This window comes from Pristis pectinata, chromosome 8, assembly GCF_009764475.1.
Source record: "Pristis pectinata isolate sPriPec2 chromosome 8, sPriPec2.1.pri, whole genome shotgun sequence".
NCBI classification, from domain to species: Eukaryota; Metazoa; Chordata; class Chondrichthyes; order Rhinopristiformes; family Pristidae; genus Pristis; species Pristis pectinata.
In genome coordinates, this window is record NC_067412.1 from 77,738,142 (window position 1) to 77,810,230 (window position 72,089).

General features: G+C 39.3%; 1 protein-coding gene and 1 long non-coding RNA gene across 12 annotated transcripts; one reads left to right on the top strand and one right to left on the bottom strand.

Moving 5' to 3' along the window:
- The first annotated feature begins 605 nt into the window (after nucleotides 1-605).
- LOC127573434 (uncharacterized) lies at nucleotides 606-49,160 on the top strand. 11 transcript variants are annotated; one of them, XM_052021647.1, is made up of 14 exons: nucleotides 606-685; nucleotides 10,576-10,926; nucleotides 15,604-15,660; nucleotides 18,483-18,833; nucleotides 20,433-20,483; nucleotides 23,326-23,376; nucleotides 27,291-27,341; nucleotides 28,257-28,307; nucleotides 30,900-31,250; nucleotides 32,629-32,679; nucleotides 34,759-34,809; nucleotides 38,799-38,912; nucleotides 40,219-40,240; nucleotides 48,159-49,160. In XM_052021647.1, the coding sequence occupies exons 1-14, from the start codon at nucleotides 634-636 to the stop codon at nucleotides 48,286-48,288; spliced, it is 1,734 nt and encodes a 577-aa protein (XP_051877607.1). In that variant the 5' UTR covers nucleotides 606-633; the 3' UTR covers nucleotides 48,289-49,160. The 11 variants fall into 11 exon arrangements, with proteins under 11 accessions (XP_051877607.1, XP_051877609.1, XP_051877610.1 ...); XM_052021649.1 differs by having other exon boundaries at nucleotides 34,762-34,809; XM_052021650.1 differs by having other exon boundaries at nucleotides 27,294-27,341.
- A 9,198-nt stretch (nucleotides 49,161-58,358) lies between these two features.
- LOC127573641 (uncharacterized) lies at nucleotides 58,359-60,385 on the bottom strand. The gene is made up of 2 exons (XR_007956792.1): nucleotides 60,266-60,385; nucleotides 58,359-59,242 (listed from the first exon to the last, which is right to left on the bottom strand). It is a non-coding gene; the product is annotated as an uncharacterized LOC127573641 (long non-coding RNA).
- Between the last annotated feature and the right edge of the window lie 11,704 nt (nucleotides 60,386-72,089).

Here is a 72,089-nt window from a genome sequence, read left to right on the forward strand (position 1 = left end):
ACCATGCCACTAGGCCCTCCATTTCCCTTCATCTCATCATTGTTTCAGACCTGGCCCACTACAGTGGTGTCAGCTGCAAACTTGTAAATGGAGTTAGAGAAGAATCTGTCCACACAGTTATGACTATATAGAGAGTAAAGTAAGGGGATGAGGACGCAGCCTTGCAGGGCACCGGTGTTGAGGATAAATGTGGCGGAGGTGTTGCTGCCTATCCTTAATGATTGTGGTCTGTTGGTCAGGATGTCAAGGATCCAGTTGCAGAGGTGGGTGCTGAGTCCTGGGTCTAGGAGCTTGGAAGTGAGTTTGTTTGGAATTATGGTATTGAAGGCAGAGCTATGGTCAATAAATAGGAGGCTGACGTAGCTGTCTTTGTTATCTAGATGTTCCAGGGATGAGTAGGGCCAGGGAAATGTTGTCCGCCGTGGACCTTTTTTGGCGGTACGTGGACTGCAGTGGGTTAAGGTTGTCTGGGATGCTGGAGTTGATGTAAAAGTGAGAGGATATTTTATGGAAAAGGAAAGTCATCATGTTGATTGATGATGTAATGGAATTAACTAGAAGGAAAAAAGGAAGTACTCTTCAATTGCAAGCCTTCAAGGCAACAAGAACAGACATAATAAAGTTGGTTGCAGCATGGAGAAGCAAATATGTTCAGTGTTGGCTTTGATTTTGTTCTTGGATCTCAGTAAGTGTGTTAACTTTATCTTGTCTATTTGCTAAAAGGAAGTGATGTGTACGTTTGATCATGCAATATTTATTCTTCTGAAATATTATCTTTGTTCCAGTATTTTCAACAATACCATCCACAATGAGCTCTGTTATGCACCTGCAGCTGCTATTCTTAATTGCCTAAGATAGACATGGAAATGAAAATAGTAGTAACGTAACGGAAAATATCAGTCCCTGCTCACGTGAATGGCTCATCAAGTAAAAGCACTGTCTGCTGTGGTACTGAGCCACGGAGTCTATATCTGCCCAGATTTCTGCCAGCGACTGTGGTTGAACTAACCGTAACTAAATCAGGAGTAGGAACACAATAATTAAACCTCAGTGTTCCTCAGCTAGGGAGGAGAAAATTGGTCAAGGTTCCGACTCCTGATTGCTTTCCATTTGTCTCATGCTGTAAGTTTCAGACAGCTGTGACCAGAATCAGGTTTGGCTGTGATGACCCTAAAGTTAAATAACATGTTGACACTCTATCTGAGTGAATGATCACTTGAACAAATCCCTGGTAAAGGAAGGTATTGTGATGGCATACCACAGAACTTCAGGATAGTGGATTGTTTGTTTACTTCAGCATGATCATTGAAAGTATTGCATGATTTCAGAAACCTCCGACTCATAGTTTCGATGAGTTTTCTCATCTTACTTCAACTTTCTCAACACATCTGATTTCACTTTGCTTGTGGCTTCACATTGGCCCCCATTCTCTTTTTGTCTCATTACTTCATGTCAGCTCACACGAATTTGTTTTATTTCTCCTCACTTTACCCGAATTCACCTCTCTACTCATTGAGACTCCACTGTATTTGTTCACAAGATTGATCATCCATATTCTTCACAACACGATTACAGATCTCTGAAATATTTTTAGAAAGCCCTTTTGATGGACAGACAGCTTTCTTTGTTAAGCAAATTCAATGCAAACCAATGCTGTGTAAATTAGAACTGTTTATGCTCAAAATGAAGAGACCATAAGCAGTTTTACATATAGACATTAAATGGAAGGTGACTGCAACACTAATAGGGAACTGGATCTTCTTTGGAACTAAAACTATCTAAGTCTACTTTGGCAGGATTTTATTTGTACAAGAGCAAAAGTGATATTAGAGTTTTGAGCTGACTTTCAGGAGAGGACAATTTATAAATGGAGATAGGCCTGAGAAAAAACCCAGAAGATTGCATTAATGGGAGATTCCAGCTATTCTAATGTAAACTGAGGACATGTGAATAACTTAGAATCTCAGTTAGTGAGTTAAATGAAAGACTTTCATTTCAAGAGATATTGTAAGTTTAGTCAATAAAGTAATCATAAGTAAGGCTTAGGAAGCTGAAATTGGACAAGGCCCTTGAGGAATATAAAGGAAGCAGGAAAGAACTTAAACAAGGAATTAGGAGAGCAAAAAGGGGCCATGAAATATTCTTGGCAAGTAGAATTAAGGAGAATCCTAAGGCATTTCATATGTCTATTAGGAACAAGAGGGTAGCTGGAGAAAAGGTAGGTCCACTTGAGGACAAAGAAGGGAATTTATGTGTGGAGCTAGAGGAAATGGGTGAGATCCTAAATATTCACCAAGGAGAAGGATGTAGATGAGATCAGGGAGAGGTATGTTAATGTTTTAGGACATGTTGATATTAAGAAGGAGGAGGTGTTATGTGTCTTGAAAAACATTAAGGTGGATGTTTCCAGGGCCTGATGGGATCTTACTTGCCTCCCTTAGAGTAGATTGCTGAGGCCTTGACAGAGATCTTTGTATCCTCTTTGGGCACAGGTGAGGTCCCAGAAGAATGGAGAATAGCCAGTGTTGTTCCTTTGTTTAAGAAGAGCAACAGGGGTAATCCAGAAAATTATAGACCCATGAGTCTTACACAAGTTTTTCTGACTGGAGGTTGTCAAATGATACAGCAGGAAATTATTGGAGAAGATTCTTAGGAACAGGATTTACTTGCATTTGGAAAAGCATGGAGTTATTAAGGACAGTCAGCACTATTAAGGAAGTCCATTCTTACAAATTTGATTGAGTTTTTTGAGGAGGTGATGAAGATGATTGGTGGGGATAGGGCAGCGGATGTTGTCTACATAAACCTTAGTAAATCACTTGACAAGAGCCCTCATGGTAAGCTGGTCCAGAAGATTAAGCCACATGGGATCCACAGTGAGTAGGTAAGTTGGATCTACAATTGGCTTGGTTACAGAAGACAGAGGGTAGTGATGGAGGGGTGTTTTTCTGACTGGAGGTTGTCAAATAATACAGCAGGATATAGATCAGTTGGACATTTGGACAGAGGAATGGCAGTTCAAGTTTAATCCAGACAAGTGTAAAGTGATATATTTTGGGAGGTCAAATGTAAGATGAAAGCCTACAGTAAATGACAAGACCGTAGGACCATTTATGCACAGAGGGATCTTGGGGTGCATGTCCATACCTCCCTGAAAGTGACAACGCAAGTGGATAGGGTGGTAAGAAGGTGTACAGCATGCTCGGGCATTGACTATCAAAGTTGGGAAGTCATGTTTCAGCTGTATAAAACTTTAGTTAGGCAACATTTGGAGTGCTGTGTGTAGTTCTTTTCGCCACATTACAGGAAGGATGTGGAGGCTTTGGAGAGGGTGTAGAAGAGGTTTACCGGGATTTTCCCTGGATTAGAGAGTATTAGCTACAAAGAGAGGTTGGACAAACTTGGATTGTTTTCTCTGGAAGATCGGAGGCTGAGGGGCGGCCTGATAGAAGTATATATAATGAGAGGCATAGGTAGCATAGAGTCTTTTTCCCAGAGCAGAAATGTCAAATATTAGATTTAAAGTGAGAGGGGAAACGTTTAAAGGAGTTGTGTGAGCCAAGTTATTTACACAGAGAGTGGTAGGTACCTGAAACATGCTGCCAGAGAAGGTGGTAGAAGCAGATATTATAGGAATGTTTAAGAGACATTTAGACAGATACATAAACAGGGAGGGAATAAAGGGATAAGGACCATTTGCAGGCAGGTGGGATTAGTTAGATTGGCATCACGGTCGATGCACACATGGTAAGCTGAAAGGCCTGTTTCTGTGCTGTACTGTTTTATGTTCTATGATCCATTGCATTTGGGAAGCCACAACATCTCGTGTATTTACTAGAGATGGCATTAAAATCTTACCTTCCATTATCAGAGTAAAAGTAGATTTATTGATTTTGACAAAAGGGATATGGAAATTATAGAAATGCTGAAAAAGCTCGAGGCAAAGAACTGTACAGGGATTGTGATGTTTATTCCAGTGCCTAAAATAGACAGACAAGTGATTGTGAACCTCAGAGCCATTTAAGGTAAGAGGAATGCCACAATGGGAAAAGCAGAAGGTTGTAGAGTTCCTGAAACAATGACTACAAATTTATTCTCTTTCAATTTTATTTTGTTACTTTCTGAATTGGGTTTAGCTCATGTGACAACAGATTATAAGTATTTCTATAACCCAGCACCAGTCAGTCGTCTAAAGAATTTTGATTGCAGAAATTGTGACAAATCACATTTTCTTTCACCCATATCAATGTGTATGAGGTATTCAAAATAAGAGAATTTCAGGTTCATTTGAGGCTTGTGTGGTGAACATGGAAAATGTGGTAACATGTTAATAAAGTCAGTAGAAAGAAATTCCTGCCTTTGCATTAGTTTATGTTTGCTATTCTGTACACTTGCAAAAGATGATGGGTGGATAGAATTGTCCTGTTCATGACGCCCCATGGTCGTTTTATCTAATTTGTTGAGGATTAATTGTAACAATGGGCAGATTAGGGGTGTGCCTATCATTGACCAGCTGTTTCCAGTTGTGGGATGGTGGAAAATTAGCAAGATTTCCAGCTGAGGTGGTCCAAGAATCAGAGCTGATGGTGGGAAGGAAGAAATTCTGGATGGGGACTTTCAGTTGGGTTAACAGCAGGAATTTTTTTCTCTGTGCTCAGGATGGACCACCATTGCTCCTGGATTATCAGTAACAAACAATGCATTTACAGCCATGTGATGCCTTCATGTACAGCTAATTTGCCAATATTGCTTAAAGGCAAGCTGAAGTAACCAGAGCATTAATATCTCAGGGCATTAAAGATGATTTATTGCTTTTTATTTCTAATGTTGAGACCTCATTACCTCCTATGCTTTCTCTACTCTCCTGCTTTAGCCAGTTCTCAGGATATAAACTGGATTTACATAAGAGTGAACTTTTCCCTTTGAATAATCTGATGTCATTCGATACTAACCTTCCTTTTAAAATTGTAAGAAATCATTGGTATTGGTATTGGTTTATTATTGTCACTTGTACCGAGGTACAGTGAAAAGCGTGTCTTACAAACCGATCGTACAGGTCAATTCATTACACAGTGCAGTTACATTGAGTTAGTACAGAGTGCATTGATGTAGTACAGGTAAAAACAGTAACAATACAGAGTAAAGTGTCACAGCTACAGAGAAAGTGCAGTGCAATAAGGTGCAAGGTCACAACAAGGTAGATCATGAGGTCTTAGTCCATCTCATTGTATAAGGGAACCGTTCAATAGTCTTATCACAATGGGGTAGAAGCTGTCCTTAAGTCTGGTGGTATGTGCCCTCAGACTCCTGTATCTTCTACCTGATGGAAGAGGAGAGAAGAGAGAATGTCCTGGGTGGGTGGGGTCTTTGATTATGCTGGCTGCTTCACCAAGACAATGAGAGGTAAAGACAGAGTCCAAGGAGGGGAGGCAGGTGTCCGTGATGCGCTGGGCTGTGTCCACAACTCTCTGCAGTTTCTTGCGGTCCTGGGCAGAGCAGTTGGCATACCAAGCCGTGATACATCCAGATAGGATGCTTTCTATGGTGCGTTGGTAAAAGTTGGTGAGAGTCAAAGGGGACAAACCAAATTCCTTCAGCCTTCTGATGAAGTAGAGGCACTGGTGAGCTTTTTTGGCTGTGGCATCTACATGATTTGACCAGGACAGGCTGTTGGTGATGTTCACTCCCAGGAACTTGAAGCTCTCAACCCTCTCGACCTCAGCACCATTGATGTAGACAGGTGCATGTACACCACCCCCTTTCCTGAAGCCAATGACCAGCTCTTTTGTTTTGTTGACATTGAGTGAAAGGTTGTTGTCATGACACCATTCCACTAAGTTCTCTATCTCCTTCCTGTACTCCGACTCATCGCTGTTTGAGATATGGCCTACAACTGTGGTATCATTTGCAAACTTTTAGGTGGAGTTAGAGCAGAATCTGGCCACACAGTCATGAGTGTATAGGGAGTAGAGTAGAGGGCTGAGGAAGCAGCCTTGTGGGGCACCGCTGTTGAGAATAATCGTGTTGGAGGTATTGCTGCCTATCCTCACTGATTGCTGTCTGTTTGTTAGAAAGTCAAGGATCCAGTTACAAAGGGAGATGTTGAGTCCTAGGTCTCGGAGTTTGGTGACAAGCTTGCTTGGGATTATTGTATTGAAGGCAGAGCTGTAGTCAATAAACAATAGTCTAACGTAGGTGTCTTTATTGTCCAGATGCTCCAGAGCTTAGGGCCAGGGAGATGGCATCCGCTGTAGACCTGTTTCGTCGATAGGCGAATTGCAATGGGTCCAGGTTGTCTGGTAGGCTGGAGCTGATGCGTGCCATGACCAACCTCTCAAAGCACTTCATGATGGTGGATGTCAGAGCCACTGATCGGTAGTCATTAAGGCATGTTACCTTGCTGTTCTTACCTATTTGGGTGTAACAATTAGTAAAAATCATAAACACCTATTTAAAGAAAATTTTCTTACTTTACTGAACTATATGAAAAGGGTTTTATCAAACTGTTCACCCGTCTCCATATCATTGATTGGTTGAATTAATTCTATTAAAATGAATATTCTACCTAAATTTATATACCTATTTCAGGCCCTACCTGTTTTTATTCCTAAGTCCTTTTTTGATTCTCTTGATTCAATTATATCTTATATATGGAAAAATAAACATCCGAGATTAAATAAAATTCACTTTCAAAAAGTTAAAAAGAATGGAGGTTTAGCCTTACCCAATTTTGGGTTTTATTACTGGGCAGTCAATATACGAAATCTTATGTTCTGGTTATATTACATTAATCATGAGGCTTGTCCAGTATGGGCTTCTTTTGAAGCTAACTCTGTTAAAAAAATTTCTATTATTTCTCTGCTTGGTTCCTCACTTCCTTTATTATTAAATAAACTAACTGATAATCTGGTAGTTAAACATACTTTGAGGATTTGGCTACAATTTAGAAAATATTTTGGCTTATCGAGATTTTCTCTGTCTAGTCCCATTTTTTCTAATTGTTTTTTTAAACTTTCTATGACTGATGTAGTTTTTAAAGAGTGGGATAGATTGGGTATTACTTGCTTTCATGATCTGTTTGTTGGAAGAAATCTCTCTTCATTTGAACAATTGTCAACTAAATATAGTTACCAAAAACCCATTTTTTTCGATATTTACAAATTAGAGACTTTCTCCGATCTCAATTACATACATTCCCTATGAGTCCTGATAAGAACTTAGTAGATGTAATTTTTAATTTGAAGCCTTTTCATAATGGCTCAATATCTAATATTTATGGCATGTTGTTAGGAATGAGTGAGGTTCCTTTAGACAAAATTAAAAATGCCTGGGAACAAAATTTGCAGACTTCAATCTCTGAGGAAACTTGGAATGAAATTTTTAAATTGGTCAATACTTCCTCATTATGCACTCGTCACTCCCTCCTTCAATTTAAAGTGATCCATAGAGCTCACTTGTCCAAAGACAAGTTATCTTGTTTTTATCCGGATTTATCTCCCTATTGTGATAAATGCAACAATGGAGAGGCTTCTCTAATCCATATGTTTTGGACATGTCCGAGTCTTAAAAAATACTGGATAGAAGTATTTAAAACTTTTTCTGTGCTTTTTAAAATAAATATTAAGCCTAATCCTTTGACTGCATTATTTGGGATTGTTGGAGAATAAGGCATAACTTTGGAGACTTCTGATCTACATGTATTGGCCTTTATTTCTCTTATAGCCAGGAGGGCTGTGTTGCTTAAATGGAAGGAAGTTACTTTGCCTATTCATGTTCAATGGTTATGTGATGTTATGTCAAACCTAAATTTAGAGAAGATCCGTTGTTCAATTTCTGATTCTAACCTAGACTTTCAAACATTGTGGGGACCTTTTTTGAACTATTTTCAAAACCTTTGATTTGGTGGTTAAAGTACAGATATTGGCTAGTATTATGTGATAAGAGTTTCTCTTTGTCTTTCTTTCTTTACCAAACAGCTTTGGTCTTGGTAATGGGTTTAGATTCTTTTTTTATAATAAAATTATTGCAATTCAATTACTATTAATTAATTATCATTTTTGATTACCATTATGGGGTATTGTGATTTTAAGTGTGATTCAAGACAATGTATTCAGTACTATTCTATTTTTTTCTGATTCATGTACTCTGTGTTCTCTATGTGGAATTAATAAAAATATTGTAAAAAGAAAAAACTCAGGGCAGTGGTAACCTTTACAGTCTATGGGAATGAGTTGCCAGTAGTGAAGGTGACCTGCAGATCGGGTTCAACATGTGGCAAAACCCATTGCCCTTGTGAAATGCACCCTTAACGAACATCACTATGCTCCAATATCAACTAACCAGCCTAATCTCCCTGTTTTACTGCAAATTCATTATTCCAAATACAAGTAACAGACAAAGACAGATTTTTCCAAATCAACTGCATGCACTATGGTTAATTATATTCACAACTCTTCAGATTTTATTAAGCATGCATCCAGTAAGATATATACAACATTCAAGCGCAGGGTGTTAACTGGCAAGTGACATTTGTGCCAAACAAGTGACAATGTCTATACCCAATAAAAGAGGGCTCAACTATCACAATTGAATGACACCAACGTAAGTACCCCACCAACAGAATCCTGGAGGACCAGCTGCATAAATACAGTGACTACACAAGTGTGGCAAGGACTATCCTTCTAATTTCCCAAATCTATTTCACATTCTGCAAGGTACAAGTCAGAATTATTATGGAAAACTCTCCACTTGCCTGAATAAATGCAGCTTCATTCACCACCTTAAATGTATGTACCCTCCATTACCAACACCTTATGTCTCAGTGTTGTTACGGACTCAGTGAAAGTCCCTTTAAGATAGAGAGTGTGTGTGTATGTGTGTGTGGGGCGTGCTTACGTCAATAGAAGATAAAGGACGTAATGACGTTGTTGGAGAAGTCAGAAGAAGAAGGAGAGGAAGGAGAGAGAGAGAGAAGGAAGAGAGACACCAGCCTGCTTGTTTTCTCTATCGATGGATGAGAAACAATAACTGTGTTTGCCACTGAAATCCATGTATGGAAATTGGAAGTAATCCGGTGGAGTTCACTTTGTTGCTGACCTGTAGAAGGAAACAGGTATTTGTGTGTGGACGACCACGGTTCGGATGCTTTTCGGGGTGAGGAAGTCACTACCGAGTAAACACTGAAGTGTCGTTTGGGTTCCATCGTGGAACATTTGGATTTCGTATGTACTCTCTCTCTATGTTTTTCTACATCTACATCTTATCTTCAGACAACGGTGGTTGTTGAAGAAGCCCTTGCTCATGTTTCACCTTATGGCTTGCGGAACTGAACTTTAAGAACCATTCAGGAACTGGAAGTTTTGGACTTTGTCACACACACACACGAAGAGTTTAGTTTTGGGGTTAACGTTCGAGGTTTAACATTCTTGAATTCTAACATACTAACATTTTTTTTTTAACTTTTATTTTATGTATTATCATAAGTAGTGATTAATAAAATAGTTTTTAACACTGAATCATGCTCAGTGTGTTTCTTTTGTTGCTGGTTTGTGACAGTGTGTGATAACTACCTAATGAATTGCAGCAACTCTCCACAGCTTCTTAAACAGCACCTCCCAAACCCAGAACCTCTACTAACTGGAAGCATAAGGTGAAAGTGCATCAGATCATTCTCTCCATATTACCTACTATCCTGATTTAGAAATATATGATTGTTACTTCATCACTGGTGGATCTAGGTCCTAAATCTCTCTACCCAACAGCTTCGTGGGAGATCCTTCACTAAATGGGCCAAGTTAGAAAATGTCACCCACTCCAACTTTTTCAAGGGCCGTTAAAGGATATTAAGCCTTCCTAGTAATATTCAGGAATAAAAAGAGTTCTGATAATTGTGGGTGATGAAGGATGAGAAAACCAAAATGGAGGCCCCACAGGAAAGTTTAACATTGTAGCAACAGCAGGGTTAGAAAGACACAACTATTGAACATGGAACACAAATCAAATGAAGCATTTCCCAATACCAGTAAAACACTTGTAAATTATTTTTGCATTTATGACTCTGTCACATGTTGTGGATGTCCATTCTACACAGAAATTCTTAACGTCGAGAAGAAGCAAGTGAACATCATTGTGAATATTATAATTTTCAGGCTACCACTCCAGCAGACCTAAAACCGGTGAAAACTGAATGAAGAATTCATGCATATTATCTTCTAATGTGGAAGAGGTTATAGTAAAGAAGATAGTGCTGTAGTTTTAGTGTGAGTGATATTTAAAAGGGATAGAAAATTTTGCTCAAAGCACTATACCACATTAAACAGAAATAATAAGCTTGTCAAGATTTAATTAATTGTTTTTGTGTCTTTGCCCTTAAAATGGGCTGGTCTTTGCTGATTGTGTTTCTCCTTGTCCATTCTATTGGCTTCATTGACTGCTATGTGATTGTGATTTTGTATCAGCAGGGCACTCAATCTGGTACAATTGTGCTGCTGGCAGGTTATTCCCCTGGATATTCCTTCACTTTTAAGTGGAACACAAACTCAGTCATTTACTGTTCTCTGTTAATCTATTTTACAGCTGATTCCCTTACACTGACTGTTCCTGAGGAGGTGAAAGGGCTTTTGAGAAAATCAGTCACCATTCCCTGTACCTACAGGCCATCTGCTCAGTACACCAATGTAGTGGTCACCTGGTATATTAATAGAAACGACATTCTTATAAGTAGAGATGAAACAGGTGATTATATTCCACGTTCCAGCAATCGGGACAGAATCAGTATCAATCAACGTCCTGGAGATGTCTCACTTGTTGTGAAAAACCTGGCCTACAGTGATCAAGGAACTTACACTTGTGAAGTAAAGTGGCTGTTCGTTAATGGATCAAATAAAATGCAGAAAAGTTCAGGTGTCAATTTAATAGTGGTAAGAGGTAAGTAATATTTTTGACTGTCATTTTACATGTTTTGCCAATAATTAAATATAACAGCCAACAGAATTGCTGAAAGACATTATTCCAGCATGTTACACTTTAAAATTATAGATTCACAGTGATTGCCAAAAGGTTTTTAAACTTGGTGATCTGATCTTCATACACTGAATTATATGTGAACTATAATTTGCCCACGTGTGAATTAGTCATTATTTATGTTTACTGTTAGTAAAGAAATTAAGCATACATTCAAGAAAGCAGTAATAAGTACAGTGGCATGCAAAAGTTTGGGCACCGCTGGTCAAAATTTCTGTTACTGTGAATAGCTAAGTGAGTAAAAGATGACCTGATTTCCAAAAGACATAAAAGTTAAAGATCACACATCTCTTTGATATTTTAAGCAAGATTACTTTTTTATTTCCATCAGTTTCAAAATAACAAAAAAGGAAAAGGGCCCAAAACAAAAGTTTGAGCACCATGCATGGTCAGTACTTAGTAACACCCTCTTTGGCAAGTATCACAGCTTGTAAATGCTTTCTGTAGCCAGCTAAGAGTCTTTCAATTCTTGTTTGGGGGATTTTCGCCCATTCTTCCTTGCAAAAGGCTTCTAGTTCTGTGAGATTCTTCGGCCGTCTTGCATGCACTGCTCTTTTGAGGTCTATCCACAGATTTTCAATGATGTTTAAGTCAGGGGACTGTGAGGGCCATGACAAAACCTTCAGCTTGTGCCTCTTGAGGTAGTCCATTGTGGATTTTGAGGTGTGTTTAGGATCGTTATCCTGTTGTAGAAGCCATCCTGTTTTCATCTTCAGCTTTTTGTTTTACAGAAGGTGTGATGTTTGCTTCCAGAATTTGCTGGTATTTAATTGAATTCGTTCTTCTCTCTAACCAGTGAAATGTTCCCCGTGCCACTGGCTGCAACACAAGCCCAAAGCGTGATCGATCCATCCCCGTGCTTAACAGTTGGAGAGGTGTTCTTTTCATGAAATTCTGCACCCTTTTTTCTCCAAACATACCTTTGCTCATTGCAGCCAAAAAGTTCTATTTTAACTTCATCAGTCCACAGGACTTGTTTCCAAAATGCATCAGGCTTGTCTAGATATTCCTTTGCAAACTCCTGGCACTGAATTTTGTGGTGAGGATGCAGGAAATGTTTTCTTCTGATGACTCTTCCATGAAGGTCATATTTGTGCAGGTGTTGCTGCACAGTAGAACAGTGCACCACCACTCCAGAGTCTGCTAAATCTTCCTGAAGGTCTTTTGCAGTCAAACGGGGGTTTTGATTTGCCTTTCTAGCAATCCTAGGAGCAGTTCTCTCGGAAAGTTTTCTTGGTCTTCCAGACCTCAACTTGACCTCCACCGTTCCTGTTAACTGCCATTTAATTACATTATGAACTGAGGAAACGGCTACCTGAAAACGCTTTGCTATCTTCTTATAGCCTTCTCCTGCTTGGTGGGCATCATTTATTTTAATTTTCAGAGTGCTAGGCAGCAGCTTAGAGGAGCCCATGGCTGCTGATTGTTGGGACAAGGTTTGAGGAGTCAGGGTATTTATAAAGCTTTGAAATTTGCATCACCTGGCCTTTCCTAACGATGACTGTGAACAAGCCATAGCCCTAATGAGCTAATGAAGGTCTGAGACCTTGGTAAAAGTTATCTGAGAGCCCAAATCTCTTGGGATGCCCAAACTTTTGCATGGTGCTCCTTTCCTTTTTTCACTCTAAAATTGTACAAAACAAAAATAATACACTAATCTTGCTTAAAATGTTGAAAAGAATGTTTCATCTTTAACTTTATGACTTTTGGAGATCAGTTCATCTTCTACTCACTTAACAATTCACAGTAACAGAAATTTTGACCAGGGGTGCCCAAACTTTTGCATGCCACTGTATAATGTGAAGCAGTATCACATTTGAATGAATTACCTTACACATGAACTCCTGAAGTAAGAATATACTTATTGGGTTTTTGCAAAGCAAAATTCAGGCAACTGCTACAGTAGCTTTAGAAATGTTTGTTTATCTCTTTAGCCATTTCCATATGATTAATTTTCCTTAAATAGAGAGCTCTAATTACTCTAATAACAGAAGTTATAATTTTTGGGATCTGGCTGTGGCTGGCAAGGCATCATTTGTTGTCTAGCACTTCTGTTTTATGAATATTACCTGCCGCTTATCAGCCCATGCCTGAATATTGTCTGCTTCATAGGCTGATGACTTGCTAGTGAAATTGAACAATGAACATTGTGCAATCCTTAGCAAACTTCCCCATTTCTAACACTGTTATGGAAGGAAGGTTATTGGTGAAACAATGGAAGCTGGGTGGAGCTTGGATACTGCCCTGAGGAACCCTACTCTGTTGTCCTGGAGCTGAAATGATGGACCTCTGACAACCACAACCACAATCCCATTGATGCCTATTGATGTTCCTATTACCAGGACACTTCGATGCCACACTCAGTCAAATGCTGCCTACATCTCAAGGGCAGTCACTCTCACCCCTCCTGTGGAATTCAGTCCTTTGGTCCATGCTTAGATCAAGGCTGTGATAAGGACCGAACCAACTAGTCCTGGCAAAATCCAAACTGGGCATTGCTGACTAGGTTATTGGTAGTAAGTGCTTGTACTGTCAGTGACTACTTCCATCACTTTGCTGGTGATTAAGAATAGACCTATTAGGAAGTAATTAGCCAGTTTATGTTTGTTCATGCTTTCTTGTGAACAGGGCATGCCTGGGCAATTTTCCACATTGTCAGGTAGATGCCAGTGTTGTAACTGTACTGGAGGAGCTTCGCTGGAGGTGCAGCAAATGCTGGAGAGCAGGCATTCAGTATTATAACTGGGATGTTGTCTGATCCCAGAGCCTTTACTTTATTCAGTTCTCTCAGCCATTTCTTGATGTTGCAAGGAGTGAATCGAATTGGTTGGGGACCGGCTTTTGTGGTGTGGATCTCAAGAGGAAGCTGAGACCACTTAGCACTTCTGGCTGAACAGGGTTTTGAAAGCTTCAGCATTTTCTTTTGTGCTCATGTGCTTAGCCTCACCATTGTTAATAATGGACACAATGTAGTCTTGTATTGCAGCTTCTCTGGGTTGGCTATTCTTTCTGTACACTTGGGGCTGCTTCTGACATGCCCTTCTGTACTCCTCATGAACCAGGCTTGGTTCCCTGGCTTGATGTAATGGTAGAATGAGGAATATACCAGGTCATGAGGTTGCAGCTTGTAGTAGTGCACACTTCTGCTGCTGTTGATGGTCCATACCACCTCATGGATGTGCTATGGACCTGTTCTGATCTGTTGATAAGTCTACCTCATTTAGCATGTTTTAATACTACACAGCAGGACAGAGGGTGTCCTCAAATTGAAGATAGGAATTTGTCTTCACAAGGACTGTGCAGTGTTCACTTCTACCAACTCTATCATGGACAGATGCATCTGCCACATGTAGACTGGTGAGGACGATGTCAAGGAGGTTTATCCCTCATGTTGATTCATTCATTACCTGCTGCAGACCCAGTATGTCCTTTAGGACTTGGCCAACTCAGTCTGTGTTGGTGCTACTAAACCACTCTTGGAGATGGAAGCTGAAGACTCCCACCCAGAGAACAGCCTGTACCTTTCCAAGTGTTGTTCAATATGGAGGAGCACTGATTTATAACCTGAGGAGCATAGTAAGTAGTATTCAGGAGGAAGTTTCCTTGTCCATATTTGACCTGATGTCGTGGGATTTCATGAGATCTGGAGTTAAAGATGAGGACTCCAGAGGCTATTTCCTCTCACTGTATTTCACAGTCAGGCCATTTGTGGTTTGTCTTTCTTGCTATTGAGAGATAGAACATAGGATATAGAACATAGAACAATACAGCACAGGAACAGGCCCTTCAGCTCACAATGTTGTGTCAAACTAATTAGGCTAATGATAATTAAGCTAATCCCTTCTGCCTGCACATGGTCCATATCGCTCCATTCTCTGTATATTCATGTGCCTATCTAAGAGCCCCTTAAATGCCTCTATCGTATTTACCTCCACCACCACCCCTGGCAGTGCATTCCAGGCACCCACCACTCTCTGTGTAAAAAAAACTTGCCCCACACATCTCCTTTGAACTTTCCCCTTCTCACTTTAAATACATGTCTTCTAGTATTAGACATTTCGACCCTGGGAAAAAGATACTGGATGCGTACTCTATCTATGCCTCTCATAATCTTATAAACCTTTTTCAAGTCTCCCCTCAGCCTCCACTGCTCCAGAGAAAACAACCCAAGTTTGTCTAACCTCTTCTTATAGCACATGCCCTCTAATCCAGGCAGCATCCTGGTAAACCTCTTCTGCACCCTATCCAAAGCCTCCACATGCTTCCTATAATGGGGCAACCATAAATGAATACAATACACCAGATGTGGCCTATCTAGAGTTTTATGAAGCTGCAAAATAACTTCCTGACTCTTGAACTCAATGCCTTGACTAAAATATGCTTATCTACTTATTTTACTAACTGTGAACTCCACATTTAAGTGTCAATAATTGTACTGATATAATAAAAGCATGTTAAGCAGATGTGTTATTATACATGCTGTCCCACTGAATCAGTTGGTACGTTGATTCATTGCTTACTTGCATTTTCACACAGTAAGATAAAACTGTGTCTTTAAAATTTTACCCATTATCTTCCCAGGTTATCCTTCCATCACATCTCCAGTGATTCTGTTCCCTCAGGTTCTCCCTCGCAGTGGTAAGATAATTATTCTGTTTTGATAGATCCATGTAGCATGGCCATTCGTCTCTTTAAATACATTTTACTTGTGATTTGTATGTGTTGGACAATAGAGAATTATGCGGCTAGCTGTCAACCCTAGCCCTTCCCTGAGCAAAGCAGGCTCCACTGTGCCTTTAAATGACCACATATGTACATAATAGTACAATATTTCAGCAGGGCATATCCAAAAGGCAAATGAAGACAAGTGTCTGCATGGAAACATTTCCTTTGAAAGGGAATGCAGAGAGTGACGCCTCTAGTAACCGTGGACTCCAAGTTTGTTATGGACTGTAGCTTGCACAATACATAAGATATTACTGACATTTGTAAATAATATTTATCCAAGTGTTATCATCATTTAGAAACTAGATAAAGTCATCCTCTGTTTGCATTTGATGAAACATTTGCTATATTATAGCAACAATGTCTGGATATCAGAACTATTTCACTGACTGTAAGTACTTTTGTGGTGTAAAGACACTGTGAAAGAGTCTATAAAAATGCAAAATATGTTTTTCCTTAATTGTGGCTTAATTAAAAGCTGGTACAAATTCAACATTACCACATCATTCTTGCATATCTGGGCTAAAACAAAGAACTGTATTTAAATCTTGTTGTTTTACTGAATTGTTTTTTAAATGCTCAATATTGTCTTAGGAAACAATTAAGAGTTCTGCTGGTTGTATGGTGAAACTAGAAAGCATTAGTAGAAATGAATCCAGTACAATCAAGGCAATAAATGAAGGAACAAGCACCTTAAAGAGTAAAATCAGTTTTAAAAGTGAAGTGACTAGCTATTTCTATTACAATGAGTAAGTGGACTTTAATGATTGACTGTCATTTATGTAATAAAATTAAGTTGACATTCAACAACTGACCGAGTAAACATTTTGGAATTATTTAATAGGTGGTCCACAAAATGTATTAAGATTTGGGATGAAATGTAAAGTCTGCTGTAAAGCAGCCACAATGCAGCTAAACCAATTATTATCCCTTTGTTTTACAATGACATAAGGATATATACTGTAGCTCCAAGAACTTGCACCACCACTACCAGTCTAGACACTTAGTCCCTTCAACACCAAGTAAATTGTTATGAAATAAATTACGGCAATTCTCCAAGACTTCTTAAACAGCACCTACCAAGCCCACAACTCCATCACCCAATGGACAGAGGCAGTAGCTGCATCAAATCACCCCCTCCAAATTGCATACAATCCTTATTTAGAAATGTATCAATGACCTTACATATTTGGTGGATCTATGTACAAGAACTCTATATCCATTTGCACTGTGGGAGATCCTTCGCCAGCTATGGTTAAAACACTTTCAAGGATGATTAGGTGTATTAATTAATGCTGGCCTTCCCAAGAATATCCAAGAATAAAAGGAATTTTGATACTTGATAAAACCATAACAATAGTGGAAAGTTTAGCATTGTAGTAATGGCAATGTTATATGTTGATGATCTGGATGATGGAATTGATGGAATTGATGGCCTTGTGGCCAAGTTTATGGATGATACAAAGATAGGTGGAAGGTCAGGAAGTGTTAAGGAAGCAGGGAGTCTGCAGAAGGACTTGGACAGGTTGGTAGAATGGCCAAAGAAGTGGCAGATGGAATACAGCGTAGGGAAGTGTGTGGTTAAGCACTTTGGTAGAAGGAATAAAGGCATAGACTATTTTCTAAACGGGGAGCGAAGTCAGAAATTAGAGGTGCAAAGGGACTTGGGAGTCCTAGTGCAGGATTCCCTAAAGGTTAACTTGCAGGTTGAGTCGGTAGTAAGGAAGGCAAATGCAATGTTAGCATTCATTTTGAGAGGATTAGAGTATAAAAACAAGGATGTAATGCTGAAGCTTTAAAAGGCATTAGTTAGAACACATTTGGAGTATTGTGAACAGTTTTGGGCCCCATATCTAAGTAAAGATGTGCTGGCATTGGAGAGGGTCCAGAGGAGGTTTACGAGAATGATCCTGGGAACGAAAGGGTTAATGTATGAGGCGTGTTTGATGGCTCTGGGCCTGTACTTGCTGGAGTTTAGAAGGATGAGAAGGAATCTCATTGAAACATATTGAATATTGAAAGACCTGGACAGAGTGGACATGGAGAGGATGTTTCCAGTAGTGGGAGAGTCTAGGACAAGAGGGCATAGCCTTAGAATAGAATGACATCCCTTTAGAACAGTGGTGGAAAACACAACTATTGAACATGGATCATAAATTAAAATGGAGCATTTCCTGATACAGGTGATAAGGGTGTTAAGCTATCTTTTTCATTTATGTCTCTATTAAATGATGGTGGACGTTCATTCTACACAGACATTCATAACGTTGAGGGGAAAGGAGATAAAATCATTGTGACTATTATGAATTTCAAACTACCACTTGTGAACCCCAGTGAAAACTAAATGAAAACTTCAAGCTGATTAATTTCTAATGTGGAGGAGGATGTAATAAAGAAGATAGTGTTGCAGCTTTAGTGTGAAAAATACTTGTAACATTTTGCTCAAAGTGCTCTACCACATTAAACAGAAATAATAAGCTTGTCAAAATGTAATTCATTGTTTTTGACTCTTTGCCTTTAGAATAGGCTGGTCTAGTTTGTGTCATTACCAATTGTGTTTCTCCTTGTCCATTCTATTGGCTTCATTGACTGCTATATCACTGTGATTTTGTATCAGCAGGGCACTCAATCTGGTACAATTGTGCTGCTGACAGGTTATTCCTCTGGATATTCCTTCACTTTTAAGTGGAACACAAACTCAGTCATTTACTGTTCTCTGTTAATCTATTTTACAGCTGATTCCCTTACACTGACTGTTCCTGAGGAGGTGACAGGGCTTTTGAGAAAATCAGTCACCATTCCCTGTACCTACAGGCCATCTGCTCAGTACACCAATGTAGCGGTCACCTGGTATATTAATAGAAACGACATTCTTATAAGTAGAGATGAAACAGGTGATTATATTCCACGTTCCATCAATCGGGACAGAATCAGTATCAATCAACGTCCTGGAGATGCCTCACTTGTCATGAAAAACCTGGCCTACAGTGATCGAGGAATTTACACTTGTGAAGTAAAGTGGCTGTTCGTTAATGGGTCAAATAAAATGCAGAAAAGTTCAGGTGTCAATTTAATAGTGGTAAGAGGTAAGTAACATTTTTGACTGTTTGTCACTTTAAATCTTTTGCCAATAATTAAATAAACAACCAGCAGATTTGCTGAAAGATATTGTTCTGGCAATTTACACTTCAAAGTTATAGATTCACAGTGATTGGCAAAGGGTTTATAAAAATAGTTGAAATTGGAACTAAAATACTGGAAACAGTCAATTGGTTGAGAAGCATCTGTTGAGGAAGGAAACCTGTGTTAATATTTCATGTCCTTGCCCTTTGATCACAATTACAGGTTGATAGTTTTGAAGCTAATACAGAGCCATTTGAAGTGAGGCTGTGTTTGGGACGGAGCAGGAGTTAGCATGCCGGAAGGATGAATGGTGTTGGGGCAGGAAAGGAATAAACAAAAGAGATCTGATAGGCAGAAGGACAAGAGTGATTAATGGACAAATGCTAATTGTGTAAAGCAAAATAACATTTTAAAATTGGTTTGTTTAATTCAGCCTTAAATCCCAATATATTTTCTCCTAATGAAGTGCTGTATGCTTCTGACAAAATACCCAATGACCCAGATCATTCCAGCAATAAGTCAGCTCATCTAATATCACCAACTCCAATCTCTATGATTGAGTGTTAATAACTGTATTGATATAATAAAAGCACACTAAACAGATGTGTTATAATGATTGCCATCTTGTTGAATCAATTGGTACGTTGATTCATTATTAGCTTTTCACATATGAAGATAAAACTATCTAATATTTCACCCAACATCTTCCTAACTTTACCTTCCGGCACATTTCCTGCTGGTCTGTCCTATGAGGTTATTCCTATCAGTGGGAAGATTATTCTGTTAAATTGGATCCATGTAGTGTGATTTATTCCTCTTTAAAAAAGCAAGAGCTACATGCCTGAGGTCAGTCCTAGTCCTTTAATGATGTTATAAAGGATCTGCGAGTACAGAGGAGACTACCTTGTTAACATGGTAGTACAATATTTCATCAGGGCATATCCTTAGGGCAAATGAAGGCAAGAGTCTGCATGGAAATATTTCCTTTGAAAGAGAATCCAGTAAACAAGGACTCCATAAGTTGAAGCTACCGAGCTTGCTTTGCTGACTCCATATGTAAATAATTTTCATCCTGCTGTCATAATGACTGAGAATGTAGGTAAAGTCACCAGCACTTTAGAAGTGATGAGACATTTTTTGCTATATTGTAACCATGAGTAGACATTAGATTTATATAATTAAATGTAAGAACTTCTAGGGTGTCCAGAATCTATAAAAATTTAAGTATGTTTTTCCTTAATTAAGATATCTTTATTAGTCATATGTACATCGAAACACACAGTGAATGCATCTTTTGCGTAGAGTGTTCTGGGGGCAGCCCGCAAGTGTCGCCACGCTTCCGGTGCCAACATAGAATACCCACAACTTTCCAACCTGTACGTCTTTGGAATGTGGGAGGAAACCGGCACACCTGGAGGAAACCCACACAGACACGGGGAGAATTGTTGCCTAACTAAAAGCTAGTACAAATTCAAAATTAACACCCTGGTTTTGCATCCTAAGGCTGAAACTAAAAGAAGGATTAACGCTTATCTTTAACATTTTACGGATTATTTCCCCAGCACTACCTTCCACAAGAGCTCCAGCTAGTCTGACCTCTAAACCCATCAGTGGTAAGTTTATAATTTTATATCTGTAGCTTCATGCCATGTCAGTGTATTTTTTACAAATTCTATTTTCGAAAAGTGCAGAAATGCACTTTTCTACATCTACAATGGCAGTAGATAAAATGAAGAAGTTAAATGTTTTGCAATGTTTTATTTTTTTCACTCAGTTATTGATTATATGCTTTCTATTGCCAAGAAAACCAGGAAAAGTTTCTGTTGTCCTGTTGAAAACTGAATGTGCACTAAATCCGAGAAGTATAAGTTAATGAGAGTCCTGTACCATCATCATCATAAGTGGCAGAACCGGCAGCTCAAGGAGTTAAAGTAGTCCTAAAAGTGACAGCTAATTATTGCAATTTAACATCGTTGTCCATGCTTTGTGTAATGCATGTATGTTGATATTTAATAAGTAATTTATCTAAGTAAACATTTCATGGCTATCTAACAGGTGGCCCATACAAAGTGTTGAGGTAAGTGTAGCAATGTAATAACAGCAAATAAGAGTTGAAATTTGTGTCCACAATGAGCTTGAAAGACTTTGACAATTTTTAAGGAGCTGATTGACGCGACTTAAGATTTTATTCTCAGTAACCTCATCCTGCTGTTCTATCACCTAACCAATGGTTTACGCAGAATGGATATCTATGGTCTGTAGAAGCTTTACATTGTTTCAGTTTACATCAGGTTGTCCAAGTTACTCATCAAAAGCAGTGCTTTCCTTGATCTTTAAAAAAAGCGAGAGTGATGTGGATGAGGATGATCAATTGGCCCGACCTACCACATACAGTAAACAAGACCTCAGTCATTCCTCCTTTCCAAAATCCATCAGTATCTGTTGGATAACTGTGCACCTTGTAATATGTACTGAAGAATGTATTAGGTAAAATGCTCCATAGACTTGAGTTAATGGCCTTGCCTCAATGTTTATGAGAAGTATACAAACGGTTTATATAGTTTAAGCTGCATCTTTAACCCCAAGAAGCCAATATGCCTGCAAATTACAACACTACATGTAATCAAGTATTGTTGTTCCACGTCTTGTTTGTATTGTCTGCAACTAAGCTGCAATGTAGGTATTGGTATTGGTTTATTATTGTCACTTGTACTGAGGTACAGTGAAAAACTTGTCTTGCATACCGATCGTACAGGTCAATTCATTGCACAGTGCAGTTACATTGAGTTAGTACAGAGTGCATTGATGTAGTACGAGTAAGAGCAATAACAGTACAGAGTAAAGTGTCGCAGCTACAGAGAAAGTGCAATAAGGTGCAGGGTCACAACAAGGTAGATTGTGAGGTCATGGTCCATCTCATCGTATAAGGGAACCGTTCAATAGCCTTTTCACAGTTGGGTAGAAGCTGTCCTTAAGTCTGTTCGTAGGTGCCCTCAGGCTCCTGCATCTTCTACCTGATGGAAGAGGAGAGAAGAGAGAATGTCCCGGGTGGGTGGGGTCTTTGATTATGCTGGCTGCTTCGCCAAGACAGAGAGAGGTAAAGACAGAGTCCAAGAAGGGGAGGCTGGTGTCCGTGATGCACTGGGCTGTGTCCACAACTCTCTGCAGTTTCTTGCGGTCCTGGGCAGAGCAGTTGCCGTACCAAGCCGTGATGCATCCAGATAGGATGCTTTCTATGGTGCATCGATAAAAGTTGGTGAGTGTCAAAGGGGACAAACCGAATTTCTTTAGCATCCTGAGGGATGTCCATGTGAGTGTTTTTCATTGTTTTATAATGATGAACAGCAGAGGGCAGTAATAATTCACCAGTCAAGTGGTCCATTATAGTTATCACCTGATGTGAATTATTGGATTTGTTACAATAGCGGCCAAAGTTATGCAATGCTTTATCCATTCAATTAGTGGTTATATGCTTGCTATTGACAAAAAAACCGAGAAAAAATTTCTGTTGTCCTGTTGAAAACGGAATGTGCATTAATCTGGGAAGTCTGAGTGTATGAGAGTCAAGTACTGTCTGCTCAAGTAGTAAAATTAGTGTTGTATTACTGTGTACTTTGTAATATGTACTGAAAAAAAAGAGTAAGGTAAAACGCTCTATGGACTTGAGTTAATGGCCTTGCTTCAGCGTTTATGAGCAGTGTACAAAATGTTTATGTAGTTTAAGCTGCTTCCCCCTCCTCAAGAAGTCAATATGCCTGCAAATTACAGCAATGCATGTAACCTCGTATAAGTGTTCTGCATTTTGTTTGCTTTGTCTGTAACATTGCAGCAATTTAGGTAAGTCTGTGAAAGTGGAGAAACAAAGGACTGCAGATGCTGGAACCTAGATGAAAAACATCTAGTTGACTGCCTGCTTTTCTCCACTGTGCTGCCTGGCCTGCTGAGTTCCTCCAGCATCAGAGTGTTTTCATTCTTCAAGTCTATGAAAGTGTTTATCATTAAATAATGAACAGCAGAGGGTAGTAATAATTCACCAGTTGGTGGTCCATTATAATTGTCATCTGATGTGAATTGTTGGCACACATTGGTACCACTGTGGTATCTATGTTAGTGGCCAAAGTTACTGCAGATGACATGAGAGACTGAAAATTGAATGACTCCATCAGTCATTTGTTCTCCTCTCTCATGGAGGAATAGGTCATTCTGTTTGTCTCTGCAATATCTGAAACAGAGTACAATGGGAGCTCCTAGATGCTCATCCTTGATATCACCAATCTTTATTTCTAAACTTGTGCTAATTATTATAGTGACATGTTAAATGCATATTAAAAAGATTTTCATCTTGATGCTGGACTTACAGCTGCTGATCAATTGATACATATATTACTGTTAGCTTGCAGTTTCATATCCAAGGATAAACCTCTGTCTTTAACAATTTGCTTATTATTTCCCCAGCAGTACCGTCCACAAGACCTGCAGCTAGTCTGACTTCTAATCCTAGCAGTGGTAAGCTTATAATTTTATTTCTATAGTTTCATGCCATGTCACTTATAAATTCTATTTTGGAAAAGCTCAGAATGGCAGGCATATCTGTCAGTCTTAGTTTTTCAATCACAAAGGATCTCGGAGCAGATAAGTCACCAGCGTGCTGTTGAATACATTCAACATTAGCACATTACTGTGGCTGTAGGTCAAATTAAAGAGGTGAGAACAATGTAATTTTTTCCCCACTCAGTTAGTAGTTATCTGCTTGGTATTGACAAAAAAAACACAATAATAACTGTCATTGTCCTGTTCAAATTGTCACCTGATATGAATTGTTGGCAACAAACTGGTACCACTGTGGTAACTTTGTTAGTGGCCAAAGTTGCTGCAGATGATATGAGAGGCTGAAAATTGAATGACTCATGGAGGGAAAACAAAATATTATCCATTTCTGGATAACTGCCTTGCTTTGAAAAGACAGATTAGGTTTTCTAATACACTCATCAAAAGCAGTGTTTTCCTTGATGATTAACAATAATTTGAGAGTGATATGGATGAGGATCATCAATCGCCCAACCTACCACATATAGTAAACAAAACCTGTTATCCTTTCTCCATTCCAACATCCAGCAGTACTGAAAGAAGGAATTAGGTAAAACACTCCATAGACGAATTAATGACTTGCATCAATGTTTTTGAGAAGTATACAAAGTGTTCTTGTAGACTAACCTGGTATCCCCTCCCCAAGTATTACTGCTCTGCATTTTGGTTGTTATATCTGCAACCCAGCTGTACTTAGGTAAGTCTAAGAGTCCAAATGGATTTCAATGCAAATAGATGTGATGTGATGCATTTTGGAAAGTCAAACCAGCATAGGACTTGGACTATGAATGGTAGGCCACTAGGGAGTGAAATGGAATGGAGGGACCAAGGAGTACAAGTGCATTGCTTGTTGAAAGCGGCATCACAGGTAGACAGGGTGGTGAAAAAGGTATTTAGCATGCTGGCCTTCATCAGTCAGGGCACTGAGTTTTGGAGTTGGGACATTATGTTTGCAGTTGTATAAGTTGTTGGTGAGGTCGCATGTGGAGTACTGTGTACAGTTTTGGTCACCTGGTTATAGGAAAGACATGGGTAAACTGGAAAGAGTGCAGAAAAGATTTACGAGGATGTTGCCATGACTAGAGAGCCTGAGTTATAGGGAGAGGTTGGCTAGGTCTTTATTCCTTGGAACATAGGAGAATGAGGGGTGACCAGGAAAACCAGGAACTGCATGCCTGAGGTCAGTTCTAGTCCTTTAATGATGTTATAAATGATCTGCGAGTACAGAGGAGACTACCTTGTTAACATGGTAGTACAATATTTCATCAGGGCATATCCTTAGGGCAAACGAAGGCAAGAATATGCATGGAAATATTTCCTTTGAAAAAGAATCCAGTGAACAAGGACTCCAACTATTGAAGCTACCAATCTTGCTTTGCTGATTCCATTTGTAAATAATTTCCATCCTGGTGTCATCATGACTTAGAATGTAGGTAAAGTCATCAGCTCGTTACAAGTGATGAGGCATTTTTTGCTATATTATAACCATGAGTAGACATTAAATTTACATAATTAAATGTAAGAACTTTTAGGATGTCCAGAATCCATAAAAATTTAAGTATGTTTTTCTTTAAATGTTGAATAACTAAAAGCTAGTACAAATTCAAAATTAACACCCTGGTTTTGCATCCTATGGCTGAAACTAAAAGAAGGATTAACCTCTATCTTTAACATTTTACTGATTATTTCCACAACACTACCTTCCACAAGAGCTCCAGCTAGTCTGACCACTAAACCCATCAATGGTAAGCTTATAATTTTATATCTGTAGCTTCATGCCATGTCAGTGTATTTTTTACAAAATCTATTTTGGAAAAGTGCAGAACTGGCAGTAGATAAATCAAAGAAGGTAAATGTTTTGTTTTTTTATACTCAGTTTTTGATTATATGCTTTCTATTGCCAAGAAAACCAGGAAAAGTTCCAGCTGTTCTGTTGAAAATTGACTGTGCACTGAATTTGGGAAGTATAAGTTAATGAGAGTCCTGTACCATCACCATCATAAGTGGCAGAAGCATCAGCTCAAGGAGTTAAAGTAGTCCTAACAGCGACAGTTAATTATTGCACTTTAACATCATTGTCCATGCTTTGTGTAATGCATGTATGTTGATATTTAATAAGTAATTTATCTAAGTAAACATTTCATGGCTATCTAACAGGTGGCCCATACAAAGTGTTGAGGTAAGTGTAGCAATGTAATAACAGCAAATAAGAGTTGAAATTTGTGTCCACAATGAGCTTGAAAGACTTTGACAATTTTTAAGGAGCTGATTGACGCGACTTAAGATTTTATTCTTAGTAACCTCATCCTGCTGTTCTATCACCTAACCAATGGTTTACGCGGAATGGATATCCATGGTCTGTGGAAGCTTTACATTGTTTCAGTTTACATCAGGTTGTCTAAGTTACTCATCAAAAGCAGTGCTTTCCTTGATCTTTAAAAAAAGCGAGAGTGATATGGATGATTGGCCCGACAATTGGCCCGACCTACCACATACAGTAAACAAGACCTCAGTCATTCCTTCTTTCCAAAATCCATCCGTATCTGTTGGATAACTGTGCACCTTGTAATGTGTACTGAAGAATGTATTAGGTAAAATGCTCCATAGTCTTGGGTTAATGGGCTTGCCTCAATGTTTATGAGAAGTATACAAATGGTTTATATAGATTAAGCTGCATCTCCAACCCCATGAAGCCAATACGCCTGCAAATTATAACACTACATGTCATCAAGTATTATTGTTCCTCATCTTGTTCGTATTGTCTGCAACTTAGATGCCATTTTGGGATGTCGATGAGAGTGTTTTTCATTGTTATATAATGATGAACAGCAGAGGGCAGTAATAATTCACCAGTCAAATGGTCCATTATAGTTGTCACCGGATGTGAATTATTGGCACTCGGTCACTTGATGTGAATTATTGTAATTTTTACAACAGCGGCCAAAGTTATGCAATGCTTTATCCATTCAATTAGTGGTTATATGCTTGCTATTGACAAAAAAAAAACAGAAAAAGTTCTGTTGTTTTGTTGAAAACTGAATGTGCATAAATCTGGGAAGTCTGATTGTATGAGAGTCAAGTACTGTCTGCTCAAGTAGTAAAATTAGTGTTGTATTACTGTGTACTTTGTAATACGTACTGAAAAAAAAGAGTAAGGTAAAATGCTCCATGGACTTGAGTTAATGGCCTTGCTTCAGTGTTTATGAGCAGTGTACAAAGCGTTTATGTAGCTTAAGCTGCTTCCCCCTCCTCAAGAAGTCAATATGCCTGCAAATTACAGCAATGCATGTAACCTTGTATAATTGTTCTGCATTTTGTTTGTTTTGTCTGTTGCATTGCTGCAATTTAAATAAGTCTATGAAAGTGTTTATCATTAAATGATGAACAGCAGAAGGCAGTATTAATTCACCAGTTGGTGGTCCATTATAATTGTCACCTGATGTGAATTGTTGGCACACATTGGTACCACTGTGGTATCTATGTTAGTGGCCAAAGTTACTGCAGATGACATGAGAGACTGAAAATTGAATGACTCCATCAGTCATTTGTTCTCCTCTCTCATGGAGGAATAGGTCATTCTGTTTGTCTCTGCAATATCTGAAACAGAATTTAATGGGAGCTCCTAGATGCTCACACTTTGATATCACCAGTGTTTATTTCTAAACTTATTTGCTAATTATTATAGTGACATGTTAAATGCACATTGAAAATATTTTTGTTTTAATGCTTGACTTACAGCTGCTGATCAATTGGTACATATATTACTGTTAGCTTGCAGTTTCGTATACAACGATAAACCTCTGTCTTTAACAATTTGCTGATTATTTCCCCAGCAGTACCGTCGACAAAACCTGCAGCTAGTCTGACTTCTAATCCTATCAGTGGTAAGCTTATAATTTTATCTCAGTAGTTTCATGCCATGTCATTTATAAATTCTATTTTGGAAAAGCTCAGAATGGCAGGCATATCTGTCAGTCTTAGTTTTTCAATGACAAAAGGGACCTGAGGTCGCACATGTAGCACTGTGTACAGTTTTGGTCACCCTATTATAGAAAAGACATGGTTAATCTGGAAAGAGTGCAGAAAAAATTTATGGGCATGTTGCCAGGACTAGAGAGCCTGAGTTATAGGGAGAGTTTGGCTAGGTCTTTGTTCCTTGGAACGTAGGAGAATGAGGGGTGACCTTATAGAAGTGTTTAAAATTATGAGAGGCATAGAAAAGGTGGATGATAATAGTCTTTTGCCCAGGGTAAGGGAGTATGAAACTAGGGGGCATAGGTTTAGGGTGAGAGGGGAAAGATTTAAAAGGGACCTGAGGAGCAACCTTTTCACGCAGAGGGTGGTGAGTATATGGAATGAGGTGCCAGAGGAAGTGGTTGACACAGGTACAATGGTATCATCTAAGAAGCACTTGGATAGGTACATAGACGAGTGGGGCTTGGAGGAATTTGGGCTGAACAAAGGAAATTGGGACTAGCTGGGTGGACAACGTGGTTGGAATGGACTGGTTGGGCCAAAGGGCCTGTATCAATGCTGTGACTCCAGGACTCTAAGACAGTCTTGATCATTGTTATATAATGATGAACAGCAGAGAGTGGCAATAATTCACCAGTTGAGTGGTCCATTGTAATTGTCATCTGATGTGAATTGTTGGCAACATATCGGTACCACATTTTGGTACCACTTGTTTTCATGCTTGACTTACAGCTGCTGGTCAATTATATATCTCTCTTAGCTTGCATTTTCATTCACAAGGATAAACCTCTGTCTTTAACATTTTGCTGATTTTTTTCCACCAGCACTACCTTTCACAAGATCTGCAGCTAGTCTGATCTCTAATCCCATCCGTGGTAAGCTTATAATTTTATATCTGTAATTTTATACTGTGTCATTGTATATTTTACAAATTCTGTTTTGGAAAAGCACAGAACTGCATGCCTTTCTGTCAGTCTTAGTTTGCCATTGATGAAGTATCTCCGAGCACACAAGTCACCAGTGTGCTTTTGATACATTCAACATTAGCACCTTACAATGGCCACAGGTAAAATTAAAGAGGTGAATATTATGCAATGTATTTTTCTACTCAGTTAGTGGTTATATGCTTGGTGTTGACAAAAAAAACAGTAAAATGTTCTGTAGTCCTCTTGAAAACTGAATGTGCACTAAAACTGGTAAGTATGAGTGTATGAGAGTCCTGTACTGTCCTGCAGGAACCAGCAGCTCAAGGAGTAAAATTGGTTCTAAAGGTGAAATGGTTGGCCATTTCCATGACAGTTAACGATTGCAGTTTAACATGATTGCCCATGGTTTGTGTAATGTAGGTATGTTGATATTCAATAAGTAACTTAACAAAGTAGTCATTTCATGACTATCTAACAAGTGGCCCACACAATGTGTTGAGATTAGTGTAGCAATGCAATTATATCAAATATGAGTTGCCGTTTGGGTCTACAATGACTTTGAAGGATTTTGATAATTTTCAAGGAACCAATATTGTCACTTCAGGTTTTATTTTTTGTAGCCAGACCCTGTTGTATTATCAGCTAACCAACGGTCTTAGTGGAATGGATATGCACATGGTCTGTAGAAGCTTTACATTGTTTTAGTTTACATCAAGATTTTCAAGTGACTCATCAAAAGCAGTGCTTCATCCTTACCAAAAACCGAGAGTGATATGGATGATGATTTCATTTGGCCCGACCTACCAGATATAGAAAAAAGAAATCCTCTGATCCTTCCTCCATTCCAACATCCAGCAGTTTCTGTTATATTACTATCCACCTTGTAATATGTGCTGAAAAAAAGAATGAGGTAAAACACCTCATAAACTTGAGTTAATGGCCATGTATCAATGTTTATGGGAAATATACACACTGTTTATGTAGTTTAAGCTGCATCTCCATCCCTATGAAGTCAAAATGCCTGCAAATTACAGCACTACAGGTAAGCAAGTGTTATCATTCTGCATTTTGTTTGTTTTGTCTGCAACTTAGCTGCACTTTGGGTAAGTTCACGAGAGTGTTTATCATTGCCAGAAGATGATGAACAGCAGAGGGTAGCAATAATTCACCAGTGGAGTGGTGCCTGATAATTGTCACCTGATGTGAATTGTTGAAAACATTATTGGTATCACTGTGGTAACTTTGTTAGTCACTAAAGTTACTGCAGATGATATGAGAAACTAAAAATTGAATGACTCCATCAGTCATTTGTTCTCCTCTCTCATGTAGGGAGATCAGGATACTATCCAGTTCTGGATAATTGCCCCTGCTTTGATAAGGCAGCTTTGGTTTAAGGTGAGGGGGAGATGATTTAAAAGGGACCTGAGCTGCAAGTTTTTCACACAGAAGGGTGATGGCTATATGGAGAGAGCTGCCAGAGGAAGTGCTAGAAACGGGTAGAATTACAACTTTTAAAAGTCATTAGGACAAGTACACAAATTGGAAAATTTTGGGGGATATGGGCTAAACACTAAAGACCTGGATAGAGTGGACGTGGAGAGGATGTTTCCAGTAGTGGGAGAGTCCAGAACCAGAGGGCACAGCCTCAGAATAGAAGGATGTCCCTTTAGAACAGAGTTGAGGAGGAATTTCTTTAGCCAGAGGATGGTGAATCTGTGGAATTCATTGCCACTGACAGATGTGGAGGCCAAGTCATTGGGTATATTTAAAGCAGAAGTTCTGTATTAGTAAGGGTGTCAAAGGCTATGGGGAAAACGCAGGAGAGTGGGGTTGAGAGGGAAAAATAAATCAGCCATGATCAAATGGCAGAGCTGACTCGATGGGCTGAATGGCCTAATTCTGCTCCTATGGCTTATGGTCTTATGGAGTGGTGGAAAACACAACTATTGAACATGGATCATAAATTAAAATGAAGCATTTCCTGATACAGGTAATAAGGGTGTTAAGCTATCTTTTCATGTATGTCTCTATCAAATGATGGTGGACGTTCATTCTACACAGACATTCATAACGTTGAGGGGAAAGGAGATAAAATCATTGTGACTATTATGAATTTCAAACTACCACTTGTGAAACCCAGTGAAAACTAAATGAAAACTTCTAGCTGATTAATTTCTAATGTGGAGGAGGATGTAATAAAGAAGATAGTGTTGCAGCTTTAGTGTGAAAAATACTTGTAACATTTTGCTCAAAGTGCTCTACCACATTAAACAGAAATAATAAGCTTATCAAAATGTAATTCATTGTTTTTGTCTCTTTGCCTTTAGAATAGGCTGGTCTAGTTTGTGTCATTACCAATTGTGTTTCTCCTTGTCCATTCTATTGGCTTCATTGACTGCTATGTGACTGTGATTTTGTATCAGCAGGGCACTCAATCTGGTACAATTGTGCTGCTGACAGGTTATTCCCCTGGATATTCCTTCACTTTTAAGTGGAACACAAACTCAGTCATTTACTGTTCTCTGTTAATCTATTTTACAGCTGATTCCCTTACACTGACTGTTCCTGAGGAGGTGACAGGGCTTTTGAGAAAATCAGTCACCATTCCCTGTACCTACAGGCCATCTGCTCAGTACACCAATGTAGCGGTCACCTGGTATATTAATAGAAACGACATTCTTATAAGTAGAGATGAAACAGGTGATTATATTCCACGTTCCATCAATCGGGACAGAATCAGTATCAATCAACGTCCTGGAGATGCCTCACTTGTCATGAAAAACCTGGCCTACAGTGATCGAGGAATTTACACTTGTGAAGTAAAGTGGCTGTTCGTTAATGGGTCAAATAAAATGCAGAAAAGTTCAGGTGTCAATTTAATAGTGGTAAGAGGTAAGCAATATTTTTGACTGTTTGTCACTTTAAATCTTTTGCCAATAATTAAATAAACAACCAGCAGATTTGCTGAAAGATATTGTTCTGGCAATTTACACTTCAAAATTATAGATTCACAGTGATTGGCAAAGGGTTTATAAAAATAGTTGAAATTGGAACTAAAATACTGGAAACAGTCAATTGGTTGAGAAGCATCTGTTGAGGAAGGAAACCTGTGTTAATATTTCATGTCCTTGCCCTTTGATCACAATTACAGGTTGACAGTTTTGAAGCTAATACAGAGCCATTTGAAGTGAGGCTGTGTTTGGGACGGAGCAGGAGTTAGCATGCCGGAGGGATGAATGGTGTTGGGGCAGGAAAGGAATAAACAAAAGAGATCTGATAGGCAGAAGGACAAGAGTGATTAATGGACAAATGCTAATTGTGTAAAGCAAAATAACATTTTAAAATTGGTTTGTTTAATTCAGCCTTAAATCCCAATATATTTTCTCCTAATGAAGTGCTGTATGCTTCTGACAAAATACCCAATGACCCAGATCATTCCAGCAATAAGTCAGCTCATCTAATATCACCAACTCCAATCTCTATGATTGAGTGTTAATAACTGTATTGATATAATAAAAGCACACTAAACAGATGTGTTATAATGATTGCCATCTTGTTGAATCAACTGGTACATTGATTCATTATTAGCTTTTCACATATGAAGATAAAACTATCTGATATTTCACCCAACATCTTCCTAACTTTACCTTCCGGCACATTTCCTGCTGGTCTGTCCCATGAGGTTATTCCTATCAGTGGGAAGATTATTCTGTTACAATGGATCCAGGTAGTATGATTTATTCCTCTTTAAAAAAGCAGGAACTGCATGCCTGAGGTCAGTTCTAGTCCTTTAGTGATGTTATAAAGGATCTGCGAGTACAGAGGAGACTACCTTGCTTCATCAGGTCATATCCTTAGGACAAATGAAGGCAAGAGTCTGTATGGAAATATTTCCTTTGAAAGAGAATCCAGTGAACAAGGACTCCAACTATTGAAGCTACCAATCTTGCTTTGCTGATTCCATTTGTAAATAATTTTCATCCTGGTGTCATCATGACTTAGGATGTAGGTAAAGTCATCAGCTCTTTACAAGTGATGAGGCATTTTTTGCTATATTATAACCATGAGTAGACATTAAGTTTACATAATTAAATGTAAGAACTTCTAGGGTGTCCAGAATCCATAAAAATTTAAGTATGTTTTTCCTTAATTGTTGAATAACTAAAAGCTAGTACAAGTTCAAAATTAACACCCTGGTTTTGCATCCTATGGCTGAAACTAAAAGAAGGATTAACCTCTATCTTTAACATTTTACTGATTATTTCCTCAGCACTACCTTCCACAAGAGCTCCAGCTAGTCTGACCTCTAAACCCATCAGTGGTAAGCTTATAATTTTATATCTGTAGCTTCATGCCATGTCAGTGTATTTTTTACAAAATTTGTTTTGGAAAAGTGCAGAAATGGCAGTAGATAATTCAAAGAAGGTAAATGTTTTGTTTTTTTTCCACTCAGTTATTGATTATACGCTTTCTATTGCCAAGAAAACCAGGAAAAGTTTCGGCTGTCCTGTTGAAAATTGACTGTGCTCTAAATTCGAGAAGTATAAGTTAATGAGAGTCCTGTACCATCATCATCATAAGTGGCAGAAGCAGCAGCTCAAGGAGTTAAAGTAGTCCTAACAGTGACAGTTAATTATTGCACTTTAACATCATTGTCCATGCTTTGTGTAATGCATGTATGTTGATATTTAATAAGTAATTTATCTAAGTAAACATTTCATGGCTATCTAACAGATGGCCCATACAAAGTGTAAGTGTAGCAATGTAATAACAGCAAATATGAGTTGAAGTTTGTGTCCACAATGAGCTTGAAAGACTGACAATGTTTAAGGAGCTGATTGATGTGATTTAAGATTTTATTCTTGGTAACCTCATCCTGCTGTTCTATCACCTAACCAATGGTTTACGCGGAATGGATATCCATGGTCTGTAGAAGCTTTACATTGTTTCAGTTTACATCAGGTTGTCCAAGTTACTCATCAAAAGCAGTGCTTTCCTTGATCTTTAAAAAAAGCGAGAGTGATATGGATGATTGGCCCGACAATTGGCCTGACCTCCACATACAGTAAACAAGACCTCAGTTATTCCTCCTTTCCAAAATCCAGCAGTTTCTGTTGGATAACTGTGCACCTTGTAATGTGTACTGAAGAATGTATTAGGTAAAATGCTCCATAGACTTGAGATAATGGGCTTGTCTCAATGTTTATGAGAAGTATACAAATGGTTTATATAGATTAAGCTGCATCTCCAACCCCATAAAGCCAATATGCCTGCAAATTATAACACTACATATTATCAAGTGTTATTGTTCCGCATCTTGTTTGGATTGTCTGCAACTTAGATGCCATTTTTGGGCTGTCGATGAGAGTGTTTTTCATTGTTATATAATGATGAACAACAGAGGGCAGTAATAATTCACCAGTCAAGTGGTCCATTATAGTTATCACCTGATGTGAATTATTGGCATTCGGTCACCTGATGTGAATTATTGTAATTTTTTACAATAGTGGCCAAAGTTATGCAGTGCTTTGTCCATTCAATTAACAGTTATATGCTTGCTATTGAGAAAAAAAGCCCAGAAAAGTTCTGCTGTTTTTTAAAAACTGAATGTGCATTAATCTGGGAAGTGTGAGTGTATGAGAGTCAAGTACTGTCTGCTCAAGTAGTAAAGTTAGTGTTGTATTACTGTGCACTTTGTAATATGTACTGAAAAGATAGAATAAGGTAAAACGCTCCATGGACGTGATTTAATGGCCTTGCTTCAGTGTTTATAAGAAGTGTACAAAGCGTGTATGTAGCTTAAGCTGATTCCCCCTCCTCAAGCAGTCAATATGCCTGCAAATTGTAGCAATGCATGTAACCTTGTATAATTGTTCTGCACTTGTTTGCTTTGTCTGTAACACTGCAGCAATTTAGGTAAGTCTATGAAAGTGTTTATCATTAAATAATGAACAGCAGAGGGTAGTAATAATTCACCAGTTGGTGGTCCATTATAATTGTCGTCTGATGTGAATTGTTGGCACACATTGGTACCACTGTGGTATCTATGTTAGTGGCCAAAGTTACTGCAGATGACATGAGAGACTGAAAATTGAATGACTCCATCAGTCATTTGTTCTCCTCTCTCATGGAGGGATAGGTCATTCTGTTTGTCTCTGCAATATCTGAAACAGAATTTAATGGGAGCTCCTAGATGCTCACACTTTGATATCACCAGTGTTTATTTCTAAACTTATTTGCTAATTATTATAGTGACATGTTAAATGCACATTGAAAATATTTTTGTTTTAATGCTTGACTTACAGCTGCTGATCAATTGATACATATATTACTGTTAGCTTGCAGTTTCATATCCAAGGATAAACCTCTGTCTTTAACAATTTGCTGATTATTTCCCCAGCAGTTCCGTCGACAAAACCTGCAGCTAGTTCGACTTCTAATCCTATCAGTGGTAAGCTTATAATTTTATTTCTTTAGTTTCATGCCATGTCATTTATAAATTCTATTTTGGAAGAGCTCAGAATGGCAGGCATATCTGTCAGTCTTAGTTTAGTGATTATCTGCTTGGTATTGACAAAAAAAATACAATAATAATTTTCCTTGTCTTGTTGAAATTGTCACCTGATATGAATTGTTGGCAACACATTGGTACCACTGTGGTAACTCTGTTAGTGACCAAAGTTACTGCAAATGATATGAGAGGCTGAGAATTGAATGACTCCATCAGTCATTTGTTCTTCTCTGTCATGGAGGGAAAACAAAATATTATCCATTTCTGGATAACTCGCATGCTTTGAAAAGACAGATTAGGTTTTCTAATATACTCATCAAAAGCAGTGTTTTCCTTGACGATTAACAATAATTTGAGAGTGATATGGATGAGGATCATCAATCGCCCGACCTACCACATATAGTAAACAAAACCTGTTATCCTTCCTCCATTCCAACATCCAGCAGTACTGAAAGAAGGAATTAGGTAAAACACTCCATAGACGAGTTAGTGACTTGCATCAATTTAGTGGCATTTAGTATGCTGGCCTTTATTAGTTAGGGCACTGAGTATAGAAGTAGGGACATTATGTTTGCAGTTGTATAAGTTGTTGGTGAGGTCGCACAGGGAGTGCCGTGTACAGTTTTGGTCACCCTGTTATAGGAAAGACATGGGTAAACTGGAAAGAGTGCAGAAAAGATTTACGAGGATGTTGCCATGACTAGAGAGCCTGAGTTATAGGGAGAGGTTGCCTAGTTCTTTATTCCTTGGAACGTAGGAGAATGAGGGGTGACCTTATAGAAGTGTTTAAAATTATGAGGTGGATGGTCATTCTCTTTACCTCTACAATGTATGAAACAGAATGTAATGGGAACTTCTAGATGCTCATCCTTTGATATCACCAGTCCTTATTTCTAAACTTAAGTGTTAATTATCATAGTGACATGTTAAACGCACCTTAAAAAAACTTTTGTTTTCATGCTTGACTTACAGCTGCTGGTGAATTATATATCTCTCTTAGCCTACATTTTCATTAACAAGGATAAAATCCTGTCTTTAACATTTTGCTGAATTTTATTCCCCAGCACTACAATGACTTTGAAAGATTTTGATAATTTTCAAGGAGCCAAAAGTTGTCACTTGAAATTTTATTTTTTTAACCAGATCCTGTTGTATTATCAGCTAACCAATGGTCCTAGTGGAATGGATATGCATGATCTGTAGAAGCTTTACATTGTTTTAGTTTACATCAAGATTTTCAAGTGACTCATCAAAAGCAGTGCTTCATCCTTACCAAAAACCGAGAGTGATATGGATGATGATTTCATTTGGCCTGACCTACCAGATATAGTAAACAAAACCTCCAATCCTTCCTCTATTCCAACATCCAGCAGTTTCTGTTAGATTACTATCCACCTTGTAATGAGTGCTGAAAAAAAGAATGAGGTAAAACACCTCATAAACTTGAGTTAATGGCCATGTATCAATGTTTATGGGAAATATACACACTGTTTATGTAGTTTAAGCTGCATCTCCATCCCTATGAAGTCAAAATGCCTGCAAATTACAGCACTACAGGTAAGCAAGTGTTATCATTCTGCATTTTGTTTGTATTGTCTGCAACTTAGCTGCACTTTGGGTAAGTTCACGAGAGTGTTTATCATTGTCAGAAGATGATGAACAACAGAGGGTAGCAATAATTCACCAGTGGAGTGGTGCCTGATAATTGTCACCTGATGTGAATTGTTGGAAACATTGGTATCACTGTGGTAACTTTGTTAGTCACTAAAGTTACTGCAGATGATATGAGAAACTGAAAATTGAATGACTCCATCAGTCATTTGTTCTCCTCTCTCATGTAGGGAGATCAGGATACTATCCAGTTCTGGATAACTGCCCCTGCTTTGATAAGGCAGCTTAGGTTTAAGGTGAGGGGGAAATGATTTAAAAGGGACCTGAGCTGCAAGTTTTTCACACAGAAGGGTGATGGCTATATGGAGAGAGCTGCCAGAGGAAGTGCTAGAAACGGGTAGAATTACAACTTTTAAAAGTCATTAGGACAAGTACACAAATTGGAAAGGTTTAGAGGGATATGGGCTAAACACTGGCAAATGGGACTTGCTCAGATAGGCACCTTGGTTGGCATGGATGTTGGACCGAAGGGCCTGTTTCCATTGCTGTATAACTGTATGACACTGTGGGATCTTTTGCGAATTGTGAGAGAGCTAAAGGAGCACCAATTTAATGCCTTATTTGACAGATGAGATCTTTGAAAGTGAAGGATTATAGAAAATTCGGCAAATAACATTTTCAGTGGGTTTCTGTCTATTATGTAAAATGGCTTAAAATACCTTTGCACTGGAACGTGTAATACATTCAACATTACTGCAACTGGTAATTAAAATCAGCACAGGTGCAACTCCTGATTCAGACTGAAAACAAAACACTTAGTTTGCCTCCATTAAACAGTAAATTGGGGTTGGACACATTGTGGGCTGACAAGATGTCAGTATTTAAATGGGGAACATATTCTTTGAAACGTATGTAAACGTGGGTTTTAATATTGTCCTGCATGTGTTATATTTTCGTTTTTTTTTGGCAGTTTATTTTGTGATGGTTTATTTGTCCCAGATTTTCGGTATCACGATTTTCTGGTGCTTCAGTAAAAAATCTAGATCTGACATTCTTTTGTTCTTGATTATCTGAAAGTGGAAGAAGAGGATGAAAGAGCAATGGTAGTGATTCTTAAAGGGATGGGCTGTTCTTATCCACGCATCCACACACACACACACACACACACACACACACACACACACACACACACACACACACACACACACACACACACACACACACACACACACACATGTATTTCAAAGAAAATCCTCTGAGAGATGTCTAAGCAATTATTGAAATTCCTTATCTGGCCTGACTGTAGCAGTTCAAGATAATGGCTCACTATCCCCTATCAAGATTTTAGTGATGGGCCTTAGATGGCTGCCTTTACCAGGAACACCCACAACACAAGTGAAACTAAAGAAGAATGTCTGATAATAGGTTTATCTGTGGCCCTTCTCAACGACAGGAAAAAAATAGCCAGGTATTACAGTCAGCCAAAGGATTAACAGAGGAGTGTTGAAGAAGTTCCTGATTAAGTTTAGCAATCCATTTCATTGCTTGAGTTTGTTTGAGAGGTGTACCTCTGCAGACTTTTCAAGTGATGGCAGATTACCCTAAGACCTGCCAGATATGTGCAGATTTGGAATTATGTAGACTTACAGGTTTTGGTCTATTGACCATAGCAGCTCAGTCCTAATTGTAAATAACTTGAATATCAGAAATGTTTAAAAGCAGCACTTTGATATCTGGCCCTTCCTTTCAAAAATCCAATTTGCTAAGTCCAAAAAACATACTCTAAAATATTGATGAAGATATCCTGAAATACTGTAATATCCATTAGTTATGGGAGGAACATGATAAGCACCTAGTCTTTATTTTCCTTCACATTATGTTTGTTTGCAAGTAGTATTTTAACAATCTATGAATAAGGTTCAGGCCATGAAAACATAACTGATTTTCCAGCAGAAGCCACTGGATGGCACTTCTCTTGAAAAGGTCCTTTTTAAAATATATTTTCAAAATAGCTATTTAACTCTTTTGGGCCAGATTCTGTGAGGTTCTTTACATTGTACACCTTAGCCTTGTGGAAACACCAGAGAAAAGCTACAAACACTGTTAGACAATCAGGAAATTCCTCCTTTGAAATTTGACCCATTCATTTCTATCACAGTTTTAAAATGTCACTGACAGTGTATCATTTGCAGTGGAAACAGGGTCCATAAGAAACCTTCAGTGTGTCACTATTTTATATAAAACTAATTTCATGGGTATTTAAAAATTAATTCTGCATGTGAATGTATAGCACTAATTACTGTGATTCTGTTTTCTAGGATACAACAATGTGAAAATTCCAGCTTGGGTGTTTGTTTTGACAATTATTCTCATCATACTCTTTTTCTCTGCTATCATTACCTTCATTTTATGCAGAACAAGAACTAAAACAGGTAAAAGTGAAGGTTACAGCAAAGTACTGATAACAATAATACTAGTTTTTCAATGCTAAGTTAATTGTTAGGAAGGCAGAGAGGTTGCTGGAAATTTAGCCTAAGCATTCCTGAGCCAGGAAGAAATTGAGATTAGCTAGAGTTCTGTTCCTGCTCACTGCCTAACAGTGCTGTATGGCAAGGGCATGTGTATGTGATAGGGAGAAGGCCTGCCCCAGCAATGTTGCTCTTCTGATACGCAGTTTCTATATTTAAGAATTAAAGAATAGCCACCAGGGAGAGCTGACTGGGGAGAACATTAGAGAGACAGGCAAGGAGGGCAAAACTCAAGGTGAGACTATGATTGTTTTCTCAACATGCCATGGAAGCAGTTGAGCTCAACCACCTCCAGTTGTAGGCCTAATGGCCTCCATTCCAATAATAGACAGACAGCAGACCTGTGATCTTCTGATCTGTGCTGGCAGTGGGCAGTGTTTCCTGCTGATTATGTGCATTTGGGAGATTTCTCACACCATTTGCCTTCCCATGACACAGGTGAATTTTTCTCCTATTATGGCCTGAAGGACACTATGATCATTTAATGTTTACTGCGTTTAATCCAGTGTTTGCACGTCATGGTGAACCAAAATGAACGCAGTGGTGTTAATAAGATGTTTCAGTCCTGGTACCATTGATACTGTGAAAATACATGCACCTTATTATCCCAGAGGATACAGTGGGAGTTCACTGGGGCTGAGTGAAGGAACACAGAGAGTGAGAAGGCACAGCGGTCAGGCTTAACAGTGCTGATGGGCTGTGAAGGGTGATGATGCTGAATACTTTTAACATTTCAGAAAGGCTTTCAATTTAGTGGTTGGAGTTCTGGACATGGACTCCTGCCATGTTATGGGCAGGCATTTTACTTGCATGGGATTTGTGTATCTAATGATATTAGCACATACAGTGTGTTTAAGCTAAGCTCTAATTTCTTTTGCACAATGCTGATTACCCTGGGCTCATGCTCATGAGCAATTTCCAAGGTAGCAATCAGTAGCCATTGTGTTAACTGCCATAGTGCTCTACATGTTGTGTAACCAAGATAATGAAATGTTCTGTGCTGCTAAATAATGTAGCATTCTATAATCTGCTATATTTTCTGAACATTTAAGTTGATAAATTTCCTATCTCTCAAATACTTTCTGTTTTCCTGTGCTGATTGAATTCCTTCTTGTTTCCTATGTATGATGATTACTGTGTTGTCATAAAGAACTTCATATTTAATGGAGACAATTGCTTTCAGAGTCTAATTGAACTTTTTTCCTTCTAGAGCACATATATGAATTTACAAGGTAGGTGTTCCTTCACTTCATTGATAAAGCAGCACCTTTAAGCCACACCAGTTTAATAAGTTAGGTTCCATTTTTTATTACATGGAGTGTTGGGGATTTTGTTAGAGTTCTGGGAATTGCAGTCCATGCTCACATTTATTTCACTCCTAATAGTAATCATGTCCACAGACTGCATTTATTAATTTCTTTCAACGTTTAACTCCAGCAATGTAAAAAGAATCCATCAGGGTATTTCCTCTTAACATCTCCTCTACTGACTGAAACTTTTAGCTGCCTCGTCTAATCTGTATGTACTTCTTCATGTCTTTCCTGAAGTGCAACTATTTACAATGTTAAAGATTCTAGATAAATGCAATTCATTGTTGTTGGACTGCTTTCATTGCACTCTTATATTCCTACTGTTATCTTTCATTCCCTGCTCCCATGTGATGTGTGAACCCTTAATGGCAACCTTGTATATATCTTGAGTTGTAGACTGTAGGCTAACGGGCTGTTGTGTCCCACAGGAATCTCCAGAGACTAACTAACACCCCTCTCATGATTTGCCCTCCATCGTACATGTGAGGTGTAGTAAAATATGATCATGTTGTGAGTCTGTATCGTAGTGTAGCCGTAAGTTGTATTCTGGTTACTTGTGTGGCGTTTGCAGGATACGGACCTTATGTGGGCAAGTGGGATCGGTGTAGATGGGCCACAAAAGGTCTGTATGGACATGGTGGGCTGAAGGGCCCATTTCTGTGCTGTGTGACTCTATGGTTCTACTCCAAATTATTTAAGTAATATTTAAAATGTTTCTGAAAACAGTCCAATTTCATGCAGTGCTAGACCTGATGTCTCAATCCCTGTTGTAGTCTTGCCCCATCATTTCAACAGAGGTTCTGGCATTTTTCCCTCGAGGCAACTGAATCCTAATGGGAGTTTGCTTCTCCTGAGCTGTTTCAAGGGATTCTTCCCCGTTCTCTTTACGCACACGTGCAGCTATATGGGGGAGGTAGCAGAGGGCGTGTAACTGTTCTTAGCCTGAAAACTGCAACATCTTGTGTCTACATACGTGCCAAATGGATGAAGGGTCGGAAAGAACAAAGATGTATTTCAGGCTTCGATTAAAATCAAAGTCAGGTACTTGGAGCTCAGTGCTGGGGCCATACTCCTACTATTTTGAATGTGACTTAGTTTCAGGAACTCAACATAAATGAGATCTGAATAGGCAGTTCAAACATTGCTGAATGAGTCAAACCAGTAGAATAATGGCAGATGACACTTACGCAAATAAGTGTAAAGTGCTACGTATAGGAAGGCATATAAAAAAATTGCTACATGAATGAATAGTTTATGATGAAGCTGGAAATATCCTCCTCAAGGAGTCTTAGTGCAACCAATACAACCATTCAGTCAAAGCTAAAGGAATATTGGACTGTAAAGCCTATGAAGAGTAGAATATAATGGATTTGAAGTAATCATTATACTTTTTACTATTTTGCCTGTTCTGATTACTCAGGAACAAGAGTAATTCAGATGCTGGAAGCAGTGTAGAGAAGAGTCACAGGTCTGATCCCCAATGTCAGAGATCTGATTTGTGAGGAATGATGAGGAAACGGGCTTTTCAGTTCAGAGGCACTTCTGAGATGGATAAGGGTTAAAGAGAACAAACCCAGAATATTATTCTGATCAAAATATGGGAACAGACTCTAGGAGTTAATCTAGCTGATTAATTACAGGACTCATCAGGAAATTCTTCCTTACCCAAAGGGTTATCAATAAATAGGACTAATGAAGGAAAACCCCTGGAATTATTTAGTAGCAATACAGAAAAAGTACTGGTAGAACCCAGCAGGTCAGGCAGCATCTGTGGAGCGGAATAAACAGTCGACGTTTCAGGCCGAGACCCTTCATCAGGACTGGAAAAGAAGAGGCAGAAGCTGAAATAAGAAGGTGGGGGGAGGGGACTGGGAGGGGGAGGAGCACACGCAGGCAGGGGATAGGTGAGTCCAGGTGATGGGCGAGTGCAGGTGAGAGGGGGAAGGTAGGTGGGTTGGGGAGGGGGAGAAGATGGAATAAGCTGAGAGGTGACAGGTAGAAAAGGCAAAGGGCTGAAGAAGGAGGAATCTAGAAGAGGGCAGTGGACCATGGAATAAAGGATGGAGGAGGAGAGGAGAGGAGGTGGGCAGGTCATCTAGGCGTGGGAAAGGAGCCACAGGAATAAGGGAAGACAAAGAAGTTGGGAGGGAAGATGAAGAAGGAAGTTAGAGAAATCGATATTGAGGCCATCAGGTTGGAAACTCCCAAGGCAGAATATGAGGTGTTGTTCCTCCAACCTACGTCTGGCCTCAATGTGGCAGTAGAGGAGGCCATAGACAGGCACATCAGTATGGGAGTGGGATGCGGAAGTGAAGTGGGTGGCCACTGGGAGGTTCTGGCTGTTGCAATGGACGGAGCAAAGGTGCGCGATGAAGTGGTCACCCAATCTGTGTCGGGTCTGTCCGATGTACAGGAGGCTGCACCGGATGCAATAAGTGACACCCTCGGACTCACAGATGATGTGCTGCCTCACCTGAAAGAATTGTCTGGGACCCTGAATGGTGGTGAGGGAGGAGGTGTAGGGACAGGTATAGCACTTGGTGGGGTTGCAGGCATAAGTGCCAGCGGGGTTATCAGTGGGGAGGGACAAGTGGATAAGGGTGTCGCGGAGAGAGCGCTTCTGCCCTCTTCCTTTCCAGTTCTGATGTAGGGTCTCGGCCTAAAACGTCGACTATTTATTTCCCACCATAGATGTTGCCTGACCTTCTGAGTTCCTCCAGCACTTTTTGTGTATTGCTCCAGATTTCAGCATCTGCAGAATTTCTTGTACCTCGGAATTATTCAGGAGATGTTTGAATGCTACAATAAGATGAGTTTAGGTTCTCTTTGGTTAAATGTATTAATGGGCTTCCTCATCTGTAATAGTTATGATCTTTTGAGGAAGACTGGAAAACTTGTGCAAAGCTTCACAATCATGAAAAAGTATGGATTCAAACAAAATTCACTAGAGGGAGCCAGAGTTAAAAATGCCATTTCGATTATCCTTCCAAAGTATCAACCTTTTTTTCCATTGAAATGCCCAGTTGTTCATACGTGAATCCTTTGTCCTGCCACCAACAAATCATTTCAGTTTGAAAAGCAGCTGTCACTATAGGCCGAATTGGGAAGTGGAACTTGCGTGGTTAGTCACCAAATGTGCAGCTCCTAGAGAAAAACTAGCTAGTGGTTTTAGGGCAGATGACAAATTCAACACCACGTGTTCCCATTTCATTGTAATATTTGTGGGTTTCTTAGTCATTCTGCCCTGTGTGATTAGGAAATGTTAAGCATACTTGACCCATGAGGAATTAAAGGTGCATAGTTAGAGTTTTGTGTCTGTTTCGGTGCAATCTGTGCCTGTCTCTGAGCCATAGAATTTGAATACTTTAGACTTTCCTTCCCACTCCTTCCCAATACATCAGGCTAGCTCCATTTCTTTCTATTGCATGCTTCCCGTGTGAATAGGTCTGACTGCCATTCTCACAAGAATCATTGTTGGAATAGTGCCGAGGATGTCTTAGACATGAGCGAACCAGGCATTAGTTTTTTAACTTATTTTGCAGGTAATGTAATTGAAATGTTTCAAGTAAAAAATAAATGTTTTTTTTTAAATGACAGGGGATAGTTGGTCTAGAGCTTGACCTTATTTTTCAGGTAATATGATTCAAATTTTTAAAATATCTAGTGTCTCAACCATCTCTGTCACTATTACTTTGGAAGCATCCTCTTCCTTGGTGAAGAAAGATGTGAAGTACTCTGTTATTTTACGTTCATAGCTCAGGTTGATAGGTGAACTTAGCAGGTATCATCTCAGCACTCGTGCAAGTTTTTGTCTTTAATAAGTCCCACTCTTTGCTGTATTACCCTTTTATTATTAGTACCTACAGAACACTTTTGGATCCTCATTTATGTAGGCAATTAGAATTGGAATTGATTTATTATTGTCACTTGTATCAAGGTACAGCAGAAAAACTTGCCTTGCATACCGTTCATACAGATCAATTTATTACACAGTGCATTGAGTTAGTACAAAGTAAAACCAATACAGAGAAATAAGTGTCACAGCTACAGAGATGGTGCAGTGCAGGTAGACAATAAGGTGCAATGTAATAATGAGGTAGATTGTGAGGTCAATAGTCTATCTTATCGTACTAGGGAACCGTTCAATAGTCTTAATTAATCATTTCTCATAGTTTCTGTTTGCCTCTCTTATTTTAATTTTCACCCCCTCTGATACTTTTGTAATCAGCCTGGTTCACCGGTATTTACTTGTTGTAAGCAATATATATTTTTTTCTCTCCTTCTCTCTGATGCTGAGTGGTCAGTCCTCAGCAGAGGCCTTAACTATGTACCCCTGCACCCGCACCTCAATGAGATCTGGGCCTGTCATGATGAAGTGCTCTTCTTCCATCACCTCCACTTCTGTGCCTATTTCTTCGACAAGGAGTCCTCACCATCCCCCACCCCCCACCCCCCAACCCCCAACCCCCAACCAATAACCCCTTCTTGTCTCCAACCTCCAACATTTTCCTTCCTCTTGGACATCCCCTACAGGCCTTTTATGCTCTCTTGACCTTTTCATTTCCAATTGCTGTTGTGACATCAACCACCTTGACTTCTCAACTCCACTCACCCACTCCAACCTCAGCCCTTCCAAACATGCAGCACTCCACTCACCACGCACCAATCCCAAGCTAGTCACCAATCCCAAGCTGGTCAGTTGGCCAGACTACAACGGTCAGTGCCATTGTAGTCTGACCAACTCATTTCTATCTTACAGAGGCCTGACGGCAGCTCTTGGACACCTCCTCATGCCTACCCTTTGGACCATGACCCCGCCAACAAACACCAGGCCACTGTCTTCAGCATTGTCACAGATCAAGAGATCTCCCCTCCTATAACCTGAGAGTGCCCCAACCCCATAGTTCCACTTCTATCTCTTACCCAAGATCCACAAACAGGACTGTTCTGGTTATCCCATTGTCTCTACCTGCTCTAGCCCCACTGAACTTATCTTGTCATACACTGACTGTATCCTGTCTCCCTTGTCCCTTCCCACATACATCTGAGACACCCGATGTGCCCTCCACCCCTTTGACAACTTCCAATTCTCTGGCCCCTACCACTTCATCTTCACTATGGATGCCTAGTCTTTATATACCTCTATCCCCAACAGGAAGGTCTTGAAGCCCTCTGCTTCTTTCTGCAACAAAGATTCAACCAGTTCCCCTCCACCAACAGTCCCATCTGCCTGACTGATTCTTACCCTGAACAACTCCTCTTTTGATTCCTCTCACTTCCTACAAATCAAAGATGTAGTCATGGGCACCTGCATGGGCTCCAGCTATGCCTGTCTTTTTGTTGACTTTGTGGAACAGTCCTTGTTCCAAAGCTCCCAAACTTTTTCTCCATTACATCAACAACTGCATTGGTGCTGCTTCCTGCACCTGCATGGAACTCATCAATCTTAGGACTTTTGCTACTAACTTCCACACCAGACTCAAATGCACTTGGACCATTTCTGACATTTCTCTCCTTTTTCTGGACCTTTCTGTCTCCACCTCAGGAGACAAACTATCCACTGACTCCCACAACTCCCAGAATATATCTCTTCCCACCCTTTCTCTTGTAAGGATGTCATCATTTCTCCCAGTTTCTCTGTCTCCACTGCATCTGCTCTCAAGATGAGGCCTTCCATTCCAGGACATCTGAAATACCCTCCTTTTTAAGAAAATGGGGTTTTCCTTCTATTGTGGTTGAAGGAGCCCTCTCTAGCATTTCCTCTCCATTTCCTGGACTTCTGCTCTCAACCCACGCCTCCCAAGCAGAACAGAGATAGAGTTCTCCTAGTCCCCACCTTTCACTCTACTAGCCTCCACATCCAGCACATCATCGTCATTTCCGCCAGCTGCAACAGAATCCCACTACAAGCCATACCTTCCCCTCACCACTCCTTCCTGCCTTCCGCAGGGACCACTGCCTCTGTGACTCCCTGGTCTGCTCATCCCACTCCACCCACCCACCCCTGACCACTGGCACCTTCCCCTGCAACCACAGGAGGTGCAGCACCTTAAACCTCCTCCTCACCACCATCCAGGGACCTAAACAGCTCTGAGACACAAGAGATTCTGCAGAAGCTGGAATGTGGAGCAACACACACAAAATACTGGAGGAACTCAGCAGGTCAGGCAGCATCTATGGAGGGAAATAAACAGTCGATGTTTCAGGTCGAGACCCTTCATCCGGATTGAAGGTCTCGACCTGAAATGTCGGCTGTTTATTTCTCTCCATAGTTGCTGCTGGACCTGCTGAGTTCCTCCAGCATTTTGTCTGTGCTGACCTAAACAGCTCTTCCAGCTGAGGCAAAGATTCACATGCATCTCCTCCAACCTCCACTACTGCATTTGGTACTCCTGATGTGGCCTCCTCTACATCGGCGAGACCAAGTATAGACGAGGTGACCAGTTTGCAGAATACCTGCTCTCTGTCCATAATGACTATCCCAAGCTCTTGGTTGCATGCCACTTCAATTCCCCTTCCCACTCTGCACTGACCTGTCCATCCTTAGCCTTCTGCACTGTGAGGGTGAGGCCCAACACAAACTAGAATAACCACCTCATATTCTGCCTGGGTACTCGACAACCCAATGGTATGAACACTGAATTTCTGTCTCTCTCTCTCTCTCTCTCTCTCTCTCTGTATCTCTGTGTCTCTCTGTCTGTCTCTCTGTCTCTCTTTCTTTCTCTCTCTTTCTCCTCTCTCTTTCTTTCTCTCTCTTTCTCCTCTCTCTTTCTTTCTCTCTCTCTCTTTCTGATCCACTTCTGGTCCCTTTTTTATTCCCTTTCCCATACTCTCCTCCAGCCCCCATCACCTTTTTCATCCTCTCCCCCTCCTGGTTCCATCCACCTACTACTCACACGTCGCACACCGTATCCCCTCCCCCATCTGACCTTCATACCTCCCTTAAATGTTCCCATTATTACTTTCCTTCCTTGTCAGATTCCAGCACTTTTAGCCTTTGTGTCCCCACTTATCACCTCCAGCATCTGTCTCAACCATCACCCTCCCCTCCCCCTATCTGCCCTTCTGTTTTCCTTGTCTGCTTCCACCTATCACTGTCCTGCCTCTCTCCCCACTCCACCTCTCCTCTGCCCCCATCAGGCTCTTCTGTCCATCATACTTCATCCCTCCTCGGTCTATCTTTCACCTACAGGTCCCTGTCTTACCTCTCACCCTCTCCTCTTTATATTGGCTATCTTTCTTCTCCGCACTCATTCCTGATGCAGCATCTCGTCCCCAAATGTCAACAATTGCTTTCCTCCTACAGATGCTCCCTGACCTGTTGAGTTCCTTCAGCAGTTTGTTCTTTGCTTTTTTTTTTGCTTTATGTTCTTCTGTATTTCTTTTGTCATCCATGGAAGTCTGGATTTGTTTTACTTCCTTTGCTCCTCATGGGTATGTTCCTCCTATACCTGAACCATCTCTTCCTTCATTGTTCTGCTGCAGTATTGCCTGCCAAACTTTGGTTCTAAGTTACCTGGACCAGATCCACTCTCATCCCATCCTGACATTATCAGGTTGGAGCTAAATTATCAGTTAGCTGGCATTAGAAGAACCAAGGGAGAATCCTAGAAATTGTTTGATAACTTAAACGAAATAGAGGGCAGTTTCTTAGGGCTTTTTCACAATGGGCTACTGTTTCCTCCCTTTGTTTCTGTGCCTCTCTCATATGAAGGCATGGTTAGCAGTTGGATATTATGCTAAGTTGCAACATCCACTGGATGGGGGGAGCTTAATGGGCCTTATAACCAGCTTTTCTTAAAACAGTGCAGATTAGTTAATGTGTTCATTTTACTTTTAGCTTTAGATATGAAAATTTTCCACATCAGGAACCTGTCAACCTGGTTTCAAGTGAAAGTAATGAATATGAAACAATGACAAAAATGAGACCAAATGGCTTTCAAATGGAATCTGCATGTGCCTCTGGATAAGTAGATACTTCAGTGTGAAGCATAATATGTGCAGCTATGCAGCTTTCATAGAAAAGAAATCGATCTGCAAATTGTATTATTTCAGCACTCACCTATATGAAATGAGAAAAGTAATTGTTCTGTTTTGAAGTTTTCAGATAAACAGTTCTGTGTTTTAGTAGTTTCTGTGACTTCACACAATTTCAAAAATATAACCCTGAAAAAACCCTATGGGGTTTCAGTTTTCTTGTTTTATCGACTACTCTTTGGAGACTCTGCTGACTCTGACGGAGTTCTTATGAAAGGTCATTAACCTGAAATACTAACTTTGCTTCTCTGTCCACAAATGCTGCTTGACTTATTGAGAATTTCCAGCATTTTCAGCTTTTATTTCTGGTTTCCATTACCCACCATGTTTTTCTTTTGTGTGGTTATGTTGACCCTGGTTATTTTATATGCATGCTCATGTGTTATTTTGCATTCATAACATGCATGCTTTCATAGTTATTTTACATTCATAACTCAGATTGATCGCAGAACTAAGTAAGTATTGTATAGAGTATTAAATCTGTACATATCATTCAATAGAAGCCAGGTGCAGGAATGATAATTGGTTTCCTCGTCTAACTCAAGCTAGATGTTGGTTTTAAAATGTTGTCAGACAAAAGGTCATTGACTTTATCTCTCTCTCTCTCCACTGATAGCTATTTCCAGTACTTTCTGTTTTATTATGTATTTTCAAAGTCTCTGTTTAATTTCATTTATTATTTTCTTACTTTATTACTTAATTTGTAACAATTACCCTGTATGCTTCTTTAATGATTTGTTTTGTGTGAAAAGATTACCATTTTATATTCTTTTTGATTCAGCTAAGCAATTCATTGTGTTTTGTATATGGATTTTACAATTAAAATCAATACAATTAGATTTTTGCTCTGTTCTCATTAAAGTTGGTATGTTTGTTAACTTTGGTGTTCCTCGTTGTTATGCAGTAAAATCTATATCCATATATCAATACCATGTTGACCTGGTTGTATACATTCATTGCATAAAATTAGATCTTTGTCATCCACTTTGCCTCTTAAATCATAACTAACATCTTTTCAAACTTTGAGCATTGAGTGTATTGACATATTTGGACTATAGTCTATCTGACCTCCTTTATGAAGTTCAAATTACCATGCATTTAGCTGACACTTCTCAGCATGGATCAGTTGTTAATGATCAGCACACCAACAAAAACAGCTTGCATTTATATACCTAATGCTTTTTCTCTATTTTGAAAGTACTGTATGTTTCACAAGACCTCACTTAGGTAATTATTGAAGTTGAGACAAAGAAAAAGATATTAGGAAGGGAGACTAAAAGTTTGGTCAAAGGAGACACAAGAGACTGCAGATGCTGTAATCTGGAGAAAAAAGCAAACTGCTGGAGGAACTCAGCAGGTCAGGCAGCATCTGTGGAGGGAAATGGTCTGTCAACATTTTGGACTGCCAGATGAAGGGTCTCAACCCGAAACGTTGACTGTCCATTTCCCAGATGTTGACTGACATGCTGAGTTCCTCAAGCAGTTTGCTTTTTACCCCTTGGTCAAAGGAGCTGATTTTAAGGAGGATCAGAGGGGAAAGCAGAGAAATTTAGGAAGGGAATTCCTCAGAATTGGGCCAAAACGGTCCGAGAGGGAAGACATCAATGTTAAGGGGAATGGAGATGGAGATGCACAAGAATCTAAAATCTTGGAAGGTGGTGAGGCTAGAAGAAGTTACAGAAGTAGGGAGGGATGAGGTCATGAGGGATATTAACATAATTTTAAATGAGAGACATTTTGGGATTGGGAGCTATGTTGACCAGTGAACAAAGACAAGGGTGAGTAGCACTTGATATGGGACAAGATGGAGTATAAAAGTTTTGATTGAAAGTAATGAATCTGTCTCAAAACTTCCCCCCCTTCCCTCCCACATATGATTCATGTTTTGAATTTTATCTCCCTGAGGGTTGGAGCAGAACTGGAGCAGAAAGAATGGTCAAGTTCTAGATTTGGGCAAGTTTGCACAACAGAAGCAGAATAACGCCTTCTATCCACAATGCAATTTGTCTCACAACCTGCCTCATTCCTTAGTGCACCTCAGCCATTGCTAAGGGTACAGTAACTTATAACTTTAATTTGTTCCATATATGCTATGCCTCAAAGAAAACTTGATGCCCAAAGGCAGGTAGCCTTACCTTGGCTATCCCGTGATGCTTTTGATTCCTTTGGGATTTGCTACCTGACTCTGTTATCTGAGAGGCTGCATCCACTCACTGAGAAAACTTGATCCAGCCATGTTGTATTTCTATTTTCTCAGGAGAGTTATTTTAAGCCCCTAAGAGGGCAATTTTCTTTGCAGCATGAACTTCAAGATCCTGCTGCTAAACACACAGCCTTTTATCTTTGCAATCACAAAATGTTTCAATCTTAAGAGCCTTTAAAAGTAAGCACTGGGTCTACTGAATTCCTTATTAAAAGCTTATTGTGCTCCTGTTGATGCATTTGTTGATTTTACACAGGGACCCTACTATAATAAAGGTCTTACCTAACAAAAAGCTCATCTTTACCAGAGCAATCACCAAACTACCATGCTAGCATAAGCCTGGCACCCTTTTGGATTAATCTGAAAGCCAAGACTGTGTGAATTTGTAGGCTATTTATGTAAAGACAAAACTCACAAAGCTTCAGGCTTCTCTTTGAAAATCCTTTTTAACACAGAGTGGTGAGAAGAGGAAAGAAAACTTTTTTTGCATTACCCAACTTTCCAACATGACTTCCAAATATAGCTATCAATATCAACAGTCCAACACACATCCCTTTTTGTTGAAACTCTTCTCTGCTAGAAGAGGAAGTCATGAATTCACTGCTATTGACAGATAGCAGAAACTAGCTATTATGACATGACCTGCCCTTAATACAGAGAGTACTGTTCCACTATTTTCGCCATATTCATCATTTTCATAATATTTTACAGTTGGTTGTGAAATAACATTTTCAACTTAACTCTAAGCTAAACATGCATTCGGCTTCAACATTTTTTGTCAAGTATCTTTACATCAAAATGTAAAACAAAACAGAACTGAAATAAACATAGAGAATGCTGGAGCTCCCAGTGGAATTCAGGCAGCATCAGTAAAGAGTGAAACAGTTAACATTTTATCAGAATTGCACTGAACCGAATTGAAAACTTACTTGGACTGATTAAATGCTAGTTCCACGGGAAAGGGAAAGTAGTTGAGTTGAACTATATACATGGTAGGTTTGGGCATTTCATTATTTGATAAACCCACAAATACACATGCAATAAACAGGTTTTAAAGTGTAACTTTTGGTATTATTTCCATTCTAAGGCTTAAGGCCTATTTTGCAGAGCATCATTTAGTTTGCAAGGAATAAGAAAATGAAAGAACTTGCATTTATAAAGAGCATTTTACAGCCCAAAGACACCCCAAAGCTCTGCACAACTAGTGAAGTATTTTTAAAAAGTATTTACAGCCATAATGCAGGAATGTGGCAACCTATTTGTGTACAGCAAGGCCCCACAAAAAACAAATGACCAGCTCCAATCTTTTTCAGGTGGTGGTTGGGAAACACACAATGGTCAAATGCTGTAGAATCTTTTATGTCGGTTCAAGAGGACATAAAAAATCTTAATTTAATGTTTCATCTGAAAAATGGATGCTCCAACCACACTGTCAGCACTCCCTCAGTACTATACTGAAGTTGCAGCTTTTTTTTAACGCTCAGATCTCTCGAGTGGAGCTAGAACCCAGGAGTTTTGATTCAAAAAAGAAAATGCTACATCCTGACCCATGGCTTAAGAGAAGAAGAGGGCTATCATGAAGTAGTTGTAGGCAGATGCCAAGTTTGAATTTTAATTATAATACTATAGGGGGTCCCCAGGTTACAGAAGACCTAACTTACGGAAATCCAATTTACAGCAAATTCTGCCAGAACCTGTTCTCAGGTACAGTACTCAAATCTCTTCATCAGGAAACAATGCAGAGATCACCCACATAAAAAGCCAATTCCTTCTTCAAGCTCTCCTACAGGTAAGATCAAACGTTACAAACCTCGAGCCAGCTCTCTTTAGCAAACACTTTCTTTTATTAAACAGCTAATAGTTGTCTTGCTGATTAGCAGATCAGCTCCCCAGTGTCACTCCACCAGGGGTGCATTCAGACAAACAGTTGTCACAGTTCACTTGCTGGTAACAACTTCAAACACCTAGGCTGATCTTCCCCAGTCTAATCTTTGTAAATCAGTCCCCAGGGGCTGTCAAGGCTAAAGATTTCACGTCATGATTTTGGGGAAAATTGTTCATTTACGACCTACGGAAAATTCAGTTCACGGACAGTTCTCAGGAATATAGCCCTTACGTAATGAGGAGGCACCTTGTACTACAGAAGGGAGAAAAGCCCACCAGAGTTTTATCAGTCCCTGAGAAACATAAGGCAGAAACAATACAGTACAATGAGACTTGCTGGAGGGAGAAAGAGTATTATCAGTTTAAGCTGAGTAAGAAAGAACACTGAAGGAATAATAACCATAGTGGAATACAACCCACAACAGAAGGAAAGACGAGAAAAGCTGACGAAACAAGGTGGGTAAGGGCACTAGAGGTAAGAAGATCAGTGATCGAATTCTATGGTTTTGTGTAAAAAGCAAACTTAATCTTGTCTGGTGATTGTGAAATATTACAACTCACCCAAGGGCAGCTTAAAGGCATTAATATCACCTGGAATCACAATCTCTAATGATTAATCTTAGTGAGCGCTAGATGATGAAATGGAAAGATGCATAGTATTTGGTGGTCTGTTACTTTGCCTGTGCAAAGGTGTACGAAGACTTAAACCAAAAATAGAAAATCAATAGCTAACAATGAAAGTCACTAATTCTCCTTGAATTAAATTAAAATAATACCAAAAAGTAAAATATTTGACATTATTTTCCAGAATAATATTGTGCAAACAGAAAGTTGACAATGTGGAGAGATTAGAAGATGACAGTAGTTATGAGGTAATGTTAACTATGAAATTATGGCAAAGTCAGGGCTCCAGTCTTCTGGATTTGTTAGGCACATTGTGTTCAATCCCTTCAGAAGAGACATTATCAATCTCAAAATGCCAATCACTCAATTTGATCATAATAAACGTATGTCTTGAAGTTTACCATGATTTACTGGGCTTCCTCCAACTCATCTGTGAAGACAAAGTGAGAAGATGTTGCAGTTGAAAAGTATGAAGTGTTGACAGGAACATAAGCACAGCTGCTTCCTTCTCTGTTAGTGTGAATGTATGTGTTGAGAGTTTACACATTTGGTGGTTGCTTTCCATGTGAGCCTGCCTGACTTAGCATCTGTTTGTCCCACTACCTAGGATCATACTACTGTTTTGATAATTTTGTGCAAGTCAAGCTGATCTATTAGCAGTTCTATAATCTCCAGTGCCTTTTCTTAACAGCCAGTTCCATGTAATTTGTATCCTCCAAACTATCATTTTGGAGAAAGTTGATGTGGAAGTTTGTGGTGAAGTAATTTAGACTGAAGGTGATAGGAATTGACACATAGTCCCAATATTATTTTCATGTGGACTCCCAAGATATTGAAACTAACTGTTCCCATCAATGTATCTCACTGTGGAAGTAGGCAAGAATGAAAGGAAAAAAGACCAAATACAAGAAGTAAGCAATAAAATCAGATCATGCTGTAATAATACTGTCAGCATCTAAGAAACAGATAATGTTCGAACTGTCGACTGCAGTCTGGCTTTCACTTTAGAAAGCTGTCCATTTTTGGGCTATACCAGAGAAGTAGTTGCACAGCCTCCCTCTGAACCCTGACCCTTTCAAATGACCCGCAGAAATTCTCCACTCCACCCCCTGTCTGCCTTTCCACCACTCCCAACAACGTGGATCTCAGCTGGTATGTTGCTGTATTTGGATATTTTGATGAACAGGGCTTGGGCATATAGCCAGCTTTTCTGCTTTCCTGTCATCATACTGCCCACCCACAGCCAGACTGATACTGGGTGGTGGCGTTGATTGGGGTGGGGGTGCACACACTTCAGTGGGCAGGAAGAAGAAGCTATTAAAATGAGGAAGAAAGAATCTGATGGTTGGACATACACTCTTGTACGTTTCTTGTGATACCTGCAGGTTCACCCAAAGCCAACAAAATGCAGATTTCAAGACCTTAAAGACATACCTCTGCCTTTACACTAGCTCTGTCCTGCTAAGATGCTACTGTGTCTGCCATCCACCGCAGAGTACAGGATGCTCCTTTCTTACAACTGAAAGATTCCAAATTGTAGGGTACTTCATTTGTAGTTTGTCCCTTGGTTCTGTATTGTTATTTATTCTTAAGACATGTATGTTCCTCATCCTCAGTTGCCCACAGTACAACTAAAGTGGCTTGTTTGACCATTTCAATTAAGAATCACCCATGTTAGTTCTGACTGGAGTCACATATAGCCCAGACTGGGTGAGGATGAAAGACTTCCATCCCTAGTGAACCAGTTTGGTTTCAATATCAAGCCAATAGCATCATGGGCATTTGTAATCAGCAGATGTCATATTTACAATTTTAAAAGGAACAAATTTGGATTCCTGTGATGGGATTTGAATTGACATTGTTTTAAATTATTCAATCTAAGCATCTGGTTTGCTAGTCCTATAACATAACCCCTTTGCACCTATATCCATTTCAGGGAATAGAATTTTATTACGATTATTTATCATTTATAGGCTCATTTTGTTAAATTTAACTTATCTGTACTTTTTTCAGAGCATTATCCAGTTTTAACCTGCTTAAGGCTTTATACTTCGACCAAATGAAAAATATTTTTGCAAATAATTTTTAGCATCAGCTATGAACAGCCTCATAAATTACACAGAATATTAAACAACTTACAGGAGCTTGAAAAAAACGCAACAGTGCTTTTGCAAAAGCTTTAGGAAATGGCTGTGCAATGCTGTGAACATTTCTCAATTTTCAGTGGAGATGTGTTGAAAATATTGAGCAGTAACCCCTGAGTTTACAATGATTGCAAAAAGCCACAGCTTCTCCTTCTGTTGAATTAATTGCATCAGCTTGCCTGCACTTTGCCATGCTTTAGTCTATTTAACTTTAGATTGAAGAACTGGAGAGTTGAGTCATTTATGTATAACCAAAGATGCAGCGTAACTGTAGACATGCAAAATAAACCAAGTTGATTCAAAGTTGAAAGGCTGCACTAACTTGCAAAATTATGAACACACAACAGTTTTCTAATTTTCTTCCTTTCTCAGGGCTTTGACACAGGTTCAGTTCTGTTGGCACTAGCAATACTCTCACATTATTTCCTATTTTACGATAATGACTACACTAAAAACTTGTTTTGCTCAAAACAAGAGTAAAACTCTTCAAAGGATTTAAGGCTTTTTGAAAAGTGAAAGGTACTATGTAAGATATACACCTAGGTTGTGGATGGGATCATAGATCTGCCTGTTTTAGTCTGACCATTCTATATGTATGTAGTTTTACACATTAGTTAGCAAGCAGAGTGGGAGTTCTGGCCCAGTTTCACTTCCCTAGCCCACGGACACTGCCATGTTCCTAGCTGCTCTGACTAAGACCTGCTAAATCAGCACTGACCAATAATTAAACTTGTATATTCAAGATTTTAGGATTTGCTGCTGCAACTGGAAGCAGTAGGCGAATGGAGTCAAGGTAGGTCATCAAAAAAACCTCCTCTCAAATATTGAAGAAAAGAGCAATTTTTCAGAAGCAATTGTTACTTTTATTCAAGTGCAACAATCTCGTCCTATAACACACTTCACTCTTCCATAACCCTGAAATCAAGCTCAGAACCCTTATATCAATCCTAGGTGATTGACTAGCATGGAACAGTTAAGAGATCTATATATTTATTGTAAAACATAAAATGAAATTGCATTTTCTAACCAACTTCTAAACCGTGATCAAATGTACCTATTCATTAAATCTATCAGGGTGATTGAACTTTGCAGATGTGCCATTCATATGGAGATGTCTTTTAAACTTGGTGGTTACATAAATTAGTCATTTTACTTTGTAAGACTAAAGCAAAGCTTAATTGTGTTTATTTTTGCAGATTTGTTTAACACAATAAACAGATACTATTAAAAATATAATTTTATCGATGTAAAAGTTTTAAATAAATTTACAGGTTTTCCATTTTAGGCTCAGTGGACTGATACAAGTTTGACTTGCCATTGCAGTGCAGAACATTTATATTTTAAAAAATACTTCTGCTATTTTTATTTACATTTTGTTATTTTGCTGATTTGGATGCTGCAATATATGAAGTCTTTCTATGCAAAATGGACAAATAAACTGAATATCTTCACCAGTAGCAAAGACTATTCAATAAGAGTAATTACAGGTCAACTGGGCTCTAGATGAAATTTTAACTTGTTTTTCAGAAGTTGGTGGAATAACTAGATACTGGTAGAATGACCTGTTTCAATGCTAACTCTCAGAAATAATAATTTATTTGTTGGGCTAATATCATAAGTGATAAGCTTAAGATGTGGAGCATCCCAGACCTTTGTTATAAATAATCTCAGTTTTATTTATTGAATTTAGGTATCTGTTAGTAATGTCTACCACTTATAAATTCCCCATTGTCTGTTTGTGCATGCATTACTGAGCCTCCGAGAATGGCCTTGTTCCAAGAATGTTCCCATTCTGTCATGAAGCTATGGTTAAAAGGAAGTAGATATCTTTTGATACTCACCCAAGTGTAAGTTGAGGAAATGTATATCAGTGGGTTAATTTATTATGAGCAGAACCACAGCAGAATCTTTTTTGGAGTTCATTTGGTGTCTAGTCACATTTTTCCAGCAACGTTCATTATGAACATAAAATTCAGAAATGCTAGAAATACACATCAGGCCAGTTAGCATTTATGGAGAGGGAAACATTTCAGGCTGATGACTTTTTATTTGATAAGAAATCAAGCCCAAAACATTGACATTGTTTCTCTCTCCATAGATGCCTCCTGACTCTCTGAGTGTCTTCTGCTTTATTTCAGTTTCTAGCATTTGTCAGGAGCAAACAGAAGCCCAGTGCAAACCACGAAGGGAATGCATCATAACCCAAATTACCCACCTACTCGTTCCATCAAGCACCTCCTGCCCCACTTGTGGTAGAATCTGCAGGTTCTGCATTGGCCTCATCAGCCACTTCATAACCCAAACCCAGGAGGACTGCCAAAAAAAAGAGAAAGAAGTAGAAAGAGAAGAAGGTGAAGACTGGAAACTCAAACTGAATCTTTCTCTCCATTGCCTAAAGACAGAATCATCAATTATAGCTAATGGAGTTAATAAGATCACTTAGCTGAACACAGAGAATAAAACCTGGTTCCTCTCATAGCCAGGCCTATACACACTAGGATTTGAGAGGAACTAATTCAAAGTTTCCAGTTCCTGCATGTTGTATTGGCCTTTGCCCAATGGTAGCATTTTGTTCCCAGTCAGAAGGTTGTGGATACAATCCAAAGATATAAGACAGAATTTAGTAGATAACTTAGCCAAGTCTTGAGGGAGGGCTGCACTCTCAAAAATGTTGTCTTTCAGATAAGACATGAGATTGAAGCCTTGTCTGCTCTCTCAGCTGGATGTAAAAGATTCCTTTCACTACTTGAAGAAGAATGGCAGAGTTCTTTGGTGCCTTGCTAATTATTCTTCAACCAACATCATTAAAAGCACAGCTTACCAGTTCATGGGGCTTTCCATGTTCAAACTGATTGATGCAATTCCCTACAGTCCAATGGCATAATATAATTGGTTTTGGTACCACAGGCTAGAAGGGGGATAAATAATCAACCAAGGTTCCTACTGTTGTTCATTGGATATTTTTGTATAGGGATTGATTATCAGATGAAGAGTAAGATTTGATTGTGATATCCACTATACTCAAATACACTCACTGCACAGTTTCATGCAGGCTATTGGTTGAAGTACTGAATGGATGTCAATTTCCATAGAATCACACAACATTGGTAATCAGCGCCTTAAATGGATGGAGATTGTGAAAAAAAGATCAGAAGTATTCAATGCAACTTTATTAACATCATGCAAAGAGTAATTAATGCAATTACATTTCAGATATTGCTGTGGAGACAAAACCTCGAATATATTTAAAATTTTAGATATTCTATATTTTTGATTCTACAATGGAAAAACATAGGCTTTTTAATATGGTAACTCAGATAAACATCTTTTTACTTGCCTTCCTCATTTCCTGGCAAATTCTCAATGGCAGTGCTAATAGCAACAGGTATGTGATGAATAATTGGTGACTATTATGAAGCGTTTTCTCCCAAACCGGGAGAGCCAGGAACTACCCAATCCATTTGTGCCAGTCAATGGAAAGATGCAGATCCAATGTGGTCACAGTGGGTGCACCAGAAGTTATCAATATGTGTGCTAATCATACAGGCAGGTGGGTGCTGGATTAATGACCCAAATAGAACTTTTATTTATTCTTCATTTTAGCACACTTTATGTGTCATTAACCTGGACCTTATCTCTTCATATCAAATATCATACCTTTTGGTTTAATCTAACAATCTTTTGCTAAGCTGAATTTAAATAGACTTCTTATCTTAAATATACCAACTCTATGTAACTCATCATCTAATTAACATAGAATGTTTATTTCACACTAGAGTTATGCATGTGCGTACACATTTATACATAAATATGCAGGTAATGGAGCCTTGTCAGTTGTGTGCTTGTATCTCCAAGCCTTGCTCAGCCCTGGAGAATGTTCAGTTGCTTTTCAGCTCTGCACTTGGGGTATTTGACAAACTGACACTGTTTTGAATTGAGTGTCTGAATTCAGCTTGTCAAATACACTCAGTGTAGAAGCTGTGATCACTTGGATGGGAAGCTACTGTGAATTCATCTTTGGTTCCTTTGCACCTGAAATAAACAGACAAACCCTGTAAAATGGAGCTCCAATTATTATTCTGTCCAACCTTAGAGAAAAATAAATGCAAATTGAATAAAGAGAACATCAATGGATTCTTCTTCTGCTGTGGGCACTGGGGATTTTACATATTGATCTACCAGTACAGCACACATGTCTTCTCGCTTAAACTGCAATTGCAACACAAGTATAGAAGTATTTTAAATTTCATCAACCTTTTAACATCTTTTTATGTGGGATCTGAATCATTGGTTCGTTATTTCTCTTCCAAAAGGAAGGAAATGTCAGCTAGAATGGAAGGAATGACCAAAGGCTTTTTAGCTGTTACAGAGACTTCAGAGAATTCATAATATTATTTAGAATAATTTATAAGAACTTTTACAGCTTTTGTATCATGTAGATGTTAATGTCCCAATTAACTAATTCTTGTGTTTCCAAAAGATATCAGAAATGTTACGTTATCCTGTTTTTTTCCCTTTTTTATTAAAATATAGTATATTATGTAAAAAATATTAAAATCTTGTAAATTTAGTCTAATCATTGCAATGGTTAAGCCCAAGTAATATTCTGCATGTGCCAATCCTAGGTTGACTTTCCACCCATTGTCAGGCTCTTCCCCCAACGTTGATTTTGTAGAGGATTGAATGAAATTTCCCTAGGTGGTAAGACTTAACTTCTACACCTTGTTTCCTATTTTTAGTGAATCTGTGATATAATAAATACGTTTCCATCTTAATTGAACCATAAAATGCATTTATAAGATTAGTTTTAAGGCCATTGCATATTGGTGGAGACTGTATCCAGCCTGCATTGTGCTCGGCCTGGGAATGCCTGATCCTGATATTTGGAATTTTCCATGATCCAGTAGAAATATTTCTCACCCCATAAAACATTAACTTCAGAGAAGGGTCGTACATTTAAAGAAAGTTAAATTAATTTTTCAAACAATTGTTGATAATTATATTTTGATTTATGACTTAAAGAAAACATTTTTGAAATAATCATTAAGTTCATACCTCCTTGACTGTGGCCAACAGTCAAACCTACCAGAAGGCAGCACCTGCTTCACCTTTCGTGTCCAATGTGGCGATGATAAAGACAAGGAGACAACTGACTAGTAATGAGGCAAACACTTTGCAACTTCTCCAATATTATTGGCTCTCTGAAATACAGAAGGCTGGTCATATCGAACCCATAAATCCCCTGCAGGAAACTCAGAATGAGGAAGATAATTTTGAGGTTTTGCTTGCAGGAAATATCTGTATGAGAAGTGACAAGATGACAAGGCTTATTGTGAAACTTGCAGCTGAAAGAGTTTAATGTTAAAAGTTGTATATCTTCTTAGGGTTTTAAAGCTGTCTTCACAACTTGGTGTAGATTTTTTCTGAAACTTTTCTCATCTTAAAATAAATAGCAAAGGAGAGGAATTTAATATTTCCTGCATGTTTCCATAATAGGCAAGCAGATACTTCTGAACACTGCTGTGTGTTTGTGTATTGCTACTCTTTAAAGGCACTTTGGTTATATCTACTCAAGACTTTTTTTGACATTTTTTTAATCCTCTTTCCTAAACTTGCACGGTCTTTCCCAAATATCACATAAAAGGCAACAGGACTTGGTCAAATTGCCCACACTTCATAAGCATGGACAAGTGGCTGTCAGCAGGCATTCAACTGTACAGGATATCAGAGCCAAATGCAAGCCTATGCATATCCAACAACACAACAATAGTGACGGGGAGTGGAAACCTCGACTTATTCTCCTTTGCTTAGCCCAGTTGTAGCATGTCATTGCAACTCTATCTGAGATCAGCTAACTTAGTACAAGTCGAGGCAATCTTACTACCATCTGCTCTCTTAAAATAGCAAGCTTTGCAAAACCATTTTTTCTGATAACTTGCAGGCGGCAATCAGAAAATAAAGCTGATGACTTCTTCACACCTTCTCAGTTATCGGATGAGACTTGCTTGTTGTTCAACTAACATGGAGGTGAATACGAACCTTCATTGGGTAAAGCCCAAAATTGGATTGGCCTTCAGGAGATCTTACTTGTTTTTGCTGAAGTTTCATTGAACTGCTGTTGGTACACTGTGAATGTCAAACACAACACTACCATAGCCAACCCATTGTGAGAAGGGTGGAGGCAATCTGGAGATGGTGGGTTGGGTAGTGGGGACCTCACGTATACTGACAGCAATCTGGAATTAGTGTCTGAGGCAAGGATGAATGGTTTGCAGATCCTCCTTTGGTCTTCTACTTCAGCTGTTTGCTGCCTGTTACGAATGTGCAGAGCACCCACAGCACATACTCTGCATGTTTGCATCTGTAAATTGCAATCAGGCTCTACAATCCAAGTCTTTGATTAGATGTTTGACCAGATTCCTGCATTATTGTAAGTAGCTGGGCTGCTACTCATTAACAGGCCCTCATCCCACACCACCACCCTCAATTATTCCATTTGGGCCTTAGGTATCAGAGTGATTTTCCTCTAACTGAGCAATCTTACTGAAGGTGGCAGCCAGATAACCTGGTCTAATGTAAATATAAATGTCACTTGCATGCAGTTCAGAATACCTTCGGAGGTCATGCCTGTGTTTGAAATTTGGGGCAGGGCAGAAGGAACTTAATTCTGCATTTCTCTGACCTGGGAGTTACTGAGATGACCCTGGGTTCCTGTAATGGAAAGTGTTCTATTTCACAGAATATATGTCCTTATCCTTAATTGGCAGAACATTTGTAAGTTTAAAACAATTTTAAAAGATCATTGTTACTATAACTTCTCCTCTAAATGCTGCACATTATGGGGTGGATTTGGGCAGTCAGTAAATTAGTGTTCCTGAGTACACAGAAAAAACTGTAATAGTATTCCTCCTCCTCAAGACTGCTTCTATAGGACTCCAAAAGCTTGTTCTAATAAGTCTAAATGGACAGGATTAGTCCCACTACCCCGTTCCCTCCACCTCTGCTTAATACCTACTTCAAATGCTTAACCCTACTTCAGAGGAGGAAGTTATTTTGTATGTTGCTGCTTTGCTTATGTGATAATCTCTTCAGTACTTTGGGATCTGAGTGAGCACATTTGATGGTACATTTACTGAGAAGCATTTAAAAGAGGCTGGAAAGCATTTCAGGGAGAAGGGAATAGACGGTGATACTGATATCTTTAGATAAAGAAAGATGGGTGAAAGTTTGAATGAAACATAAATACCCATATGGAGTGGTTGGGCCAAATGGGCTGCTTCGGTGACTGTATATTGTACGCGATTACTATGCTACTGTTTTTGCATTCCAGACAAGTAGTTCACAATAGGAATATCTTTATTTTGAAGAAGAGAGGAAGAAACGGGTAAGAAGGTAATGTGATCCTCAGGCACCCCGGAACCATTGCTTTCCTACTTATAGGTACCTTTTCGCATGGATCTACAGACAAAGAAGGTCTCCCTGATGCATCTCAACAACATTGGATGGATGCAGAACGAGATACAATGATCCAGGCAAGGCTGCAGCTGATTGCCAGGACAATTCATAAAAGTAGAGAACTTTCAACAGGTTGTTTCATCAAATAACATCAGTTTCTCAGGCAAGATCCTCACATGATCTTCTCTTTCTAAGGTTTCTACCATGGTCCTTCAAAAGACAAAAGTTTATATTTTCTTATTCATTATCCAGTTTCCAAATGTTGAAATCAACCACAACCCATTACCTTGTGCACTTTTTACACAACAAGAAAGATCTCCCTCTCGGCAATTATTTTTGCTGGTGAGATGAGTGCTACCACCAAGATCAGTTCCCAAGGCTGCGAATGAATGCATGCATGGATGTTTTGGCAGCAAATGCAACAGTTTGGGTGCAAGTTGGAAATATTCCAGAAATGAATGAAAGGAAACGTGCAACTTAAGAGAATGTGGTGTAGAGAACCAAGGTCAGGCAATAACTGACAAGGGAACGTGCAACCACCACACGTAAAAGGAGAACAACTAGGGAGATGGTGGATATTAAAGCCAGATTCAGAGAAAATGACTGGTTAAAGTAAAAAAGGAAAACTTATAACCTTGCACTGTTGAGAAGGTTCACAATGCTAAATAAATGCACAGCAGCAGCCTAACAATCAGTGGTACCACCACAAAGTAGAGTTAGATGTTATTGGCATATGTTATAGAGTCATATAGCATGGAAACAGGTCCTTCACCCCCTGAATCCACACTGATCATCTAGCAACCATTCACAATAATCCCTCACTAATCCCATTTTATTCTCCCCACAATTCCTTCACCTCCAAAGAAGATAACATTTATGAGCCATGTTTCAGTTTCTGGCTTTGGATCTGGATGGGAGCATTTTGTTTACCAGATTGTGGCCATATTTTGTGTTGTCTGCTACAGTCAGCTAATAAAACACAGACAAGAAATTAAACTCAGAAGCTTGTACAGACTACTGCATGAATGTCCGAGTCTTGGGTTGTTGATGAGCCAACCCATTGTCAGGAAGATCAAACATAAAAGGATGCAGACCAGGTCAGAGAAACATAACTCAAAATATTTCTAATAATTTTACACGTATTTCTGCAGTTTTACTTATATGCATATTTATCATACATTCTTTTTCATGGAAAACATCTCTTAGAAACAAACTTGAACTATGTGAGTTAATGATACATAACAAAAAGAGAGTTATTTCAACATTCTGCCGTGGGTTGCAAAGTCATAGTCAAAGGGAAGTAACAGCATGAATTTAACCACTACTGAGCACTTCTTGTGTGTTGATAAATGAAGTTGCTCAAGATCAGCCGTTAATATTTGTCCACTCTGTACATGCAAGATAACGGATACCTCTGCCATGGATTAGCAGATTATTAATACTTTTTAGTCACTATGGAGCACAAATTAAATTATTAAAACCTGATGAAGAGCCCTCTAAAAGCAGAAAACAATTTTTGGCAACTCATAAACTGCTTAGAACATGACCAACCACGGAAATTAAGTTTAATTCTGTTTTTGGACTTCTACAATTTATTTTTGCAATCACTTTCTACAATTAAGTCTACTTTAAGAAAAGTGACAACCCAAATAATTTGCCTGTGATGTCTGAAAAATGGTAACTTCACTGAAACTGTAATGGAAGCTCTACATATGGTCTGTAGGTAATTGTTGTACTCAATATTCCATCCCTTGCATTACAGGGAAAAATTAAAAGTTTATAATGTGCACTTTTGCAGTTAATTACGTATTAGAAATTTTGAAGGACATATACACTGCAGGTTTTAGATTTATTGATGGAAGATGAGTTGTTCTCTTGTAGAAAGATTAAATTTTAAGTATTATTTTATTTGTCTTGGCTATCTAGCCTTTTACTGCTATGAAGGCAGCTTGAGTATCACTCCTGAGTATTTCATAGAACTTTATATATCTCTGGTAGAATATGACACAGCCAGTTGCTGCACCAATAACACTCAAGAAGCTTGATACCAACCAGGACAAAACAGCCCACTTGATTAGCAACCCATTCACCCATTTAAACATCCACTACCTCTACCTCCACCATAGCATGACTGAAGTGTGTACCATCTACAAACTGCACTGCAGTTACTTGCCAGCTTATATTAATTCTGATGAATGACAACAGAATGAGTTGTTAGATCCTCATTTATTGGAAGTGTGTGGTGATCTGGCATTTGTGTGACATGCATGCTATTTGTCACAAGTCTGATTGTTGTATTTTGCAGATCGGTAGTGTAGGGGGCAGGCATGGTAGTGAAGCGGCTAGTGTAACGCTATTACAGCGCCTGCGACCTGGGTTCAATTCCGGCTACTGTCTGTAAGGAATCTGTACGTTCTCCCCGTGACTACATGGGTTTTCTCCGGGTGCTCCAGTTTCCTCCCACATTCCAAAGACGCACAGGTTAGGAGCTGTGGTCATTGGCACTGGAAACGTGGCGACACTTGCGGGCTGGCCCCAGAATATTCTGTGCAAAGATGCATTTCACTGTGTGTTTCAATGTACATGTGACTAATAAAGAAACCTTATCTTATCTAATTGACCTCCAACAAACATGGTTACCTTCAGCCAGTACTGAGATTTAGTTTTGCCAGGACTCCTTGACACTACACTGTTATATAATACCTTGATTTCAAGAGCAGTCACCTCAGCAATTCAGCTGGTTTATCCACGTTTTTTCTATAAAGAGTCCCAGAGCTGAGTGGCAGAACCCAGCTGTGCATTACTGATCAGCTTATTGGTGAAGAAATGCCAATTTATAGCACTGCTGGGCAACTTGCTGTTGAATGAGGGTAGGATGATGGGGTGGTAATTAAATGGACTGGAGTTATCTTCGTTTTTATGGGATGAAATAAAGTAGATTATTTTCACTTTTTTGGCTCGATATCAATGTTGTACTGGTAATGATATAGCTTGGCTAGGAATGTGTCTAGTTTTTGAGCACTGCAGCTGGTGTGTTGTCAGACCCTTTGCAGTATTTAACTATGTATTGGGAGCATATGGAGTAAATTGAATTGGCTGGTGTATTGGTGAAATCTTAAGAGGACATCCAATTAAATCATCCACTCTGCACCTCTGGCTAAGATATTTGCAAATGTTTTAACTCTGCCTTTTGAACTCAGAAATTGGGCTTTGACATAATTGAGGATGAAGATGTTTATGGAGCCTTTTCCTCCTCCTGCTTCAGTGAGCTAAATTAGTGCTGAATGGTGTTGAGCTGTTTAATTATCCAACACCATCAAGCACTAATCTAATACACTGATTATGAGATCATTTAACCTTGTCCACAGAACGTGTTGTAACTTCACCAGGTTGGCATTCAATTTTCAGTTTTCCCATGGGTTGCTTCTGAAATGCTCTTCACATTGCATGAGGATTGGTCCCCTGGTTCAATGATAAATGTAGGGTAAGGAAAATTCTAGATATTAAGGTCACAGATTGTGGTGGAATGCATTTCTGCTGTGCTGATGTTATTGGTGCCTCTTTGGTGCTCAGCTTTGACCTGTGAGATCAATTCTGAATCCTTCCCATTTAGCATAGTGGTAGTAGTGTCACACAACATGATGGAGGTTGTCTGTGGCTTGGTCTTCACAAGGACTATGTGGTATTCATTCCAATTTGGTCTGTCATGGAGTGCAGCCAGATGGATGAGGACATGATCAAGTAGGTCCATCTCTCCTTTTGGTTCTGGCACTAACTGCTGCAGATCTAATTAGGCAGTTATATCCTTTAGGAGTTGCCCAGTTTAATCAATGGTGATGCTTCTTGGCCAGTCTTGATGATAAAAATTGAAGTCTCCTAGCCTGAGTAATTTTGGTGCCTTGCTGGCCTCAGGGTTTTTTTTTAAGATCTTTGACATGGAGTTGAATCAATTCAACAACTGTGACAGGGTAGTACAATACTTGACTCGTCTGTGGCACAGTTCTCTTAATTCTGTCACATCGTCACATAGCTGTGAGGAGAATCAACTGGTGGGAGAGCACCACTCTCATTCCAGAATCTGATGACTAAGTTGTTGCAGGGTTTTTGTTGCATTTTATTTTTATTATATTTTGTTGTGGCTGGATAAAGTAAAATAGTTAAATAAAATATTTACTTAAAAATAAAAACAATGCGTACATCTTGTTGTGAACTCTTGATGTTAACATTACTATATTAGCTATAAATTATGTAATTTATCAATAAAATTCATATTAATATGTTAAAAGTTTACAGTGAAGTTTAGAGTGAAGACAATTCTAAAATTAATCTTCCTTCTAGTGAGATTCTTAACTTCTGTGAAATGAGTAATAACTTGTAAGTCAACCACAAAGCCTACAGTTCAGAGCTGTGAAAATGTGTTTGGAGAGGACTCTAACCATAATGAAATGCTGCAGTACATGAGTCAAGAGAATAAGCCTTTATTTGCATTTTATTTTATTGCCATTTTATTCTTTTCCCCTTTAGAGAGTGTTGTGAAAGAAGAACATGAGATAATAGAACTGAAGAAGATGAGCCCTCAGACTTTGGCCTTCACTCCTCAGTAGCCATTGTCTGTTTTGTGGGAAACGGATGAGAGTGATCCAGAGTTACGGGCAGGGAGTTTTATCACTGCTCAAAAGTGGGGAATTTTACAAAATGGAGCTGAGATATTATAGTCAGGTCTGCAGTCAGGATGTATTCCACTCACAAACAACCAACATTAAAGGGTTCAGGCGGTTGAGCTATAAAGCTAGTTTTGTAGCCTTTTCACATAAAAAAAGACCAAGCTTCAGAACTCAGCGTGCTACAAGGAACCAAATGGCTTTTATCTGAACTGTGAGTTGACGGAAGTGCTGGAGGAACTATTCACACAGAGGCACAGACAGGATGGACTTTACACTACCCCAAGAAAATAAGAGTGCAATCAGACCACACAATGACATGTGTTTGTTTAAATCTAATGGTCTGTCTTTTTTCTCTGAACCCCTGTGGGTCTGGCTGTCCACAAGACCTACAAATCCAGGGAGAAGTAACAGTCATGGTTCCACAAAGTCTGGATTCATCCCCAAGAAGCAGTGGGATTAGAAAGGGAAGGAAAAACAGAGAGCCATGCTGCAATTACCAACTGGCCAAAGATCTGGAGAGGGATTTGGATCAGAATTTTGCACGTCTGCTTATTTGCCCATCAGTTGCAGTAGGTTTGGGATCAAACCACTAGGTAAACCTGGAATAATTTGTGAAGATTAGGTTCGGCCTTTAAGGAGTTAGTTCTGGCTGAAGCAACTTACTGGGAGCAACAGGAAGGAGACGCCACTGTTCCAGAGGGGAACAAAGTCACGGTGCCAGCTCTACCTTACTGGTATCCCCGTTGGAACCAGTCAGGCAAAGTTTTCCACTTTTTGTCTTCCTTCATTCCCGAGAAGATATTCCTTGCCCAGGCTGAGGTTGCAGATCCACCATGGAAATTGAGCACAAAGTGTTTGATGATTAAGAAGGAAGGGCAGAGAAGCAACTAGCATCAGATGTGGTAAAGAGGAAAACTATCATGAATAAGAAAACGAAAGAGAGAATTTGGACTTGAGTTCACTGTTGAATTCCTGGCCCATGTTACATTGCCCAATTCCTTTCAAATTTACTTTTTGAATCACTTGCTTCTTTAATTGTTAGCTGGAAACCTTGGGGATTGAACTGAAGGATTTAGTTACAGGATAAAGAAAAAAATTGCATTGTAAGAATAAAGAAAACTTGAGTAAAGAGCATTTTCTGAATTCCTTCACCATCACAAAGATTTTATTTTGTTTAATTAATAGCGAGCTCTAATCCTGTCAAGCCACTAAGTTCTTCCTACCTTGACTCTATCCTTTCTTCTTTGATTCATTCCCTTCCCACTTATATCTATGACACACTGATGCCCTTTGTCACTTTGAACGTTTCATACTCCCTGGTCCCAATCCCTTTATACTTTGATCCCAAATCAGGATGGTCCGAGGGCCCTCTGCTTGTTCTTGGAGCAGAGGTCCAACCAGATTCCCTCCACCAAAACATTGGCTGAACTTATTCTCACATTGAACAACTTCTTCAACTCCACTCACTTCCTCGAGATCAAGGTGTAGCTGTGGGCACTTGCATGGGCCCAAGCTATGCCTCTCTTTTTATGGCATATGTGGAACAGTCTTTGTTACAGTCCTATGTGGGCCCACTCCCTCAACTCTTGTTCTGGTACATCACTGAGTGCATTGGTACTGCCTCCTGTACTCATATGGACCTCGACAATTTCAGTACTGTTGTCGCTAATTTCCACCCTCTTCTCACTTAACATGTTCAATCTCTACACCTTCCCTTCCTTTTCTGGGTCTGTCGGTCTCCATCTCAGGAGAGAGGCTGGCTATTAACATCCATTACAAGCCTACTGACTCCCACAGATATCTCAACTACTCTTTATCCCACTCTGCCTCCTATAAGGACTCTATTCCATTCACCCAGTTGCTCCATCTCTGTCATATTTGCTCTGATGACGATACTTTCTGTACAGGTGTCTATGAACATCCCTTCTTTCTGAACCATGTATTCCACTCTACCACTGTTAACAAAGCCCTTCACTGCATCTCATCTATTTCTTGTGCCTCTGCTCTCACTCCCTCTCCTCTGGGACAACAAGGATAGAGTTCCCCTCGTCCTTACCTTTCACCTCATCAGCCTCCACGTTCAACAGATCAGTCTCCACAACGTCCCTTCACCTTCAAAAAGATTCCATCAGCAGGCACATCTTCCCCTCTTTTCCCATTTTACCATTTTTCAGGACCATTCCCTTTGCGACTCCCTGAAACAGTGTTCCATAATGTTTCCTTTCTATCTCATTGTGTCTTCCATAGATCTTCCACAGACCACCATGCAGACCTCCCACCAAGTATGCCACGCTGCATGTTCTGCAGCCAAAGAATCACTCACATGCGTTTGTACTCAGGTTAAACAGGTACATAGTTATTTGATTGATCTTCAGCTGCAGGGGAGAGAGGGCCCATTCAGCTTTCCACAATCCATAGATCATGAGATCACAAGATATAGGAACAGAATTAGACCATTTGGCCCGTCAAGTCTGCTCAGCCATTCAATGATGGCTGATTTTTTTCAACACCATTCTCCTGCCTTCTGCCTGTAACCCCCTTATCAATCAAGAACCTATCAATCTCTGTCTTAACTTGGCCTCCACAGCCCTTTATGACAACAAATTCCACAGAATTTGTTGAAGAAATTCTGGCTGAAGAAATTCCTCCACATCTCAGTTTTAAAGGGACATCTCTTTATTCTGAGGCTGTGCCCTCAGATCCTAGACTCTTCTATTAATGGAAGCATCCTCTCCAGATCCACTCTCTCCAGACTTTTCTGTATCCAGTAGGTTTCAATAAGATCCCGCCTCATCCTTCTGAACTCCATTGAGTACAGGCCCAGTGACATCAAATGCTCCTCATATGTTAAACTTTCATTCCAGGGATCATTCTTGTGAACCTCCTCTGGACCCTCTCCAATGCCAGCACATACTTCCTTAGATATGGGGCCCAAGATTGCTCACAATATTCCAAATATGGTCTGACCAACACCTTATAAAGCATCAGCAGTACATCCTTCCTTTTATATTCCAGTCCTCTCGAAATGAATGCTAACATTGCATTTGCTTTCTTTACTACTGACTCAACCTGCATTAACCTTTAAGGAATCCTGCACTAAGACCCCCAAGTCCCTTTGCACCACTGATTTCTGAAGTTTATCCCCATTTAAAAAATAACCTACACTTTTATTCTTCTTACCAAATTGCACAACCTCACACTTTCCTACACTGTATTCCACCTGCCACTTCTTTGCCCAATCTCCCAACCTGCCCAAGTCCTTCTGCAGACTCCCTGCCTCCGCCACGCTATCTGTCCCTCCACCTATCTGGGTATCATCTGCAAACTTGGCCAAAATGCCATCACTTCCTTCATCCAGATCATTAAGGTATAAAGTGAAAAGTTGTGGTCCCAAACCCTGGGGAGCTCCACTAGTTACCGGGAGCCATCCTGAAAGGCATCCCTTTATCCCTACTCTTGCCGATCTTCTATCACAGTTTCTCTTTGATGGTACAGAAGTCATTATTATACACAAATTAAGACAAGATAACACGGCATCTCAAATGTGTAAAAACTTTATCATCATTGAACCAAACTGATATCAGAAGATGCATCAGTAGTCAGAACATCACACCCTCTTCATGATCAACTCATGAGAAGACATTTTGCTTCTATTGGATCTGGTGGTCACATGATCAGGCCTCACAACCTAGGTATGTCTTTTTCCTATCCCAGAACCTTGGCTACCATAACAACAACCTGGAAGTCAGGACTGTTGTTGTGGAGACAGCCCTGAATCTGACTCCTGGTGGTGACAAATTTATCTCTAGAGGATGTTGGTGTGCATTATTTCTTATATCATGCAGATGGTATTTTGTACATCTCTGACCCTACTACCAGTAATAGTGTTGTCCTTCGCTTTTCGTCTGTTGTCACATTGCACAATTCTCTGTTTTCTCCTGGGACCTGGATAACATTACTTGTTCTCAGGGACATCTCCACCCATTCCATGTATGGAATAAATGGTTGTGATCTCTCATACTTATCCATCTCACCAACATGTCTGTCACAACCACAGCCTGCCTTCATTATCACTCCACCATCATCATCTGGAGAAACTCTTGCACTTGGCTATTGCCCTGATGCATCAATATCCCATCCTTGTTGTCAATGTAGCGCCTGTGGGCTCTTCTATATTGCTTTTGACAAGACAGTTAAACAGGAGACAGCTATAACCAAACATACTTTATTGATGGTAAACTATACTCAATTAATAGCAGTGTTTGATACAGCAATGTATAAGAAGTCATACATTGTTGGACTGTACGCACTTTATGCATAGTTACAGTGGTCCACATGGTTCTTAAAGGTTCTTACAGCTATTAGACTACAGGAGTCTGAACATCTGTTACATTTCATGCTATTTAAAGGCACCTGTCACCTCCTAAAATAAAGATGCATTTTGGCTTCAGACAACTACTTGAATTGACAGGCTGAGGAATTTTAGGGGACCTCTCCCCATTCCACTTTCTCAGATGCAGTCTTGTTGAAAGAAGGGCAAGCTTTTCCCACAAATGTAATAGGGTGGGTCATTGGGGGAGGTACATGCAAAACAATGTCTGTATCCACGACAGTCATCTCAAGGACAAGCTGCAGTGCAGAATAATTTTTAATGATTTGACCAGGGTTACTGAGGTAAAACTTTTCCCATCACAATCTGCATCACTCTAATCAGTGCAGCACTCATAATTAGGACATAATTCATAACTAGGATGGAAATC

Excerpts from the sequence above, each read along its gene's own strand:
- LOC127573434 (XM_052021647.1), top strand. The coding sequence starts at position 634 with ATGGAGAAGCAAATATGTTCAGTGTTGGCTTTGATTTTGTTCTTGGAT. Across the intron at positions 20,484-23,325 it reads GACCTCTAAACCCATCAGTG|CAGTACCGTCCACAAGACCT; the intron begins GTAAGTTTATAA and ends TTATTTCCCCAG. Across the intron at positions 27,342-28,256 it reads GACTTCTAATCCTATCAGTG|CACTACCTTTCACAAGATCT; the intron begins GTAAGCTTATAA and ends TTTTTCCACCAG.